At 35.9% G+C, this 72,089-nt stretch overlaps 2 protein-coding genes and 1 pseudogene across 2 annotated transcripts; 2 read left to right on the top strand and 1 right to left on the bottom strand.

Annotated features, from left to right (window-relative positions):
* Window positions 1-1,884: 1,884 nt before the first annotated feature.
* On the top strand, window positions 1,885-2,295 carry LOC148955271 (uncharacterized). Its single transcript, XM_089106817.1, has one exon. The coding sequence runs from the start codon at window positions 1,885-1,887 to the stop codon at window positions 2,293-2,295; it is 411 nt and encodes a 136-aa protein (XP_088962943.1).
* A 12,750-nt stretch (window positions 2,296-15,045) lies between these two features.
* On the top strand, window positions 15,046-20,479 carry LOC148955270 (histone H2A-like; annotated as a pseudogene).
* Window positions 20,480-35,991: 15,512 nt separating this feature from the next.
* Window positions 35,992-67,350, bottom strand: LOC148955269 (uncharacterized). The gene is made up of 2 exons (XM_089101293.1): window positions 67,264-67,350; window positions 35,992-40,463 (listed from the first exon to the last, which is right to left on the bottom strand). Exons 1-2 carry the CDS (start codon window positions 67,304-67,306, stop codon window positions 38,533-38,535), a joined length of 1,974 nt encoding a protein of 657 aa, XP_088957419.1. The 5' UTR covers window positions 67,307-67,350; the 3' UTR covers window positions 35,992-38,532.
* Window positions 67,351-72,089: the final 4,739 nt, after the last annotated feature.

The following is a 72,089-nucleotide window of genomic DNA, read 5'->3' as shown; positions in this document are numbered from 1 at the left end:
GTTAACCGTTTTTTATATTTTTAAAAATTTTCAATATTAATTTCCTTTGGGTACTGCATCTTCACCTTATACAATCTAATTTTGTCTTTTATACTCTTTAACAGGCTTTCAGTAACCCATGGTTTACAAGGTAAATCCTCACTCTTTCTTGATACCATAGGACATACTTGCTCAAATATTTGGTTAAATTTACTATAAAATAAAACAATTGACTGATTCGGGTCTTCAACATTTAGAACATCATTCCAATCTGCATCTCCTATTTTTACTTTCATCTCACCTATATTTTTCTGGTTAATTATCCTTTTATAACTTTTATCTGGTCTGTTTTCACGTTCGACTCCTGATTCAGAAAAGTCAGAAACAACAACACAATGATCAGATATATCATTCAAAATACCAAGGTAATTTTCAGATGTAAAAATTTTATCAATAAGAGTTGTATGGTTATCACAGATTCTTGGTGGTAGTAAACAAGTAGGTGACAAACCATGTCAAAATGAAATATTCAAAAATTCTAATCCCTTATTCGATGTCGAAACATTATGACGCATTAAATCAATGTTAAAATCCCCCATTACATAAAATGGATGGTGTTGCTGGGTGAGGGCATCTAACAACGATTCATATTGACTTAAAAACTCTTGAACACTAGACGATGGTGGCCGACATTCTATAATTACCAAAAAAGTATTTCATCTATCATTCACTTCTACTACACAACTCTCAAATAGCATCTCAACATTCCAAACCATAAATTCATTACATAAAGAAGATGCAAAAACATCTCGTATAAAAATATCAACTCCTCCTCTCTTATTCTGTTTTTGACTAGCATGAAAAAACCCATAATTTTCATAATGTTGAAATGCATTATTTTCATCAAGAAATGTCTCACAAATTCCTAACACATTTGTTGACAACCCTTTAAGAAAATCATGCAAAAAATTTAAGCTGCTATTTAATCCTCTACAATTCCAAAATGACAGTCGTTTAAATTGATTATTTAAAGGTGGAAGATCAGGAACAAATAAATATTTTTATGTGCATTATAATAATTCGGCAAATCCTTATCTTTTGACTAAAATATATAAAAAAAATATTAATATCAAGAGGATTTTTTTCCAGTTCCTCCAGCCCACCAGCAGGGATTTCTATAGTACTTAACTAATCCATAACCCAAACTCAACAAAAAAGTCGCATCCCATCTCCGTGAGCCGATATAAATAGAATAAAACAAAAAAGAAAGAAAAATATAAAGGGCAACAAAAACAATGTAAAGACCATTATGATTCTCCAGCACAGGCTTGCGTTCATGCTGAGCGAGAAATCAGATGATTCTCCTGCACAGACTTAGGTTCATGCTGAGGAAGAAATCAGAATTGCAACCTATGCGATGGATCATATTTCTCGGGTTTCTGGTGGACCTGGAGGTAAAGAGGGTGTACCTAACCCCGGAAAAGATTCAGAACTTGATACTTGCAATCAAGGCAGCTCTGGAAAAATCCCATACCTTAATAAGGCAACTGATGAAGCTGATTGGACTCATCAATACAGGCTCAAGAGTAATTCCTTTCAACAGACTACATCTCAGGAAATGTCTGTCACTAATGCTCAGATTGTGGGACAGGTCTTGGAACAACAGAGATTTAAACATCCTAATTACGACAGAGATGAAAGAGGCATTTTCACCATAGCAAAACAAAGATTAGCCGATTTAAGACCTTTCTCTCAAGCCCCCTATTATTTCCAAAATGATATTCACCGACAGCTCAACCTACGGGCGGGATAGCTATCTAGAGAACCCACATCAAGACACTTCGGGGACTGGGTCTGCAGAAGAGATATCTGTTCATATAAATTGCCTCGAGATGAGAGCTGTAAATGAACACAATCAAAGCCTTTGCGGAGGAGCTAAGAAACGAGGTAGTCATAGTAGCGACAGACAACTCGACAGTAGTCAATTACGTAAACAAAGAGGGTAGAACCCATTCTTTCTCCCTAGAGGAGGAACCCATAAAGCTCTTCGAGATTACGAAGGCCCTGAAAGTTCACTTGAGGACAAGACACATCGCCAGGTCACTCAATCTAGTAGCCTACACACTGTCACGACAAGGAAAAGGTCTGCCCACGGAATGGAGTCTCGACGAGAGTGTCTTCAGAGCCCTGTCAAAAGAGTACGGATTGCTAGAAGTCGATCTATTTCCGACTCGATTGAACCGGATGATCGACGTATATTTCTCAACAGATCCAGATTGTCTTGCGATTGGCACAGATGCCCTTGTCCACGATTGATCGAACAAACACAGCTATGCCTTCCCTCCGTTTGCCCTGATCTCAAAGGTTCTGGAGAAGGTTCAAAAGTCTGTGAACTGCCAAATAACACTAATTGATCTGCGATGTGCTCGCCAAGCTTGGTACACGAATCTTCTCAACCTGCTAGTAGACTTGCCTATACCCCTCGGAGAATAGTCAGATCTCCTCCAGCAGGGTCGACTTCGGTACCCAGCACTAAGGAATCTAAATTTATACGGCTGGGAGATATCGAGCGTGGACTCGAAAAGAGAGGTTTTTCTAAGGAATCAGCCCGTGCAATTGCCCGGCCCAGCGACGATCTACCATAGAATTGTACAATGGAAAATGGCAAGTGTTCATGGGTTGGTGTAGTGAAAGGAAGATTAATCCTCTCGAAATCAGTACTCAGACACTTACAGAATTCATGATATATCTAAAGACTGGTCAAAACCTCAAACCATCAACGATAGAAGGTTATAAAGCAGCAATATGCGGAACACTAGCTCTAGCTACAGGAACAGATATCAGCAAAGATACTTGTTTGACAAAAATGATACAGATTTTTTGGCACGAGTCACCGCGGACACAACATGATATTCCTACCTGGGATCTTGGCCTTGTTGTAAGGTATTTTAGAAGTTCACAATTTCTTGACCTGTGGAATATTGATATGAAAGATCTTACTCTTAAGACGGTACTCATTACTGCCATCGCATCTGGTCGTCGAAGGAGTGAAATTCATGCCTTGTCCTTCAGTACAGCAAAATTTTCAGATAACTCAGTAACTCTCAGGTTTCTCCCTTCGTTTAGACCCAAAACCGTGAAGCCTCATGGGATACCTTCTCCTATCCTTCTTCCCGTGCTAGATATAGATCCAGCTTTGTGTCCAGTGAGAATACTATCGGCCTACGCACAGCGAACAGCTAACATGGTGGTCAGAAAAGGGAGAAAAAGGTTCTTCATTCCTTTTTCTAAGTCAGCACCATGAGAGGTGGCAGGTGGAACCATTTCTTCTTGGATAAAGCAGGCCATAACTATGGCATATGAGGCAGCAAAAGAAGAGTGTAGAAAAGGAAAAGCACACGACGCAGGATCCATGGCGGCGTCATGGGCGCTATCAAAATCAGTACCACTTGCTGATATAATGAGTGCTGCTGGCTAGTCTTCGGAGTCTACTGCCAAACAACACTACCTTCCTGAAATAGAAAATCGAACCGATGCTCTACATTTCGTTGCAGTTCAGACAGTTTTATAGGTTATACATTTGAATATTTGAGTTTGAAACTAATATTTCATATTAGTTGATTTATGAACCCACCACCAAATCGGTTGGAATCTAAGCTTTTGTTAATAGATGTGCCAACGTATGAGGTAATGGCGACGCCAAAACTGAACTTTCGAATGAAAGTTCAGTTTGGCTAGCCAATACTTACCTCATACGTTAGAGAGAACCTGAGGAACTATTTATGGAACATATTCAAAATGACCAAAGCTGTTCAATGATATTAATAATGTATAATAGTATACGTAACATATTTTTATCTTAACATTCTAAATTTCGTTATTTCAATAAAAATATTTTATTTATTTCTTTGATGTGTTTCAATTATTTTTAGGGTACGCTAGGAAATCGAACGTTTTAGAATGTTTATCAAAAAGTCGGATATGTAAGAAAAGAAATTTTCAGACGTAGATACTACTAATGGGGTTCATATAATGTATTTTCGAATCTGAAATATATTAACAGGGCTTTTAACAAAGTCTGAGCGAGATTAAATTATAAAATATTTTTAATAAATCAGATGTGAAACATGCAAACACCCGCTAAGACACACACATGCATAGTTAGAAAGAGAGAAAAAACACCTACAATCACACAGTCAGCCACGGAAAACATGCAAAGATCCAATCAGCCACACAGGCATAGTAAAGAGAGAGAGAGAGACATAACTACCTACAACCACAAAGAGTCAGACACGAAAATATACAAACACTCGCTCAGAAACACATGCACAGTGAGAGAGAGAGAGAGAGAGAGAGAGAGAGGGACAAAAACAAATACAAAAACACAGATTAAGATATAAAACAGACAAAGACAGACACTCTGACACGCGAACGCCCGCCCAGACACAAAGATACAGAAAGTGAGAGTGACGAAACCACATACAAACACACTGACTCAGAGATACAAAAAGACAAATACAAATACTGTGACAAGCAAACATCCGCCGAGACACACATCCCCAGAGACCGAGAGAGACAAAACACATACAAACACACAGATTCAGAAATACAAACAGACAAAGATAGACACGGATACATGCAAACACTCGCTCAGAAACACATGCATAGTGAGAGAGAGAGAGAGAGAGGGAGAGAGAGAGAGAGAGAGAGAGAGAGGGAGAGAGAGAGAGAGAGAGAGAGAGAGAGAGAGAGAGAGCAAAACACATACAAACGCACATATTCAGATATTCAAACAGGCAAAGACAGACACTATGACAAGCAAACATCCGTCAAGACACACAGGCACAGAGAGTGATAGAAACAAACAGACATACAAACACATGGATTCAATCATACAAACAGACAAAGACAGCCACTGGGGACAAGCAAATGCCCTCCCAAATACTGAGGGACAGATAGTGAGTGATCCAAAAACTTATACTGATACACACATTCAGACATACAAACAGATAAAGACAGACGCTGGGAATACCAAACACCCGCCCAGACACACAGGCATAGATAGTGAGAGAGACAAGACACACAGATTCAGACATACAAACAAACAAAGACAGACACTGGGACAAGCAAACCCCCGTCCAGAAACACAGGCACAAAGAGTGGGAGAGACCAAAACACATACAAACACACAGTTTCAGACATACAAGTAGACAAAGACAGACACTGGGGCATGCAAACACCTGCTCAGACACACAAGCACAGTGAGAGAAACAAGAAAAAAGCCAGTCAATTTCTACCTGAACCCGGGTACCTCCAACCAACCTACAATCCCAACATTTGTTTTTTCAAATACCTTCATTCAAGTTAGCGTTATTTAAAGTCCCTTAAAGTGCCACTTTAAATGAACCTAAATGAACCTATCTTGAATGAAGTTATTTTAAGTTATTGAATGAAGTTATTTAAGTTATAAAGTTATATTGAGCAGGTGTTTGCTTATCCCAGTGTCCTTCTTTGTCCGATTGTATGTATGAATCTGTGTGTTTTTAAGTGTTTTGTCTCTCTCACTCTCTGTGCCGTTGTGTCTGGGCGGTTGTTCGCTATTTTCAGTGTCTGTCTTGTCTATTAGTATGTCTGAATCTGTGTGTTTTTATGTGTTTTTGTCTCCCTCATTCTCTGTGCCTGTGTGTCTAGGCGTGTGTTTGCTTGTCCCAGTGTCTATATTTGTCTGTTTGTAGGTCTGAATCTCGGAAAAAGAGACCATGTTTGATCCTGGGTCATCAAAATGACTTAGGGTGTTAGGGTGAAACTTTAATGAAATGTCCAAACACAAACAAAACACACTATGTGCTTGCTGGTCATCAAAAGGAAATATCAGCAATATCTAAGGAACAGCTGAGGAAATTAGGTTGAAACTTTCAGGGTATGTTGAAAGGTTGCTGAAGAGGGATTGGGCAGCAACCAGCCCCCTCTCCCTCGTTGCATATATTAGATGTCCCTTATACTCAACATTGATCGAAATTTTGAAATTATTTTTTTATTCAAACTAGTATAAAGGTTTACTAGCTATGCTTCCATCGATGCCATAACCCCCACAGACCTTGGAGAAGGACTATAAATTATGCAATTTTCTCATTGTTAACGTATAGGATTTATCATTAGGAGAAGGGAAAAAATTTTATTCTGGGAGTATCCGAAAAGGCTAACGGTATTCATGAAACTTTGGAAAATATTGAGGGGTATGTGAAACTAAATCCAAAAGCACTATGTGCATCCAGTTTATCAAAAAGAAGAATCTGTAATATCTTAATAGCGCTTGAGTGTATTACGTTGAAACTTTCAGGAAACTTTCAAAATTTTGAAATAGCCATCTAGTTCTAAATAGTCTAGAGGTCAAATAACTATTCCAATGGAGATTGCATAATCCCCGTAGCTTTTGAGAGGGATGCCGAAAACAGTCAAAACACACTGTCTATATGCTGGTTGTCAAACGTCTGAACGCTGGAACATCTAATAACTATGGTCTGGAGGTGGCATGCCCCCAAAGTTCTCGAGGCAAGGAATGTAAATTATGCAATTCATCCATTTTTATATGCAGGACTTATCGTTCGAAAAGGCCAAGGATATAGAGGTGAAATTTCAGTTAATATTGAAGGGTATGTTCAGCTAAATTAAAAAAAAAACTATCTGCATCAAAGTTATATAAAAGGTGTATCTGCAATATCTTAGGAACGGGTAAAGGCGTTAACTTGAAACTTCCAGGGCAACTACTATTGCCACTTCTACTACTGCGGCTACAAATGCGACCGGTTACGATTGCGAAAGTGACTACTTCCGGCTGTGACGACTTTCAAATTCAATTTTGACTGCTTGCGACTGCCACTACATCCACTTTTGACTGTTTTTAAACGAATAATAATTGTACATATGTATATTTATTTATTTATCGAACATTAATTACTATTTGTTATTAAACGAACAATAATGTTATATATGTATATTTATTTATTATCTGTCAATTTTATCTCGAATTTTACACAACATTTTTTCCTCAACATTGGTATACTACAATTTTCCCGTCTGAAAAAACCGATCTTGATAGCCCACAATTTTTGGAAAATTCGTTTAAGACCTTAATTCTGGAAAAAATAACCTTTTCCACATGAATGACGTCACAAAAACTTGGAAGGGTTATAATAAATTTTACTGAAGATAAATATCTATGTTAAATATTTTAAACAGATCATCACAATTGAATGTTCTGTATGTTACATATTTATGTAATCAAAGGGTCTTACTTAAAATTTTGGCTGCGGATCTATACCTAGCACACCCCCTGGGAGAAAAATTCTGAAAGCCCTGTTCCAGTCACTTGATTTACAACATAAACTAGCAATTCAGGAGCATATTTATGGTGAAAATACTCTCATCTTCTACTTCCGCAAGAACAAATGACAAATTACCTATTTTCGTGTATGAAGTCTCACTATGAGTTAAGTAGGCTAATTATAATTAAGTGTTACCATCCGAAGCCCCTTTGTAACAAGCTGACCAGTCTGATCTTCAATATCATCTTCAATCAGATTCTTCATAACTGAGAATAATTTAATCTTAGCAGCTATTAATTACCCGCATAACTCAATAAATACCTCATGTAAAGTTGATAAATATTTTGCAGCAATGAACAGGAAGTATAGAATCAAATTTAACGCTGAACATCACTCAAAGTTTAGACATGGCTCGATATTCCCACGACTTTTGTTGCGCCATGTTTCATATCTGGTATACTCCATATCCCTGCTCATTCCAGCGACTTAGAACACATAATGTTATTTCTCAATCAACAGAAAGTCTCTGGAGTATGAATTTTTTCTTTTTTTTTCATTATGAAGATGTATAAAGTAAGTCAAATCATGCAGTGCCGACTCAAAGCTTAAGATCAAAATGTTTTAATGCTTACGTTAGTGACAGATAAAGTTTGAGGGACGATGGAGCCAAAAAAATTCAAAAAGCCACAGCAAAAACAATAAGTAGAACTATAGGAAAATTGTTTATATAAGACAGTGAAACGCAACTTTACATGAATTTTTCAACCGTATATCCAAGGGCCGCCCTCAGCAAAACAATATAAAAGAACATTATCTTAAAATTCAATCGTAAAAACTGAAAAAAAATTTCAAAACAAACCTAGCCTCATTACTTCAAGGAAGTTCAACCAGAACTGGTAAATCAAGCGAAATGAAAAAAGACAGTCCATTCAAATGGAATAAGAAACACTTACAGACACGCTCTTAAAGCTAATCTGGCCTTTTTGGCAGCCAGCCTAGAAGGTCTATCCGTAACAGGTTGAGTGGAATTGCTTACTGTTTTTTTTTTAAATATAATTAGTTAAATCATTTATAATTAAATTTGTATATAAGACATTAAGCGAATATTCCCCCAAATCCCTATTTAAAGAAGTATTACTATTTATTTTGATTTTAATTTACATTGCCTCTCGAACAACCTGTTTTATGCCTAAATCATTGCTAATATCATTATAAATAGTAATAATTCTTTAAATAGGGTTTTTATCAAATGAAATTAAAAAGCAATGTTAAAACACAAAACGGAAATAAATTATTCCGTATATGAAGTGGTTGCTCCCCTCCTCAATAACTTGCACTTGCTTTTTAGCACTTTTAAAAAATCTTGTTATTCAAATTAAATTGTCCTTGTTTTTCAGTAGCCGTTCTTAAGAAACTGGGACAAACAGTCAAACTTTAACGCAAAGAGCAAAGTATTGAAGAGGGAGCAACCCCTTCATTTGTGGAACAATCTCTGTTTGTTTTGAGTTTTAATGTTGCTCCTTACGTTGAAAAAAACTTGCTTTTTTATTTAATTTCTAATCTGTTTTCAAATAATGCCGGTAAATTAGACCCCCCTCTTCATGAAAAATCCCTTCCCCTCCCGGAAAACTCCTCCGTAGAAGGTTCCTGCCACGTACAATTCCCCCCCCCCCGTAAAATTCCCTCCTGACAATTCCATTCTCGCTGAAAAATATTACATGTAAACAATGAGTAAATTTTGTAACTTAAAGCCCGTTCTCCAGGGACTGTGGGGGTCATATTATCCCAGAGGCATAGTTACTTCAACTATGCTGAATAAAAGGTCTATCTCACAATTTTGATCGGACGACTTTGAAAAAAAGGGGCGTGAAGGGGGCTTGAGATTTTTTCTCCCCCTTTCGAAATATTTGATTTGAGCGAGGGGTAGCCCCCCTAGAATAATTTCTATTCGTTTTAAGTTTTATTGTTGCTCCTTACTTTCCGTTGCAAAAACTTTTTTTTAAATTAGTTTCTAACCGTTTTTCAAATCATGTCTGGAAATCCTCCCCCCCCCCTCGTGTAACAATTCTCTTGAAAATTCCCCCTGGAAGCCTTCCTCCCTATAAACCATTCTCTCCCCCCCCCCGACTAAAATTATCCTGAAAATGTTCCGCATATTTCCCATTAACAAATACTATGTGTAAACAATACGGGCAAGTTATGTAACTTACAGCCCTTTCCTCAGGGACTTTGAAGGGTCATGTCATCACCAAAACCACAATTATTGGGCTTTTCAACTATGCTGAATCAAAGGGCTATCTTAAATTTTGACCAGACGTTTTTGGAGAAAAATGGGCTTGGGAGGGTGGCTAATTGCCCTATAATTGTTTTATCAAACAGTTCGTGGTAACGAACTGTAAGTAAGGAGCGACCCGTCTCAATGGTAACCTAAACTCTAGAAAACGGTATTTTGATACAAATAGATACATCAAAAGAATCAGATTTTAATGCTGATTTCAAATAAATAAGTTTAATTAAGTTTAATTCTACCTACTAAAAGTTAGGTGCTGATAAAATTTGACTGATTTTTGAGAAAATAAGGAAAGACACCTTAAACGCTATAGAAACTTAAAGAAAATCACACAAAAATATTATACGTATAATAAAAACTTGCTGTATAGGTTTTAATCTCCCATATAGAAAAATGTGAAATTTTGCAGTTTTTGCCAGAAAAAAGATCACGGATGCGTGTTTATTTGTTTTTTGTTTTCTTTTTCCCAGGGGTGATCGTATCGACCCAGTTGTCCTAGAATATCGTGGGAGGGCTCATTGGAAAGGAAATTAAAAGTTCTAGTGCCCTTTTTAAGTGACAAAAAACAATGGAGGGCAACTAGGCCCCCTCCCACGCTCATTTTTTTCCCAAAGTCACCTGATCAAAATTTTGAGATAGCCATTTTTCTCAACATGTTCGAAAACGTAATAAATATGTCTTGTTGGATTACTTAGTCCCCCAAAGGTCCGGGGGGGATGAATTACAGTTATGAAATTTACCACATGTTAACATATCGTTTTGTTTATTTGGACGTATACAGACGTGTTCAGGGGTTATGTTTAGGGGGCGGGAAGGGGTGAGGGGGCGAGGGGGATGGGGGAGGCTCTTTACATGAAGGAAGTTTTCATGGGGGAAGGGACAGTGCTATGAAGGGGACGCCGGACTTCCCAGCATTATTTAAAGCAAGATCATAAATTTAATATAAAAAAACAACTATTTCAACTGCAATAGCAGCAACGTCGAAACTTCAAACGAACAGAAAATATTACATATATGATTGGGTTCACCCCGTAGTCAATACCTCACTGTTTAAGCCAAAGATTTTTTAGTACTTTCATAAGAGCTAATTATTCTAATTAACAGTGTTTGTGATTAAGCGGTCATTTTTAAAGAATTGGAACAAAAATTGAAATTTAACTTAAAGAGCAAGTTATTGACTAGGGGGCGAATCCCCTAATATACAAATTAAAAATATATGAATATAGAAGTTCGTTACGTAAGTTAATTCGTAAGCTACGTATATTTATTACTAAGAAAAACGTTCGTAAATATAATTCAACAAGTTTCGAGAAAGCCATTTAACTAAATAAAATTAAATTAATATGCAAATTTTGTTTTAATTATTCATGTACGGTGAGCCAAGATCAAAAGCTGTATTTATTCAAAAACGTTCAACAATTAAATTAAAAAAACAAGTTTTTTAAACTGAAAGTAAGGAGCGACAATAAAACTTAAAACGAACAGAAATTATTCTGTATATGAAAGGGCTGTCCCCTCCTCAACGCCTCGCTCTTTACGCTAAAGTTTGACTCTGTCTCACAACTTTATTTTTTAAAACAATAAAAAAACTTTAGCGTAAAGAGCGAGGTGTTGAGGAGGGGATAGCCCCTTTCATATACGGACTAATTTCTGTTCGTTTTAAGTTTTATTGTCGCTCCTTACTTTCAGTTTAAAAAACTTGTTTTTTTTAATTAATCATTTAAAAAGGGGACTATAACTTCTGATTTCTGTTCAAATGAGCAATCTTCCGATTTTCTAGAACTACTGGTTCGATACGATCCCCCGGGGAAAAAAATATTAATCATGCATCCGTGATCTTTGTTCGTCCAAAAAATACAAAATTCCGCATATTTGTATATAGGAGCTTGAAACCTCATCAATAGGGTTTTCTGATATATTGAATCTGACAGAGAAATTTTTATTTGGATCACTAGACTTTTTGGGGATATTTACCCTCTTTTTTGAAAATCAGGCAAATTTTCTCCGGCTCGTAGCTTTTGATTGGTAACTTCACACTTAATAGATTTTATATATTTGGAATCAGTATAAAAAGCCCATTCTTATGAGGTAGGGTATCTATTGTTATCAAAATTCTGTTTTTTAGTGTTTCGGCTATTATTGGGCCGAGTCGTTCCTTAATTATAGTTCGTTACCACGAACTGTTTGATTACATTTCCTGTGCATAAACCAAAGAATTTAATGGATAAATTTGTGGTAGGCCCAAACTGAGTTTTCATTTTGAATTGCCTACGCCCCTTCTAAACAAAATTCTTTTCGCAGTCTAAAAACGGAATAGGCATACGATGGGAAGAAAAACTTGCAATATAAAAAATTGTCAATGGACTGTTAATATTCAATCATTCACTCCGTTTAAAGGCAATACCTCTTCAGCTATTCAATGCAGCTAGGGTTTTTTTTACGGCACATTATGTTTCGACAGGAATAAACACACCCAAGGTTTCAACGTTGTCGTTGAAATTATTCATGCTATAGAAGAACATCCATAGAGCATGAAATGTATCAAATGATTTAGCAAGAGCACTCCAGCAGTTTTTATAATTATTATATATTTATATTTTTATGTATTATGATTACAAGAAAATTATTTAAATAGTCAAATATTCTTGCATAAAATAAAACTGAAGTGCAGAAACTTCCCGAGTTAAACCAAGCAGAACCACATATCTAGTTTAGGAAACTTAAAACTGTTATGTACGTACTTATTAAACCCTCTGCAAAATAGTTAATCGTCTTATTTAAAAAAAATCTTCTCGGTAAATCCTTTTATTATTTTAAAACTTATTCAAGATATATTATCTTATTCAAGATAAGACTTATAACAATTTACCTCAGTAGTGACATCTTGGAAAGAGCGACCCCTATTCCCAAATGAGTGAAAACAAAAAATGGCAGTGATGAGAAAATAAACAGGATCCATTTAGGTTAAAAGGTAAATCGAAAGTACGTAAGTACGAACAGAGCGCAAATAAGCTGACACGTCAAAGTAATTGTTTCTATGGTTTTCGTATATTTTCCATTCATTAAGATAAAAAGGAAAAGTATAAAACCATATTAAGACGCAAAATTAACACTCGTCAAAAATTGTATTATAACGAATGAAGTAAAACTTCAAGCGGGTGAAAATTTTCATAGGCAAAGCATTCGCCCTCTATATCACTTGTATTATTTAGTTATATTATTATACCTTTCCCCCTCCTCCTGGTTTCTTTAAATGGAAGGCGTAGTAGTAGAAACTTGGATCTAACCTCACTCGATCGGAATTTGGATGTTCAAGTGCCCTTTGTATGGGCCAAAAGTGCCGGAAGGGTAACCAGCCCCCTCCCGTGGTTCCTTCCACCTCAGCCAACTCCACACCCTCCCAAAGTATTAGATCAAATTTTGAGATTGCCTTTTTATTAAGAATAAATCTAAAGATACAAGTATGCCTCCGGACTCAACATGAACCCCCCCCCCAGCCCCATGGGAAAGTCACTAAAGGATGTGATTACACATTGTTCACACATAGAATTTAGTAGAAAAGAGAAAGTAGAAGTAGAAAGGCAAGGTTGGTATTAATTGTTCAGTCAGCTTGGAGCTACTAGGGAGTTTTCCGAGAGTTTATTGGAATATTTTTTTTTACCTCTGATCCACCTTAACATTATTGCATAGTGCGCCCCAATGGAGGTTGATTCTACTCATGGTTAAGCAGCAATGTAAATCAAAAGATACTATATGATGCCTGGCTATCAAAGCAGTATATCTGCAATATTTCAGGAAAAGGCTAAGGGCTTAAGTTAGAACTTTAGGGGATGTTAAGGGGAGAAATGCACCACGAATCTTTTCTTTGAGGTGGGGTAAAACAAGACGTGGGTTGATTCTAAACTTTAAAGACATTGCAGGGGGTGACCACAAATTTGGAAATGGGTGGAGGGGGGGGGGGGGGTTGTAGCTTTCACTGTCTCAAATCACCCAGGTTACCAGAATAGCGTATTAGCAATATCTCGGGGATGGTTCGGGGGATCAATCTGAAGCTTTCAGGGATGTTGAGAGGCCAAGTGGACCTCTGATTGTGTGCTAGGGTGAGGGGAGAGATGTAGATCAAAAGACTCTATGTGTATATACGTGTCGTTATATTATATGCAGGCAAGAATTACTTGACTGCATATAATTTACTCAGCATTTACGCATCGCTATTTACTCAGGCAAGAGGGATGGGATACATCGAAAGGGAGTAGGGCTCATGATGAATAAGGAAGCTACTAAGTCTTGTTTATGCTTGAAAGGTATTAATAATAGAATACTAATTGCTTGTTTTATAACTAAAAAGTTCAGGGTATCAGTTACAGTAGTATTTGCCGATGAAGAACCGACTGACGGAGATACGAGATACTAGTGACTCAGAAGGATTTTACTTAACCTAATCCACCGTCTTCTGAGAAAAAAAACTATGCAGAGCGAGTTGGTGCAGGGGCACCCATTTACCTTGCAGCAGAGATGGAGTATTTGCTGCAGCTAAATCACAAGGTGCACAAATTAGCTAAATGACACTATTGCATGTGACCACATGGGAAGAATAAAGCAATAAAAGGAAGCAGACTGAATTAAAAAAGGGGGCTTTCTCTCGTACGATTCACGGTAGGAAGGATCCACCGTCTTCTGATAAAGAGAAACTATGCAAAGCAAGTTGTTGCAGGGGCACCCGTTTACCTTGCAGCAGTGATGGAGTATTTGTTGCAGCTAAATGACAAGGTGCACAACTTAGCTATATGACAGTATTGCATGTGACCACATGGGAATAACAGAGCTATAAAAGGAAGCAGACTAAATAAAAAGGGGACTTTCTCTCACAAGATTCCCAGTAGGAAGGATCCACCGTCTTCTGAGAAAGAGAAACTATGCAGAGCGAGTTGGTGCAGGGGCACCCGTTTACATTGCAGCAGTGATGGAGTATTTGGTGCAACTAAATGACAAGGTGCACAACTTAGCTAAATGACACTATTGTATGTGACCACATGGGAAGAACAGAGCTATAAAAGGAAGCAGACTAAATGGAAAAAGGGGACTTTCTCTCGCAAAATTCTATGTAGGAAGGATGCACCTTCTTCCGATAAATATAAACTATATAGAGGAAGTTGGCACAGGGGTCCCCGTTTAGCTTGCAGCAGTGATGGAGTATTTGGTGCAGCTAAATGACAAGGTGCACAACTTAGCTATATGACACTATTGCATGTGACCACATGGGAATAACAAAGCTATAAAAGGAAGCAGACTGAATGAAAAAAGGGGGCTTTCTCTCGCAAGTTTCCCAGTAGGAAGGATCCGCCGTCTTCTGAGAAAGAGAAACAAAAAAACTCATATCATTCCTCGTCACCTTCATCATTTTAAATTAGTTGAGACTAGAGTCAAAGCGAATTTCATAACCTATGAACCATGTCAGAAAGAGGAAAGGGTGGAAAAGTCAAAGGAAAGGCAAAGTCCCGTTCAAACAGGGCAGGTCTCCAATTCCCAGTAGGAAGGATTCACCGTCTTCTGAGCCTACTAAATGTAAAAACGAAAATGAAAAAAGGGGGCTTTTTCATATTTACCTAGTAATAAAGCTATAGGGTAGCCTAGTCATCAAAGGTAGAAACATTTTGGGGGCTTGCCGTTTTTTTTCAGAAGGAAAAGGAAGGATTCACCGTCTTCTGAGAAAGGGCAACTATGCGGAAAGAGTTGGTGCAGGGTCACCCGTTTACCTTGCATCAGTGATGGAGTATTTGGCTGCCGAGGTCCTTGAGCTTGCTGGCAATGCTGCACGAGACAACAAAAAAGTCGTATCATTCCTCGTCACCTTCAGCTTGCCATTAGATACGACGAAGAACTGAACAAGCTCCTGTCAAGGGTTACCATTGTCCAAGGAGGCGTTTTGCCCAACATTCAAGCAGTCCTTCTAGCCAAGAAGTGAGGCTGTTAAACGGAAAATATCACTAAAATCGTTCACTTCTGGGAAAAAGCACCAGAATTGGTGGATATACAGATTAAGGCACGGGGAATCCAATGGTTACGGGAAGCACGTCAGGCGGACGCTCAAAAGTGCCTTTGCGAGAACCTGAAACTACAAAAAAGATAAAGTTTGCCAGTCTCTCTACAGACGCGTCCAAACTTCTGACAATTTGTTTTAAGATATGGAGACTCCATTGGCAGCTAAACAAAAAGCAACGGATTGCTCTGAAGCGCGCAATAGAGCGCTAAAAAACCGCGTAAAGTGCAAAATGGAAGCGCCTATTCCATGGAATACAAAACTGGCAAAAACATAGTTTAAAGTACTAGAAGTTCGACTATTACAAAAAGCAGCTCGAGTTTGTCTGTCCAAGTGTGTAGTTGGGCGCTCAAAAGTGCGCAAAAAGCGCAAAACTGATAAGAAGTTTTGAGAAACTCCGAAAAAAGTGAAAATATAGTATGAAATATGGGGAGCCCAATGGTGATCGGTATGAAGTCGAGCGATTAGTCTATAGCGTTATTTAAAGCACCCGAGGTGCTAAAAAAGCGCAAGTTTAGCAGCCGCGCTACCAAAACATAACAATTTCTGTTTTCCGAGCGATCCGAAATGTGAAGGAACAGCTAACTTCAGGAGATCACGGAATGGGCTCTCCATTTCAGAAGAGGTTCCTGACCAACACTAAAAACCATGTAAGTATCCTAATAGAAGGGGGTAATCCTCTCGAAAGTATGTATGACAGTTTCATTTCCATCGACTCCGAGAGAGTACCTCATTGTCGTGCCATCAGTAGCTACCTTAGTCTGGAAAGTGTTGACTAATCCCAGCATGATACTTTTGTGGAAGAACGTTTTGTAAAAAGTGCAAAGCCTATTGATTCACCGATACGCCAAAACAAGATGCCAGTATTTTCAACTCCCGTTTCATCATCGATATCGAAGTCGAAATCGATCCTTCAGATAACCAAGTCAGATTCGGCTCTATTTACCAAACTCTATATTGGCTGCAACACCAGAGGCGCAGACTTGGAAGTTTTTCAAACACGAGAACCAGCCTTTCCCTCATTCAATCTCTGATCGGGGTAATCTGAGATTCGGCACGAAGTCTGATATTGTAACTCTTTATACAGCTTATTCTTCTGAAGTTGTGACCGAGAAACCTCACACTGATTTCAAGGTTTTTGATGGTGCTGTCCCAGTCAACCTTATAAAGGCAAAAAGCAAGACGTTTGCCGAACATGTTACAGAAGAAATCTGCCAATATCTTCGTAAGAAGTTCAAAAGTGAAACACAGCAAGTTGACGTCGTCTTTGGCGTTTATAAGTCCGACAGTTTGAAAACATCTATAGAGAAAAGCGCGGCAAGGCTATGTATCTGACAAAGACTGAAGAAAGAACGCCAATTCCAAAAAACTGGACTAGTTTCCTTCAGTGTTCAGACAACAAGCAGAATCTATTCAAGTTCATGGCAAAAAAGAATGGCGACACTGTTACCAATCACTTGGTTGTCGTGACTTCTGGTGATAGTGCAAGGTACAATTCCAACTGACTTGGCTGAAATTCATCCTAACGGATGAATAAGAGGAGGGAGATAGTAGGATAGTCCTACACTGCCTTGATCAAGTGCGTTGCAACATGAAATTCATCACTGTTAGAACGGTTGATTCATATGTAGTTGTTCTACTCATCGCAAAGCACTTTCTTATTTTGGCTGATCAACTGTACGTAGCATACGGCCAAGGGAAGAGTTTCCGCTACATTGTTGTTCACGACATAGCAACTGCACGTGGCGAAGAAAAAGTGCAGTCACTGCTTTTTTCAAGCTTTAAGTGGCTGCGGCACTGTTTTCGCATTCCTGTGGCATCGCAAAGGAGGGTTTTGGAAAGCACGGGAAGCGCACAGTGCCATAACACCGGTCTTCAACCACCTGTCTTCTCCTCTTAAAAAGCTCACTGAAAACGACTTTGCGCAGATTATAAAGTTCACTGTGCTTGTATATGACAGATCCAGTGGGAAAAAGTCGGTAAACAAGTTGAGGAAGTATCTGTTCACCAAAAAAGGATCATCATTGGACAGACTTCCACCAACCCAGGATGCGCTAAACCAGCACATTCGGCATGCTTACATTCAGGCCCAGGTATGGTCCAGTTCTCATCTTGCCATTATTCCCGAAAAGAGCCCTAACGATTACGAATGGGAAAAGAGTAGCAATGGGCTTTGGTCTCCTCACAAGAGCAGCTAACTTGAATGCATCGAGTTATGTTCTTGCCATGGGTCCTGCCAAGTATAATGAATTTTTATGTATTATGTATTTTTATGTCCCTTTTAAGGCTTAAGCATAACTTAGAATTTAGGTTGCTCAACATGTGATCTGATATCTCAGTGAAGCACCGTATTATGTGATAATTATTGCCCTTTTTTTTATTGCATTTTCCGATAACAATGACAATCAAGACAAGTTAGCTAAGAGGCAAACGGAAATAGCTTTTTTGGTTGCGCATCTCCGAAAAAGTGCCAACGAAAAATGTAAGTCTCTATGTGTGTTCGAAATCCTTCATTGTTGTCGTGTCATTAAGCGTCATTGGCTCTGCTGGACGCTCTAAATCGCGCTTCATATTGCATGTTCGATGTCATTTCGAATTATCGCTTGTTTTAAGAAACTAATGTTTTGGAATTTTTTCTATTTTCGCGCTTGAAGGGGGCATTAAGACATGTCAGGGCCAGATTCTGGCTTACAGATTCACTTTTTATTCAACACCACTCGACTCTCGGTATTTCAAACTGTGTTTCTATTAAATCTGAACTTTCTGTAACAATTAGATGAGTTTTGCACTTTTAACGTACTTTTCAGCGATTGCGAAGGTGCTATAAAGCGATCGCTCGACTCTCTACTTGTGATTTGGGTTCCCCATACTCTGTATCACATTACCACTTTTTCCGGAGTTTCTTCAAACTTTCCAACAGTTTTGCACTTTTTGCGCGGTTTTTGAGCGCAAAAATTTGCGCTTTGACACGCAGACTCGAGCTGTTGCTTGTAATCTTCAGATTTCTAGTACTCTAAACTATGTTTTTGCCTGTTTAGGTATTACATGGGATTGACACTCCTACTTTGCGCTTTTGTTAGCGCTCTATTGCGCGCTTCAGAGCGATCCTTTACTTTTTGTTAATCAAAAAAACTTTTTGCACAAAATAAGCTTTTCAAAATAATGTAAACAACTCCATTAAACCAAAAATGAACAAAAATAGAATCGAATAATCTACCAAGCATACAACTGTCACAAATCAGTATTAATAAATAAATGAAACCCAAAACAAACAAAAATTAAAATAAGTCAAACTCAAAACGAGCAGAAATTAACCTGAGTAGGGTTCTAAACCCTATGATTTCTAAAAGCCAGAATATAATCTATATTTTACTGAAAAAAAAATAAAATGAATTTACTGACAAAAAATGTTCACTACCAGCTTAATTTACATATACTGATATTTATTCCTTAAAATCTTAATTAATTTTTGATTCCTTAAATTTATAAAAGGGAAAAGATTTAAGATAATTTATTTCAGTAAAGCGAAAATCATTTTCTAGCTTTTAGAAAGCATAGGGTTTAGAACCCTACTCAATTAATTTCTGCTCGTTTCTATTAAAACCTTATATGCCCCCAGGGCATAACTTATAAACCTTTCCCTGAGGGTTGTGGGGGTTATCATCCTCAAACACCTAATTTTCAGAACTTTCAATTACGTTGAAAAAAATGGCTATCTCAAAATTTTGATTTGATGTAATTGGGGAAAAGGTGGGCGTGAGAGGGGAGTTAGTTGCCCTCCAATCACTTTTGACTTTTATAAAGGGCACTAGCTCTTTCAATTTCAAATCGAATGAGCTCTTTTTGAAGTTTGTTCGACAAAGCTTTCTATAAAAACCTTATATGGCCCCAGGGCATTACTTACAACCCTTGCCCTGAGAGTTTTGGGGGAGTGTCCTCCTCGGAAACATAATTTCTATCTGGAAATCAACTACGTTGAAGAAAATGGCTATCTCAAAATTTGGATTGGATGTGTTTGGGGAAATGGTGGGCGTAGAAAGGGTTTTAGTTGCCTTCCTATCACTTTCGACTATTAAAAAAGGCACAAGCCACTCGAATGTCCAATCGAATTTCCAATCGAATGAGCCCTTTTCGAAGTTTCTGCGACAACTCCTTCAATACGAAGTGCCCTGGTCTAAAGGAAAAAATAAATAAACAAATAAAAAATACGTTGTGCCAACATCGTTTTTTACTTAGGCAGCGCTATTGCGCTGCCTATGATATAGCACAGCACTGGAATCGCCATATCTTAAAATGTATATTCAGACATTTTTGATGCTTCTGTAGAGATGCTGGTAAGCGTGTGTATTTTTTAGCGCTTCGGGCGCTCGTAAAGGTGCTATAGAGCGTCCGCTGGACGTGCTTCCTGTCACCATTAGATTCCCCGTGCTTTAATGTATATTTCCACTAATTTTCGTGCTTTTTGCCAGAACTGCACGATTTTTATGCTTAACGGTTCCACTAGCAGGAGCAAATAGACAGGGTCACAGGTAGAAATATGGTGTTTTTAATAGGAGATTTTAACGTCCAGGTTGGTAGAAATAGAGATAGATGGTATCCTAGCCTAGATGAAAGTGTGAAAAAAATGAATGAACATTTAGAGGTTTTGCGAGTTCAGGGTGCTAGAATAGGTTTGAAAATTAATGCTAAGGAGACTAAATCGCTAAGGCTAGGAATGAAAAGGTGACGTTGGGTAACGCAAAGATTGATCAGGTAAACAGCTTCACTTGCCTTAGCAGCATTACTAGTAAAGACTGTGGGAGCAATGAAGATGTTAACAGTAGAATAGCCAAGGTCCAGGGTTAAAAGAAAACTCTTTTCCCAGTTAAAAGAAAGTTTGGAAGAATATGAAGATAAGTCTGCAAACCAAGATTAGGATGTTGGAAGCTACAGTAATGACAGTGGTCAAATACGGTTCTGAAGCATTGGCGCAACGAAAAGCGGATGAAGATTTGTTAGATCTTTTCCAGAGAAATTGCGTACGAATTTTTCTTGGTACCCGGCTGACTGACCGTATTTCAAACAGTTGGCTGTGGGAAAAGTGCGGTTCAATCCCGATTTCTAGGGCTATAATGAGAGAAACGTTGAGATGGCTAGGGCACGTCCTGTGGATGAAGGATGACAGGTTGCCAAAGCTTGTCCTTTTCAGCCAACCGTCTAGGGCTAAACTGAAAGCAGGCCATCCGCAGTTGGTGTGGGAGGAGGTCATAAAGAAAGATTTAAAAGAAATGAGAACTTCCTGGGAGGGTGTATAGAGGGAGGCTTTGAATCGATTTGGGTGGATGAGGAGCGTGTGTAACTGTGTTGGCCTCAGGCGGCTTGGTACTCCTGTGAGTCATTAGTAGTAGTAGCAGTAGTATGTGCATGCAAAATGTCAAATGGACGTATCTCAAAAATAGATTTAGGTACCAATTTGGAGCTTTTCAGAGAAGGCTTAAGGGGGAAGATCAATTGACCAAAAGTTAATATATGCATGCTATTAGTAACATTACTACCACCGCTACTTTTACTCATACTACTACTACTGCTAAACTACTCCAACTACCACTTCAATTGCAACTTCTTGTAAGGCTAAGAGTATTAAAATGAAAATGGCGTCAAAAGGGGGTCAAAAGGCACATCAGCAATAATTTTGAAACGGCTTACCATATCAAGGTGAAACTTCCAGGGTATCTTGAGGTTTCAAATGACCAAAAGACAACGTGTACATGCTACAACTATTATTAATACTGCTGCTACTACTGTTACAACTACTACTAATACAACACTACTAATGCTACTAGTTTTCCTACTTCATTATCCGTTCATCAGAATCAAGTGCAAATGCTATGTCGTTTACTAAGCTATTATTTGCTAAAGGGGTGCCACTCCTCAAGGTCACCCTGTGCTGCTGTTACCAGTCACAGTTTTGTTTAGGAAAACTCGTGCCACATTGATGCCACGTAAGCAGGACTTCCCTATCGGGGATAGGAACTGAGAGAGGAACTGATGACGAAGTGGAAACCCCAAACCGTATCATGACACCGGAACAGCCCCAACCTTTTGTACCCAGCCGATTTTATACACATGATTTTATACGATGATTTGAGATTATTTAATTTGATCGTCAGTGTGATTTAAAGAACGATCAGAAATTCGGCAAAAAAGAAAAAAGAAGAAACAAAAAATCGTCTCAACTAACAGTAAAGAGTAACATTAAAACTGAAAACAAACAGTAATTGTACCTTACACTAGGTCGGGCTGCCACCTCCTCAGTACCGCGCTCGATCCGTGAAGTTTTTCTGGTGATTTAAAAAAGCTTCTTGCTCTAATTCAACGGTCCTTGTTTTTCAGCAGTCATTCTTAAGGAACTGGGACAAAAAGTCAAACTTTAGCGCAAAGAGCAAGGGGCTGATGTGAGGGCAGCCCCCCTTATACGCAATAATGTCTGTTTATTTTAAGTTTCAATATTGCTCCTTATTTTCAGTTGAACAAGCTTATTTTTTTATTATTATTTTTTCTTTTTAATAACTCAAGGAAAAAAAGAAGAGATATTGTTTTCGCAACAAAAAGTTCATCAAGACCATACAAAAATAACAGACGCATTTATATGTTGGCTCATTGATCTCACCATCCATAGCCGTGTGGATGGTGAGAAAAAAAAGATCTTACCTCTCTGTTACCATAAATCGTATGAAAACCTTTTTAATTGGATCTCAGTCAAGGTGAATCTTTTCTTCAGCAAATAGGGTCACTTATCTTTCGCCAAGGCACTTATCTTCTAAAGACAAATGGTTACTCTGGAGTAGCTTCATCTCTCGCAAGTTAATTGCTGATATGCTGAAAACAAATCTCTTGACGGGGACAGAATCTTCGATTGGCCTTTTTAATCGGTACCTTGTTCCTGGATTTTTGTTCCTATTTCATGTCACTCTCGGAGTGAGTTTTTCTTGTATCGCATGTCAATTAAAAAAATTTATCACTGCAATGTTTTCGATTCAACAAGGGTCGAATTAGTTTGGTCTGGCGGTGTGAAGTATGTTTCCAGTTATTTGAACTATTTGTGATCCATAGACAGGTCGGCAAAAATAAAAAGAGATAAATGGTAGATACAAGACAATTCAATGAACGCAAATAAAAATTAAAGTAATTCTGTTACATACGAACTGGTAAATTATTATTAAATTTTGTATCAAATTTTGTTGTAGCGAAAATAAATAGAAAAAGGATATATTATATAATTTTTCAGTTTTATTGCTAGACAATAGAGAAATAGCCTACTCACTCAATCTGTAGTTTGCAGGACGCTGTTTTTACTGCATACAGTGGTCATTAGACGGCTTTTATGCTGCTTCGAATGCTCTAAAAGGTTCTACAAGTAGATGCTCATTTTCTAAGAAAGCAAATGCTATATGAGACTCTACTTGTATATACTAATTTCCTTACAAAGTGCATTATTTTGAAAAAAAATCTGATGTTTTTTTCCTTAAAGAAGCTCTCGAATGACGTCATTTGCAAACTAATATGATATTCTGTCTAATGATCGGTCATCCACAGAGAAAAACTCATCAATAAACAGCAAAAAAGCAAAAAAAGGAAAAAAAAGTTAGAAAATACAATTTTCAAGCAGTCGCAAGTAGTTGTAGTCGCAGTCACAAGTAGTCAGCGTTGTAAGTAGTCGTGGTCACAAGTAGTCGCAGCAACGGTAGTCACAGTCACAAGTAGTCCCAGTTGCAATCGAAAGTAGTCGCAGTCACAAACAGTCACAGTCTTAAATAGTTGCAGTCGCAAGTATTTGCAGTCGTAGTCACATCAGTGGAAGTCTTGAGTAGTCACAGATACGGTCGCAAGTAGTCACATTTGCATGTAGTTGCAGTCGTAAGTAGTCACAGTCACAAGTATATGTCGTCACAAGTAGTCGTATTTGCAAGTAGTTGCAATCACAATCGCAAGTAATGACAGTCGCAGTTCAAGTCGTCGCAGTCACTTCAAAGCTGATGTTTTTTTCCCTTAAAGAAGCTCTCGAATGACTTCAGTTGTGATATTATATCTAATGTTCAGTCGTCCACGGAGAAAAACGCGTCGATAAACAGCAAATATCCAAAAAAAAAAAAAAAAAAGCAGTATCAACATTCAGGTGCTTGGGCTGGCAAAATACAATTTTCAGTAGTTTCAGGCTTGGAGGTCTGAATATCCACACATTATAGTTTTTGAATAAGACAAATTGAATGATGAAAAATGACGTCTCAGGGCTATGACACTTTTTTCTGCTGCAAAAATTCAATTTCAAACTGAAAACCGTAACCGCAGCTTTTCCTCGCTCAGAATTGCACGGCAATTTTTTGCAACTACAATTTTTCCAAATCTCAATTTGAAATTTGCTCTTCTATTAGGAAACCATAATTTCTCTCCAAGTAAAAGAGTTGAGTAGCTGAAGATCTGCCTGTAAGGTTGTTTTCTAATGGACTGTCGGATACTACAACAATTGATGAAATGATAAATTTTGCCCACAAGGGCACTGTCACTTGCCGCAATCAGATTATTTGTCACGATGGTTTTCAGAAGTCGAGATTTGCTATTAAATGGCTCCTTCTAAAACTTCAAATTCAATCAATTGAATATTAATCCCATACAAAAAAGGATCTACTTTCTTTTCAAAAGAGAGCTACTTTGCTACTTTGCTAAGTGCTACTTTTGAAAGATCCAATTCCTACCATTTAAAAAAAGAGACATCCAAGTGCTAGAAAAAAAGATCCAATTTCCACTAATTATTGGCTTATGTTGTCAAAACCCACAACCGTGAGTTTTTAAATACGACAAATTCAACTTTAACTCTAATTCAACTACAACTTCAAATTCAACTAAGACCCAAAAGGCTCTTATTGTAGCGTAACCCTCATAGTTTTGTTCACCTCCCTTTTATGAATTACATAAATTGTGTCTCTACTAAAAGGCTATAAGTATACAACCTACGGCAACAATCTGTTATTTACTGAATCAGAATTGTGACATAAACATTTCTTGAAAACACTTTTCCCCAAACCTTGCTGTTTGCACTTTACTTACTGCCGCTCATGATAAGGTTACAGCTGCAACTGCCACCATGATCAAGGATTAGTATATATTTTAGACTTCTCTTTCCTCCAGAAAAAAATATTTGAAGGGAACCTCTTTTTCCAGGAATTATTTTCATTTTTGATGCACTGTTATGAAGATATTAAACTTCAATATAAAAAAAAGGATTACAGGATATAGTAATCACGTTGAGTATTAGTCACTTCCAGAGCATGTTGAAGGGAGTGGTCATTTAATAGTTGTCTATACTGAAGATTGTAAAATGATGGTTGTCAGAATGGATTCAGCCCTATAGGAGCCCAACGATTATGCATATATTCAATCCATTTATTTGAATAATATACCGCGTACGCATCTATCCAAGGTTGGCTAGTAGTCTTCAACTACTCTTAATATTTGTTGTAAAATTTTCCCCAAAGTATAAATAGCAGGCCAAAATTTTGATTCTTAAGAAGGAAAACCAAATAGAACTTTACAGATATACCTTTCATTAACCAATAAAAAAAACTAGGTGACATAAAAACGAACAGAAATTGATTGGCCAAAATATTTTCCACAAAACACGTTTTTCAAAGAAAAGAAAGAGCTACATTAAACCTAAGGCGAGCAGAAATAAATTCAAATATCAGTTCAATCGTAAAACAAATATAAATCACTTTAAACCAGCAAAAATTACAATGAATTTTCCAGTCAAGCTTGAAACAAACAAAAAAAAGGATTAGGGCTAATAACCCTTACGCCTTCTAAGGACCAGAGAGTCATTTAAGCTTCACTGAATTTTTGTTTTATTTCGAATTGTGTGTTTTTATTAGTCAAAACATCAATAAAACAAGAACAAACTCGCCATAATAGCCAAGATTACTAAAAGCAACTAATGAAATGTAGATTGACAGTTTGATATATATTGATAGTCATTCCTGAAAGTCTCCGTAATTTTTCATTTATTAACATCATAAAACGAAAAACGTTTAAAATGCATTTTGCTTTTAGTAAAGCGCAAATGAAACTCTGTTCTTTAGTAGGCATAGGGGGCATTAGCTCTAATCCTTTCTGTGGTAGTTTCTGTTCGTTTTACGTCTGACTTGATTATTTATAGCAATTTCTGTTCATTTTGAGATTCACTTGTTTATTGTGATTTATGCTTATTTTACAACTGAATTACTGTTTGAATTTTTCTCTACTTTTTTTAAGGCTTAATATACCTCTTTACTTTTGTTTGGAAAGCTTCTTTTGTGGAAAAAATTTTGTCTGATTAATTTTGGTTTGTTTTTAATTCGCCTAGTTTTTTGTACTGATTAACAGAAGGTATATTTGTAAAACTTTAAGTTGAGTTTTTCTCTTTAAAAATCAAGATTTCGACCTGCTATTCATATTTTGGACAATATTTTACAGCAAGTTTTAATAATAGTTGTACCATAGAACTGTTGGTTATTGGGTATGTGGAATATTATTCAAGTAATGGATTGGAAATTTGCATAATCTTTGGGCTTCTGCATGGCTGAAACCATTCTGACCCCATGATTTTAGAATGTTGAGTTAAGTGAAATGTTTATAGACCATCCCTCTCAGCATCCCCTGAAAGTTTCAACTTGATTCCCTTACAGTTCCTAAGATATCTTCGATACGCTCTTTTGACAACCTTATCTGTCCCTGAGGAACAGCATCTATTCCATTTTGACAACCCAGATACACTTAAACAATTTTGATTTAGTTCAACATTTGTAGTAGTAGCAGTAATAGTAGAAATAGTAATAGTTGTGGCAGTAATATTAGTCGTAGTAGTAGAAGTAGCAATAGCAATCGCAGTCATATTAGTAGTAGTCACAGTCGAAAGTAGTTGCAGTCAAAATTAGTCGCAATAGCAGATAGTCGCAGTCATAAGTAGTCCCAGTTGCAAGTAGTAGCAGTCGAAGTCACAAGTAGCCTAGTCGCAGCTGCAGTTACAAGTAGTTGCAGTCCCAGTGTCAAGTAGTCACAGTCGCAAGTTCTCGTAGTCAGGAGAGGCCACAATCACAGTCAGAAGTAGTCGCTGTCATAAGTAGTTGCAGTCACATTCGTAAGTAGTCGCAGATTTAGTCGCAAGTAGTCGCAGTCATACGCAGGGGTGGATCTAGGTCAAAATCTTGGAAGGTCCAATGTGACAAGAGTGCCAATAAGCAAAATCTTAGGGGTTCAATATAACAAGGATGCCAATAATTGACCAAATTTACAAATTTATTTAAAAATAGAGTGAAAAACGGAAAAAAAACAAGGAATGAGGGCACCAGGAAAAAATATCTTGGAGGGGTCCGGGGACCCCCGGCCGTCTTGGATCCGCCAGTGGTCATAAGTAGTCGTAAGTCTTTACAGTCGAAAGTAGTCAGAGTCGCAAGGGGTCGCAGTAACAAATAGTTGAAGTCGCAGTCACAAGTAGTTGCAGTCAGAGTCACAAGTGGTCGCAGTTGCAAGTATTCACTGTCAAGGGCTGAAACCAGCCGGATGGTCACTTATAACATGGTTTGTTGTGGCTCTGATTTGGTTTAGAAGAATTCTTAATATGATCTTTGCTGAATGAACAGACCAGAAAAAAAAAATCAAGTCAAAGAAAAGAATGACATTGAAGCTTGAAACGAACATACGCTATTTTATGTATGAGGGGCGATGTCCTCCTGCTCGACCGTCACTAATTAAGGTGAAATTCGGAATTTTTACTCCCCGATGTCTTAAGACCAGATGCTCAATCAACAGTCCGTATGGTAAACGTAATAAGATAGAAGTTTCAAACATTTTAAAACATGTTTTCGGTTTATATGTTTTAAAGGCAATCGGTAGATCAATAATTACAAATTACCCATACGTATTTCTAAATGCTTTCAGCAAAGCATTAGCGTAAAGACCTCTCCTCAAATCTGGTCAGTCAACTATCTTCATAAATGTGGAAGTTCTGATCTTTTTTTTTCTTTTTTCTTTTTTTTTTTTTAGAAAAATGGTCATTGGTGCGTGTTTTAGTTTTTCCACGACTCATCATATCGACCCAGTTGACATAGAACAGTGGGAGAGGGCTGGTTACGTATGCTAAAGTTCCCAATTTTGTTTTTAAGGAGCAAAAGAGATTTGCACCTCAGCAAAATGATAATTTCTCCCATTTTGAATTTTGACAAGAAGAGAGTCACTATAATATTAAGTGAAAATACTAATATAGTCAGCCTTTACCGAACTACCCAAAAATTGTTAAAATAACCTTCCAGTTTAAGATACTAAAATGGCCTACAGTTGCACATTCATCGCTGTGCACATTATCAAGCTTTCAGAAAAGAAACAAAAAAAAAATTCTTAGAATTAATACATTTGTGAGTTTCAATTTAGTTTTGCTGTTTCCAACAGCCACTTTTTTCAGTATTTTTTTTTTATTCTATCTCATTCAAAAATGGAAAAATAAAAAGAAAAAGATGAAGAATTTACGTCTAAGAAGGACTTTTAAACATATTGGCAATTTTTTAAGTAGTCTGTTTAGTTTGATCCAGTAATATTCTGAATTGACGCATCGTTATGCCAATTCCTTTCTATGAATTTAACAGGAAAGAATTTAAAAGGAAGAACATGGTGATTAAAGTTATTGCTTTGAGCAGCACTCACTTTTTCAGCGATTAAACGAGAAACGAAAAAGTAAGGCAAAAATAATACTCTATCCTTTAAGGGTTTTGAGGGGGCAGTGGTAATTTTTTTTGGTAATTTTTGTATGTTTTCGATTGAATGTTGTTTTAGTTCCGTTTTATTCATTTATGAATAATCTTTATTCGTTGTAAGTTTGACTTCTTAAGTAACTTTATTTCAGTGCATTTTAAGTTTGAATGTGTCCCTGTACATTTTCTTAAGCGAACCTTGGTTTTAAGCTCTTAAAATACTTATCTCTAATAACTTTTTTTTAATGGTATATGGTTTATTATGTGTTAATTATAGATCTTAAATATTAAATTATTTTTTCTGAGATACAATCTGCGTTCGTTTTATTAGAAAAACACAAATTAAATTTTCCCCCACGTCTTCAGCAAAAACAAGTTCCTGTGTTAAAAAATACCGAAACTATTGCTAAAACGCCCATTGAGATAGGGTGAAGGAGGGGGGAGCTTAAGGGGCCACAAAACATCCTTGTGACTCAAAGAACGGAGTATAATCATGACTAGATCCAATCACAAAGACACACATAAGGTGCCGAAGGAAAACGTTTAGGCCGAGAGCCGAGCCAACAAAGCTACTGATCTAATGGTTGGTTGACTCCCCTTGCTATTGCCCCTCCCAACCCAAGAAAAATGAGAGCCCGTTCTGAGATAAATTATTTCATTGGCACCTGATGAACAGATACATTCATAATTTATGCGTTTCGAATTAGCTTTCATCATTCTTTTTCTTTATTTTTTTAATATTCCAATCGGAAAACATGACAAAAAAAAATTATTTCCAACAATAGACGCAACACAGCTGTTATGTCCAGGATTTCTGATGACTCTAATCCTGTTTCAGCTTGTCTCGGGACTTAGTGTTCCAGCTAATCCTCATATGAATGTATTACTCTATCTTCTCTGTCAAAACAAAGGATGTTTCATAGAGATGTACAATCTGGTTTCCGGAATATGGCTTATCTATGTCAGCACTTCAGATTTTTTCAAGGTGTTAAGTTGAGCGTATGTGCAGCGGCCTTTATAAACTTGATTTCGAGTGGGTGATATTGACATTATGAATAGTCTAGCCACCTGGAGTAGAACCATGTATTCTTGGTTGGAACATGGATAGTAAAGACATGAGGGAGTATCCAAGTCCTTTGAGTTGTACGACTTTAATTCATGTCAGATTTGTGAAAAAAAAACTCCTCACGAACTGCAAGTTTTTCAATGTTGCTCAATGTTTTTCAATGTTTTCAATGTTGCAATTTTTGAACAGGAACATGCACATCAGTGTCACCCTGTTAATATGTTTTGTTCATACAATGTTTTGTTCATACAATGCGCCTTTTATCTGATGCTTTGTCGAATTTGCTCTTCGTTCTCAATGAAATTTCAGTTCACTTGCCTGGCTGGGCACGGGTTAATGAACCCCATTCGGTCCAAATAAACTTTAAGTAGACATTTTTGCATTCCATCATGCACTTTCTTTTTTTGGAGGGTGGGACTTTTCTAATTTTCTCAAGCTTCCATTTCTGAAGATAGTTACCATTCTAGATTAGTAAAAAGCTTGAAGTATTGAACTTTTTGAAACTTCTAATGAAATATTAGAAGGAAATTTTCTAACTTCACAAGGCGTACAAATCACACGCATACTTTGGGGCCTCAATTAAAAAACTTTCTCGGGTGTTCTTTATATCGAACATGTTGGATTTATACATGTTTTCATTATATTCTGACCTTCAATTTCAATTCAATGTTAGTGAATTATCTTGGAATTTCTCGACTATTCTCGACTTTAGTAGTCCCTGGGGACTAAAACCAGAGAAGTTGGACTCCCTGGGAACAACATTTTTTTCAGAAAATTTGTGGTCAGACCTAATATAGCCTAATTATAGGTCCTTATGCTATCAAATAAAAAAAAAAACAAGTTTTTTCAGCTTAAAGTAAGAAAGTAAGTTTCAACTGGAGCAACATTAAAAATTAAAACGATCAAAAAATATTACGTATATGAGGGGGGTTAACTCCCCCCCTCAATACCTCGCTCTCTACGCTAAAGTTTGACTTTTTGTTCCAATTATTTAAGAATGACTCCTGAAACACATGGGTCGTTTAATAAGAATAATAAGCTTTTTAAAAAGTTATAAAAAAAACTTTAATACAAAGAGCAAGGTATTGAGGAGGAGGCAATCCCTCCTCATACACGTAATAATTTCTGTTCGTTCTAAGTTATAATGTTGTTCCTTACTTTCAGTTGAAACCACTTATTTTTTTTTTAAATTTAATCTCTGATCGTTTTTTAACTAATGTCGGGAACTTCCGCTCCCCATACATGGAAAATTCCCTTCCCCAAGAAAAACAGAAAGATCGACGGAAAGATCCTCAGGCGTAACACCCCCCCCCCTTTCGACGTAAAATCCCCCTAAAAGTATCTGTACATTTTCCAATAGACAATACTGTATAAAAACAATGGGCAAAGTTCCTAGCTTGCAGCCAGACACGCTCACCCCTGGAAAAAAAAACAATCTCTCCGTGGTCTTGATCTTGCTTCTTCGTTCTCTGATATGCTGAATCTGACGTTGTGATTTTCATTAAGCTGACTTAATGTTTTGGGGGTATTTCTCCGCTTTTTCCAAAATTGGGCGAATAATTCTCAGACTCAAAAGTTCTGAAGGGTAACATTACATTTGATGAATTTTATATATTTTGAATAAACATCAAAATTCAATTCTTTTGATTTATCTATTGTTATCAAGACTCTTTTTTTTTAGAGTTTTGGTTATTATTGAGCCGCATCAATCTTTACTTACAGTTCGTTACCACGAACTGTTTGATATCCATTGTAATCAAGATTCTGTTAGTTCGTTACCACGAACTGTTTGAAGAAGAAAACAGAGCTAGTTTGTTAGACAAAATTACATTTTAGTCCAGTTTATTCATGATTCTAGTCAAAACCAGCTTTTTCAAATGAAAGCAACGTCATATTTATAAGTATTTAAAAAGCATCCTACATCAATTTTTCTAAGGGTTGATCATTTCAATTTTAAAGATCTACAGAGACGGATTTTGAGGAAGGGGGCAAGGAAGGCAGCATACCCTGGACGCTGCCTCGTAAGGGGAGTCGGCTCGAAAGATATTTTTTTATCTAATCCAATAAATTTGAACCATGATTTGCCAGCTCTGGAACGTTCCAACGTTTGCCTTGACGATGTATTTAACTATACTAGTATCAATTCCTTCTAATGGTTAAATTAAAAAAAGTTTTTTTACTGTAAGTAAGGAGCAACATTGAAAATTAAAACAAACAGAGATTATTTCGTATTTGACGGGGGCTTCCCCCTCCTCAATACCTTGCTCTTCAGGCTAAAGTTTCTTACGTCAAAGTCAAACTTTGGCTTAAAGAGCGAGGTATTGAGGAGGGGGCAGCCCCCTCACATACGAAATAATTTCCTTTCGTTTAAAGTTTTAATGTTGCTCCTTACTTTCAGTTGAAAAACTTTTTTTTTTAAATTCAGTCTCTGATCGTTTTTCAAATAATGCAAATAAATCCGTCTCAATCCTTCATACGAAATTCCTAAGCCCCTCCACCACCACCCACCCCACAAAAAATACTCCACTGAAAATACCTAAACGTAAATCCCCGGGTTTTTCGAAATTATTTTTTTTGAAAAAGACTTGTTATTTATTTAATTTCTGATCATTAAAAGATCATGCTGGAAATCTCCCCATACATGGAAAATTTCTCCCGCGGGAAATTCTCATAACCCTCCGGCACACGGGAAAATCCCCCAAACATTTCCGACCCAACTAAAAATTTCCCCGGAACATCTACACGTGTAAAATTGAGTCGCCAATGAGTAAAACAAATAAAAAGAATTTCATGTAGGAATTCCGGCAAATTCCCCCTATGTAAAATTTCCCCGGAAAATTCATCCCTGGAAACTTCCCTCTCCACATGCAACTCACCCTTCGGAATCCCCCCCACACAAACACACATAAAACCCTCTCCCTATCCCCCCCCCTACCCCCACCCACAAAAAAACTATATACATCCAAATGACAAATACTATACGTAAACAATGGACAAATGTCTTAACTTACAGTTCGGGGGGGGGGGTCTTGTCAGCCCAGAAGACATAGTTATTGGAACTTTCAACGATGATGAACAAAATCGCTGTTTCAAAATTTTCATCTAATGACTTTGGGGGAAAGGGGGCGTGTGAGGGTTGTTAGTTGACCTCCAATCTTTTTGGTCGCTTAAAAAGGGCTCTAGCACTTTTAATTTCGATATGAACGAGCTTTCTCTCAATCCTCTAGGACCATTGGTGTGGCACGATCACCCCGGTAAAAAAAATTAAAAAAAATGAACACGCCTTCGTGTTTCGGGATCTTTCATTTGGAAAAAAAAAATCAAAGATTCCACATTTTAGCAGATAGGACCTTAAAACCTCTACTGTATGATTCTATGGTATGCTTAATCTGATGGTGTGATTTTTATTAAGATTAAATAAAAAAAACTAGTTTTTTTTAACTGAAAGTAAGGAGTGACATTAAAACTTAAAACGAACAGAAATTATTCCGTTTATGAAAGGGGCTGTCCTCCTCAATGTCTCGCTCTTTACACTAAAGTTTTTAATTGTTTAAAAAAATAGAGTTTTGAGAAAGAGTCAAACTTTAGCGTAAAGAGCGAGACGTTGAGGAGGGGACAGCCCCTTTCATATACGGAATAATTTCTGTTCGTTTTAAGTTTCAATGTCGCTCCTTACTGTCAGTTAAAAAAACTTATTTTTTTATTTCATTTTTGAACGTTTTTGAATTAATACAGGTTTTGATTTTGGCTCACCGTACATGAGTAATTAAAACAAAATTTGCATATTGATTTTATTTTTATTTGGTTAAATGGCTTTCTCGAAAGTTGTTTAATTTTATTTACGAACGTTTTTATTAGTAATAAATATACGTAACTTACGAACCAACATACATATAGAACTTCTATATTCATATATTTTTAGTACGTATAAATAAATAGCTCTTATGAAAGTACTAAAAAATCTTTGGATTAAAGAGATTTCGAGATATTGACTAGGGGGTGAACCCAATCATACACGTAATAATTCCTGTTCGCTTTAAGTTTTGATGTTGCTCCTTACTTTCAGTTGAAAAACTTTTTTTATTTTATTTTTGATCGTTTTTTAAATAGTGCTGGGAAATCCGGCGCCCCTTCATAGCAATGTCCCTTCTCCATGAAAACTTCCTCCATGGAGAGATCCTCCCACATAACCCCGATCCCCCCCACTACCAGAAAAAATCCCCCCTGAAAACGTCTATATACTTCCCAATAACCAATACTATGTGTAAACATTGGGTAAAGTTCATAACTTTCTGCCCTCCTCCCGGGATCTTTGGGGGATTACGTTATCCTAAAAGACATAGTTATTATGTTTTCGACCATACTGAACTAAATGGCTATCTCAAAATTTTAATCGGGTGACTTTAGGAAAAAAAACGAGCATGGGAGGGGGCCTATTTGCCCTTCATTTCTTTGGTCACTTAAAACGGGCACTAGAACTTTTAATTTCCGTTCGAATGAGCACTCCCACGATATTCTAGGACCACAGGGTCGACACGATCACCCCTGAGAAAACAAAAAAAACAAATAAACACACAACCGTGATCTTTCTTCTGGCAAAACAAAAAAAAAAGAAATCCACGTTTTTGCAGATAGGAGCTTTAAACCTCTACAGTAGGGTTTTCTGATACACTGAATCTGATGGTGTGATTTTCATTAAGGTTCTATAACTTTTAGGGGGTGTTTACCTTTTTTTGAAAATCAGGCAAATTTTCTCAGGTGCGCAAATTTTGATGGGTAGGACTAAACTTGATGAAACTTATATATTTGAAATCAGCATTAAAATCTGATTTTTTTATGTATCTATTGGTATCAAAATTCCGTTTTTTACAGTTTCGGTTACTATTGAGCCGAATCGCTCCTTACGGACAGTTCGTTACCACGAACTGTTTGATTTCTTGACTTTGAAAATCAGGCAAATTTGCCGAGGCTTGTATCTTTTGATGGATAACATTAAACTTAGTGAATTTTATATAGGATGTTGGGGGTAGGAGATGTAGAAATTATTTTTCATCCTCCTTGATCCCTGGGAATACTTTTCGACTACATCTGCGACGTTGGTGCTGGAAATGATAAAGTCCTTCTTATTGCAAACAATCATTGCAACAATAGTAACAATATTGCAACTTACTGCAACAATATTGCAGATAATATATAACATAAAGAGATTATATTCAACTGCCCATCAAAACAAAGGAAGAGAGGAAGGAAAGGCGTCGGCATAGCAAGCCCTGCCATGAAATTTACGGGTGGCGGGTGGGGATAAGTGCTACCAAGATTCTTGTTTTCACCGAGGTTTTAATGGTGATATTCGTCATTTTTCCTATTTATATACATTTTTAATTATATTCTTATTTCTCAGGAAGATTAACCCCCCCCCCCACCTCTTCTACTGGCGTCCAGCGAGAAATCCATATACAAAAGATTCGTCCAAGGAATTCTTCTTTAAAACTGTGGAAATGATGACCCATTGTTAATTTTGGTATTTCAGACCCTGATCTTCAGAAATGTTTATTGGGATTTATTTTCAGGGATTGAAGCATTTTTTTAACGAATATATATTTGAATCTATAAAAAAAAAGGTTGAGGAGGAAGTAATAGCCCTCCTTCGTATAAAATACAGCCTTGATTCAAAACAGCCCACAGTAACAAACTGTGTGTAAAGTGCGGTTCTAATCCATTGTTTATACCGATTCTATATCTGGAATATTTTGTAATTTTAAAGTACCTCGTTTAGCATAAGGCTATTAGCGCAAAAGGTATTGCACAACTTTAGAGAGAGGGCCAAGGCACTCATAAAAAGGGTGCGATCGTCATCGAAATTGTGCAATGAAATTCAGCATATATGAAACACGTTAAGGCACTATCTACAAAATTAGAAAACTCTCATATTTTTTTTATAATTCGGATGAATGTTCAGAGCATTACAGATTTTCCATATATATATATAGGCTATATATATATATATATATATATATATATATATATATATATATATATATATATATATATATATATAAATATATATATATATATATATATATATATATATATATATATATATATATATATATATATATATATATATATATATATATATATATATATATATATATATATATATATATATATATATATTAAACAATCAACATACAACTTTCAAATCAATTTCCAAATTAGATAAAGTCATTAATGTAACAAACAATAGGTCAAATAAACAGCTCCCCTAAATACGTTGTAGTTTTTGTTCGTTTTAAGTTTTAATGTTGCTCTGTACTTTCATTAGAAACAACTGTTTATCTTAATTTGATTAAACAAGGATCGGAAAAGCAAAAATAAAACGAGAACAAATATCAGACAAAAAAAGAAAAAAGAAGTTTGTCATTGTAAGTTTGTCACTTAGTCCGATGAAATCCCGATCCTGTTAACGACACTTGGGGACAGACGTTGTATTTCTTTTTAAAAAAATAAAATAAAATGGACAGCAAAATCTTTTCTAAAAAAGGTTTATTTTGTTCGCATACACATCTTACACATAAACAGGAAACAATGTTTAAGTTATTGCTCTAAATTAATAACATTAACGCATGAGTTACAATTAGCAATACGAGATCAGGTACTAAGAAATCTTCTAAGATTCCATTTTTTTCCTCCCTCACTAAAATAGGTGTGATACATATTCTTCAACATCGTGTTCTCTAGGGATGTGCGAGAACTATAAATTTACAAAAAGTTTATGGAACTGTTTCTTGGAATTGTTAAGATGGTAGCTTGAACTAGCTTTTTTTTTTAAATTTTTGTAAGCCATAATGTATCGAGTATTAGTAAGTCTACAGTAAATTTTGTTTCTTATTATTTGATTTCAAGAAAATATATAATTATTTTAAACCCAGATTTCTATACTATGCCATTTTGTGCTTGTTCACGTAGTTATATAATTAGACAATTTAATAGTTCCAAAACAGTGCTCTAGTATACACGAAGTAGCTCAAGTGCTCATACTTCTTTCATTTCATTACTTTTTGGACTGACAAATAGTTTGAAGCTAGGCCCCGGAGTCACGACATGATTTATCGTCGCCTGGTGAGCAATTTTTCTCCATTTGGGATTATATTGGGTACGCTTCTGTTTTGAATTATAGTTCAAAATGTTCATGTTTTGAATATATTGTAACACTACAAGTTGTGCTTTACAGGTGTTTTTGCGCAGTTACGACCCGTCCCCATTATGGGTTTTCATGCTAAGTCGGCCGAGTAAAAACAGCAGTTTTGTACACCGTATTCGACTTTTTCTGAAAAAAATGTCAATCTGATTGCACTTGATTTGCCTTTTGAGCCTTAAAAAGGTGGGAGCTACCAGAAAAGTAAAACAGTACAGGCGACTTCGCCTGAAAAAGCCATAATGAAGACACAGCTTTTACAAAGTCAATGCAATTTTCTGACTTTTAAACGACAGTAGGCCTAACTGACTAATACTGTTTGTGACATTCAGTTACTGTTCAGGAAAAAACAATAAAATGCGCAAGCTAGACGTTAAAAGATGTCGTACGTCACGATAAAAATCAAATCAGATTATAGCACAATATATGGGAGTGAAAGTCAACGTTTAGCTCTAAAACGGTTGCACTTCCAAACTCGGTTCAGTTTTAAGAGCACTAAATTGTTTTAATTTGGTACCTAAGACAATCAAGACATTCAATAAAAGCAAAGGCTAATGAATTTACAGTATATACGTCTCGCTTAATCTCGCCAGCACGTATTAGCAGTGCAAAATACGCCTTTATACTCTATCAAGTGGATTTCGAAAATTGTTTCTTAAAACAAAATATTTGTATTCTATGCCCATCTATGAGTAAAACAAAAGTTGAGACATGGTCTCTGTTTTCCTGTACGATGCCCAAGGGAAGGTCTATGGGCATGAATATATATGGTATTTTTTTCCCCTTGACTGCCTATATTCCAAATGAGAGAGAAAGACGAGGGAGGGGGGGTCATGGTATTCCTAAAAGTAACAGTTAAATGATAATTAACTGTAAACAATTGACCACTTTGTAAATATCGTAGAATCTTAAAAGGAACTTATGAGGACCCCACCCCCTTCTCTTGGATACTGGCCTGCAGAATGATTACATCATGCTCGTTTTCTAAAATTATGTCCATAGAAAACTATTTGTTAGATAGTTTAACTTTTTTAAATAACATTTTTCTTAGCAATTTAACAATTTTCCGCGGACTAATTGGAAGTGATATTGCTGATGCATATACTGAAACTGAGCAGATTTCGTTCTATAGCTGATATAAACACTTGGATATAATAAGCTACATTCGGTTTTCTTCCTTATGAAAATGGTATGTTTCCCTTTATGGCTAATATCGTTAAATTGCATCTGGTCAAACCAATTAAGTGCACAAAATACACACTAAAAGCGTTCCAAAAACAGAATAAAATTCAACCAGATTATAAGACTGGACATGTATCGGATCGAAATTTAAACCTCGACTTTAAAATGGTGCCATGTCCAAAATCGGTAGTGTTTAAAGAACACTAAATTATTTTAAATTAGTATTTCAGACAACTAAGACATTCAATAAAGCAAAGGTAAATTAATTACTGAACAATATATTCCTTTCGGCTTGTCCTTAACGATTGATAACTTGAAGTCGTCTGGCGAGCGGTAAAAAACACTATCCAAATTATACACAGAAAACACGTAAACGAGGATTGTGAAAAATAGATAGTATAAATCAATTGCATTGCCATCTGTGGAAATAAAGTAACGAACGGTCTGATAGGTAACAATTAACTTTGCAGAAGTCAGAACTATAAATCCAATATTTGGAAATTAAACAGCAGTTTTTACACCAACCACAAGTTACTAGAAAAACATTGATTATTTGCTTCATCGCAAATATAACAATCAATGTAAGTATTTGGAAATACTTTCTGTGAACAAGAGATTAAGAATTCTATAAAGTTGGACCTGACCAACCATAGCTTGTGATCACTGGGGATTGGTTCAGTATCTGATTGAGTATCTTTCAAATCTTTTTCTTCAACTTATTGGAAAACCTCCCAGCAAGTTTCGAGCTAAGCCTTGGACCGAATTGCCAAGGATAGGCCGGAGCACCAAATTCTTCGTTTTCTGGCTCTGTGACTGGTTCTTCAGTGGTCACTTTAGAGGGAGTGTCAAGATGCTTCTTTTTCAGGGAAATTTTATCATAATTCTCATCACTATAGTCTTCCGCAGAATGCGGTATTTCAGTTGTGGTAGTTGTTGCCTTCGCACGCTCTTTTTTAAAATGTTTAAGAATTTCATTGCCATGTGACAGGGAATTTTTTTTAGGTTCCAACACCGAAACACATTCTAATCCAATCCTTTTAAAGCCTTTCTTACACTGGCACATGTTAGATTTACATTCTGCGTTGTCGGTACACTCGGCACTCGAAAGAATGCATGAACTTAAAACGCTATTAAGGAACACTGTTTTTGCCTCTGGCAGTATTTTCTGTCCAAAAACCGAACCACTGTTGAACATACGACACATAAATAAAGGTTTTTGAGTTAGCTGGATGACACTGACGACAGCACAGTTCTTAGTTTCTAAGCAGTATTTGAGACAGTTTTCTTCTGTGGGGACATTTCTAGGCTCTTCAAGGGGCTTACCAGTTAATTCTAGACCATTGAGAACTAAAGGTCCAATGTCTTGCCTATTCGGTACGTACGTGGCCAAGGCGGAAGCAACGTTATATGAAGGGTAAAATACACTCTTTCTATGTAACCAGCAAGAGTCAGTGTCGCACACTTTTCTTCTTGTCGAATAACGGCACGAAGTTGCTGCATAACAATGTCTATCGGCACGACAAAGAGCCAAACAACGAGCCCAGGAAGCTTTAACTGATAATGAATCCTGGCCGAGAGCAATACTAGGTAGTGTTATTCCATAGCTGTCATTAAAAGGAGGATCATGAACTAAATCATCTTCGTCTTCTTGTATAACACCGCACGTAGCAGTAAACCCCTCACTTGTTAGTCGACTGCATAATAAAGCATACCCGCGTTTTAATTTTTTCAATATAGCAGCTGTATTAAGGCCAGGTATTTTCGGTACTAAATCTTCAATTGGTGTAACTTGCATTTCAACTAGGCCGGGTTTTGTAAAAGCCTGTTCAATCCATTTAGGACCATTTAGGATACTATGGGGGTACGCTACGGAATTTACGGCTTGTAAAAATTCTTCAGCCATTTCTTCACTTGGGGTTGAGAGATAGACTGATAAATTTGCGCGGGCTAGATGATACAGACCGGCAGTTGTTGCCTGTTCACTTAAACTGGCTTCAATTTTCGACATTAGATACTCCCCTGTCTCATTTTTCAACGTAAATTTATAGCTTTGTTTTGTTCCAAGTACAGCTGAAGATATATAATGTGTTCCGTAATATTCAAAAAACTCAATTAAATCTTCATCATCACCACGCTCCAACATTCTAAGCTTGTTTAGAAAGAGTTCATTCATCGGAGGGAACTCCGTTTGTGTTGTGTAAGTTATGCACCTTTGCTCAGTAAATGCTAGCAGGCGCCCTTGCGTTATATCCCCTTGAACCTCTCCGTAATCTTCACTTGTTTTAAATTTCGCTGAAAATATCTCGTTTTCTCTCGTCACATGTACGCTGTTGGACAAAAAGTTTTCGTATTGTTCAATCGAGGTCACAGTAAATGAAGAAACATCAGGACCACATTTACTAATAGCGTTTTCAATAATAAAACCAGGTGGAACAACAAATTGGCAGTCTTTTGATGGCATAAAATCAACAGTTCGACGAGTGTCAAAAATTGGACGACCAAAGCCAGGGTCTTGCGACCCAAGAAGTGGATTGGCTCTCGTTAAATCATACGACAAACTTAGTATTTCCAGCGAAGGAAATATAGGTATTCGTTCTCCATTGGGGCAGAAATTGTAAGTAGATCGACCTGAAAGGAAAATAGAAACCTTGAGTATTGCGAGGAAACAAATTCATTATTTTGGTTATAAGAGACAGAAACAGTAATTGTTTTTGTGGTTATGGAAGTAATTGGACTATTTCTTTATCTAGAATAACGTTATTTATATGATATTTATTTTACACACAAAATGCAGGTTGTTAACACAAATTTAATATGAAAAACCCCAAAACACACACTTACAGGGTTGCTACAAGGTCCAAGAAAGAATCCCTGACATGTTGAGAAAAAATCACTAAATAAGAACAAATTCTAAATCCAAAATTTGACTGCTTTCTTCTTGAAAGCGATGGAGAAAGTGTAGTTTTCGATTACCTACGTTTTAGAAAAAGTTTAAGGCGGTTATCCTTATGAAACAGGAGGCATTCTACATAGAAACCAACAGAACACGTCCTTGTTGACGAAGATGATAACGTTATGTCGGATGACGTTAGTCTGAGCATTATCATCAAACTAGGGGACAAAGAAAGGTATGAAAATCGTATATTAAGTCGGTAACATACTAGCTCTATGCAGGGAGTCGCGAGGCAAAATTATTGGGGGTAGTAAATTTTATTAGATTTGGGGACAGACTAACTTTCTGTAACTTTCTCTGTCAGTATTATCATTGATTTTCACTAATTCCATTTTTTTCAAACAGTTCGTGGTAACGAACTGTAAGTAAGGAGCGACCCGGCTCAATGGTAACCGAAACTCTAAAAAACGAAATTTTTATACCAATAGATACGTCAAAAGAATCAGATTTTAATTGTGATTTCGAATACATAAGTTTCATCAAGTTTAATCTTACCCATCAAGAGTTACGCGGCTGAGAAAATTTGGCTGATTTTCGAAAAAAAGACAGAAAGACCCCCTAAAAGTTATATAACCTTAATGAAAGTCACACCATCATATTCAGCATACCAGAGAATCCTGCTCTACAGGTTTCAAGCACCTATGTGCACAAATGTGGAATTTTGCATTTTTTTCCAGAAGAAAGATCACGGATGCGTGTTTTTTTTTTTTTTTTCCCAGGGGTAATCGTATCGACCCAGTGGTCCTAGAATATTGTGTGAGGGCTCATTGGAACGCAAATTAAACCTTCTAGTGCCCTTTTTAAGTGACCAAAAAAATGGAGGGCAACTAGGCCCCCTCACACGCTCATTTTTTTCCCAAAGTCACCCGATCAAAATTTTGAGATAGCCATTTTGTTCAGCATGTTCGAAAATATTATAACTATGTATTTTAGGATGACTTAATCCCTCGAAGCCCCCAGGGGGAGGGTTGAAAGTTATGAACTTTACCACATGTTAACATATAGTATTGGTTATTGGGAAGAATACAGACGTTTTCAGGGGAAATTTTTCTGGTAGTGGGGGGTGGGGGTGGGTCGGGGGTTATATGGGAGGTTATATGGAAGGAAGTTTTCATGGGGGAAGGGACATTGCTATGAAGGGGGCGCCGGATTTCCCATCATTATTTAAAAAAAAATTAAATATAAAAAAACAAGTTTTTCAACTGATAGTAAGGAGCAACATCAAAACTTAAAACGAACCAAAAAATATTAGCTATATGATTGGGTTCACCTTCTACTCAATGCCTCGCTCTTTAAGGCAAAGATTTTTTAGTACTTTCATAAGAGCTATTTATTCTAATTAACGGCCTTTGTGATTAAGGGGTCATTTTTAAAGAATTGGAACAAAATTCGAAATTTAGCTTAAAGAGCAAGGTATTGACTAGGGGGCAAACCCCCTAATATACGTATTAAAAATATATGAATATAGAAGTTCGTTACGTAAGTTAATTCGTAAGTTACGTATATTTATTACTAATAAAAACGTTCGTAAATAAATTTCAGCAAGTTTCGAAAAAGCCATTTAACCAAATAAAAGTAAAATTAATATACAAATTTCGTTTTAATTATTCATGCACGGTGAGCCAAAATCAAAACCTGCATTAATTCAAAAACGTTCACAAATGAAATAAAAAAAGCAAGTTTTTTTTAATTGAAAGTAAGGAACGACGTTAAACTTAAAACGAACAGAAATTATTCCGTATATAAAATGGGCTGTCCCCTCCTCAGCGCCTCGCTCTTTACGCTAAAGTTTTTTTTGTTTAAAAAACTATCAGAAATTAAATATAAAAAAAACAAGTTTTTTAAACTGAAAGTAAGGAGCGACATTAAAACTTAAAACAAACAGAAATTATTCCGTATATAAAAGAGGCTGTCCCCTCCTCAACGCCTCGCTCTTTACGCTAAAGTTTGACTTTCTCACGACTCTATTTTTTTTAAACAATGAAAAACTTTAGCGTAAAGAGCGAGGCGTTGAGGAGAGTACAGCCCCTTTCATATACGGAATAATTTCTGTTCGTTTTAAGTTTTAATGTCGCTCCTTACTTTCAGTTTAAAAAACTCGTTTTTTTTATTTAATATCGATCAAATTCATCGTTTTTCACTAATCTAGAAATGAGTCGGTAAAATTGCTGCTTTTACAGACTGAGAATAAGGTTTCGGCAGTCTGAGATCTCAGTGGTTGTCATGTCGGTACTTTCATGTTCTTTGATTCATCTTATCGCAATGATTTTATTCTTTTCATTTTCTTTTCACAAAATTGAAATAATGAGATAGTAACACTACGGTACTTTGCGTCGTGATATCCCCAAATCGTCAAAAAGATTACAGGAAAGCAGTCCCTCCCCCCCCCACCGTCCATGAAGTCTCTTGTTCAATAGTCAAGATTAACATCCCTTTGGTTCTGATAGTTTAAATAAACGTGGCGTGATTAGAAATGAATAATACTATATGGTAGGCTATTTTGTCTCTTCCTTTTGACCTGGTTCGATAGTCTTGTCATGCGGATCAAACTAAAATTGATATAATACATTATCAAACAGTTCGTGGTAACGAACTGTAAGTAAGGAGCGACCCGGCTCAATGGTAACCGAAACTCTAGAAAACGGGATTGTGATACCAACAGATACATCAAAAGAATCAGATTTCAATGCTGATTTCAAATATATAAATTTCATCAAGTCCAACCCATCAAAAGTTACGCGCCTGAGAAAATTTGGCTGATTTTAGAAAAAAGGGGGAAAGACCCCTAAAAGTTATAGAACCTTAATGAAAATCACACCATCAGATTCAGCGTATCAGAGAGCCCTACTGTAGAGGTTTCAAGCACCTATCTACAAAATTGTGGAATTTTGCATTTTTTGCCAAAAGAAAGATCACGGATGCGTGTTTATTTGTTTTTTTCCCCAGGGGTGATCGTATCGACCCAATAGTCCTAGAACATCGTGGGAGGGCTCATTGGAACATAAATTAAAGTTTTAGTGCCATTTTTAAGAGACCAAAAAAATGGAGGGCAACTAGGCCCCCTCCCACGCTCATTTTTTCCCCAAAGTCACCTGATCAAAATTTTGAGATAGCCATTTTGTTCAGCATGGTCGAAAATATGATAACTATGTCTTTTAGGATGACTTAATCCCCCGAAGTTCCAGGGGGGAGGGCTGAAAGTTATGAACTTCACACAATGTTAATATATAGTATTGTTTATTGGGAAGTATACAGACGTTTTCAGGGGGGATTTTTTCTGGTAGGTGGGGGGGGGGTCGGGGTTTATATGGGAGGATCTTTCCATGAAGGAAGTTTTTATGGGAGAGGGGACATTGCTACTAAGGGGGCGCCGGATTTCCCAGCATTATTAAAAAAAAAGATCAGAAATTAAATAAAAAAACAAGTTTTTCAACTGAAAGTAAGGAGCAACATCAAAACTTGAAACGAACAGAAAATATTGCGTATATTATTGGGTTCACCCCCTAGTCAATACCTCGATCTTTAAGCCAAAGATTTTTTAGTACTTTCATTAGAGCTATTTATTCTAATTAACGGCCTTTGTGAAAAGAATTGGAACAAAATTCGAACTTTAGCTTAAAGAGCAAGGTACTGACTAGGGGGCGAACCCCCTAATATACTTATTAAAAATCTATGAATATAGAAGTTCGTTACGTAAGTTAATTCGTAAGTTACGTATATTTATTACTAATAAAAATGTTCGTAAATAAAACTAAACAAGTTTCGAGAAAGCCATTTAACCAAATAAAAGTAAAATTAATCTGCAAATTTTGTTTTGACTATTCATGTACGGTGAGCCAAAATCAAAACCTGCATTAATTCACATAACGTTCCAAAATTAAATAAAAAAACAAGTTTTATTAACTGAAAGTAAGGAGTGACGTTAAAACTTAAAACGAACAGAAATTATTCCGTATATGAAAGGGGCTGTCCTCTCCTCAACGCCTCGCTTTTTACGCTAAAGTTTGACTTTTTCACAACTCTATTTTTTTAAACAATAAAAACTTTAGCGTAAAGACTTTCTTTTGTTTAAAACTTTAGTTTTCTTTTGGACTCAGATATACGATAAACTAATCAAGCTAAAAACATAAACACTTAAACATAACAATTATGGAGCAGTATTATTTGCGAGGGCCAAATGCCCGAGCGATTTATAGCGAATAAAAAAAACAAGTTTTTTTTTAACTGAAAGTAAGGAGCGACATTAAAACTTAAGACGAACAGAAATTATTTCGTATATGAAAGCGGCTGTCCCCTCCTCAACGCCTCGCTCTTTACACTAAAGTTTGACTCTTTCTCACAAATTCTATTTTTTAAAACAATAAAAAAAAACTTTAGCGTAAAGAGCGAGGCATTGAGGAGGGGACAGCCCCTTTCATATAAGGAATATTTTCTGTTCGTTTTAAATTTTAATGTCGCTCCTTGCTTTCAGTTGAAAAAAAACTTGTTTTTTTATTTAATTTCTGAACGCTTTTGAATTAATACAGCTTTTATTTTGGCTCACCGTACGTAAATAATTAAAACAAAATTTGCATATTGATTTTACTTTTTTTTGACTAAATAGATTTCTCGAAATTTTGTCCTGTCGTAACTTACGAATGGATTTACGTAACGAACTTCTATATTCGTATGTTTCTATTACGTATATAAGGGAGTTCGCCCCCTAGTCAATTCCTCGCTCTTTACGCTAAAGTTCGAATTTTGTTCGAATCACAAACCCCTGAATCACAAAGGCCGGTTAAGTAGAAAAGATAACTTTTTTGAAAGTACTAAAAAAAATTTAGTGTAAAGAGTGAGGTATTGACTTGGGGGTGAACCCCCTCATATACGTAATCATTTCTGTTCGTTTTAAGTTTTGATGTTGCTCCTTACTTTCAGTTGAAAAAAACTGTTTTTTTAATTTAATTTCCGATCATTTTTTAAATAATACTGGGAAATCCGACGCCCCCTTCATAAAAATGTCCCTTCCCCCAAGCAAATATCCTCCATGAAAAGATCCTCTCCCGTAAACCCCTCCTCCGACCCCCCTCACCAAAATGCTTGATGCACTAGACGAGAACAACCCGAGTTCGAAGACGGATTGTTCACGGCTCAGCGGATTCAAACACGGGTTGTTCTCGTCTAGTGCATCAAGCGTTTTCACAAAGCGGGTTCTCGAGGAAAACACGGGGTTGAAACTACGAACCCGCTGAAACTAGACGAAAAACTAGAAACTTGAAACTAGACGAGAACAACCCGCGTTCGAACCCGCTGAGCCTGAAAACGAGGCTTAGGAGTTCTAGCACAACAGCACCTGAGGGTAGTTTTACATACGAAAAATTAAGCTTGTTTATCAAGATGTACATTGTTTTTATCTACAAATTAGTTCTTCAATTCCTTAACGAAAGAAATATTCCTACGAGGAAGATTAGATGCCATAAAAGTACTTTTTCGAGAATTTGGGCATAATTTTATTATTTTAGAGGCAAAATAAAGGCTACCTTCTCCTGAAACCAAATACACCCCTAGAATTCGGTCTACCTCATTGTTTTAGCCATAAACGGAAAGTGCCAAGCTTGCAGCTCTTCAGGCAGCAATACTGTATGTTTGTTCCCGCAGTAAACCAAGTTGCTTTCAGACGGTCTTCGCTTAGATCCCAAGACGATAGAAATGTATTAGTCACAAAATCACGTTTTTTTTTTTTTTTACGGTATTAAGGTCAAGTTATCCCCGTTAGCTGGTAATTTAAAATCTAAAATAAAAATTAAAGGATTCTTCTCTTTAAAAGGAATAACAGAATCTCTGTAACAAGATCTTATAATTGATTCTTAATCAGAAAATAGCAAGCGGCAGCTTCGCTTCATCGTCTATTTGATACTGTGCCAAGCACATTAAAAAGAATAATACTTAATCGTGAGACATGTCACATGCAAGTTGGCTCAATTAAGGTATAATCTCTGATAAACTCAATTTTACAGGTTATGGCAGACCTTCAATCACTAAAGTGAAAAATAATAGAAAGGGTAAACGGCGGTATTACTGTTATTTACCATTACAAATTTGAAGGTATCAAGCATGAACGTCCGAGTGAACTAGCGATTGTTGAAAAAGCCCTTGGATATGTAAAAAACTGTGTAAATGGAAAGAATTCTGACATAAAAGCAATTACTCAAGTCAATATTGGATTCATCCTTTAATGATTAATCTAAAATCGTAATGAAAAAAATTCAACCTAAAACCAACAGAAACCAAAACGAATAATCAAGTTAAACTGAAAAAAAAAAACAGAAATCAACACATATAGGAGGGAGTTACCGTCTCTTAAAACCGTCCAGAAAACTCGAGATATTAATCAAGTTTAACAAAAAGCTAAAGTTTCCAATGAAAGATCTGGGTACTTATGTATGTTATAAAAACTATCATCTATATATTTTTTAACTTTTTCATTATTATATTCTTAATCTTAATCTTATGACCCCATACCACGAAAACATACTTGAAAGCTGTTGGGACCACCCCTCGCTTTTGAATCTTAAGATTTTTACATTAATAGGATTTTAAGATTTCTTCTGAAGTTTCCTGTTTTGTTTTTAGTTTGTATACCCAAAATTAATTCCAGCACACAAATTACAAGTTGAATCAAATATTGGTTGTCAAAAAAGTTTATCTGCAGTATTTCAGAAACAGCCCAGGTAGCAAGATGAAACCTTCAAGGAATACTGCTGAGGATTTTGATCTAAATCAAAAGACACTACCTGTATCCAGGTTGTCAAAAGGACATGATTGCAATATTTTAGGAACGACTATGGTACTAAGTTGAAACTCCCAGGAAATGTTTAAGGGGATCTTGGTTGTAAAAAAGGCTTATGCAATATATCCCAGGAGGGCTTGAGGCCATTAAACATAACATTTCACGGAATGTTGTGGAGAGCATTGAACTATGGGGTGTTACTGAATGTTAGTGGGAGCTTTACACTAATCGAAATAAAGGTTGTCAAAACGGCGCGTCAGCAATATCTCAGGAATGGTTACGCCTAAGGATGATAAGTTGAAACTTCCAGACAAAAACGAGGGGGATATTAAACTAAATCAAAACACCATTAATTATCAAGGTTATCAAAAGGGGGGCATTTACAATGTTTCAGGAACGGCTAAAGACATTTAGTAGAGATTTTCAGGGACTGTTGAACTATTTCCAAAAATACTGTGTGCATCCATGTTGTCAAAAGTGCATATCTACAATATGTCAGGAAGAGCTAAGGGTACTAAGTTGAAACCGTCAGGGAATGATTAGGGGGGTGGTGGTTTAAACTAAATCAAAAGATAGGCTTATTATGTGAATCGATTTTGTCAAAAGGACATATCTAAAATATTTCAGGAACGGTTAAGGGTTTAACTTAAAACTTCCATGTCCAACTAAACCGAAAAACACTGTGTACATCTAAGTTGTCAAAACTGCGTATCTGCAATATTTTAGAAACGATTACGGGCATCAAGTTTGAAACTTTTAGAGAATGTCGAGAGGTATTTTCTTCAAATCAAAAGACACTATGTGCAATCAGTTTGTCACAAGGGCGTGTCTGCAGTATAGCAGGTGCGGCTAAGGGTATAAACTAACAGCTTAAGGGACCCAGCTGGAACTCTGAGGGAATATTGGTCTGGGAGATAAAGTAGACCTTAAATTTTGACTTGGGAGCAAGGAAAGCTTACTAAGGACATTAAATGTTTGAAAAAATGTGGTTAAATTAATTCTTAGAGCCGAATCTTCTTTTTATTTTATGTCGATCTGCTTAAAATTTTAGGTCACTGAAAGACCTCAATTAAAGCTTCAAACCAAGAGAACTTCATTTGAAGACAAAATCGGTTGCAATGATTCATGACGTCCTATTTTTATTTTGAAACAAAAAATCAGAGCCACTTTTAATTAAACAGTTCGTGGTAACGAACTGATTAAAATAGCGACTCGGCTCAATAGTAACCGAAACTCTAAAAATCGGAATTTTTCTCATCAAAAGTTGATGGGAAAAGCCTGAGAAAATTTGCCCGATTTTTGGAATAAGGGGGAGAGGAGGAAACCCACCAAAATTCAAGGAATCGAAAATCACGCCATCAGATTCAGCATACCGGAGAACCCTGCTGTAGAAGTTTCAAGTTCCTATGTACAAAAATGAGGAAATTTGCTATTTTTGCCCAAAAGACAGATCGCGGATGCATGTTTATTTGTTGTTTTTTTCCCCAGGGGTGATCGTATTGAAATAATGGCCCTAGAAGATCGGGAGAGGGCGTATTCGAAAGGAAATTCAAAAACCTTTTAAGTGACCAAAAGGATTGGAGGGCAACTGATCCCCCTCCAACGCCTATTTATTTCCCAAAGTTATCTGATCAACATATTAACATAACAGTTCTTTTGCGTTTAATTGAAAAACCCAAAATTTATCTTCTTAGGTACAATATGACCCCCCACAGTTCGTGAGGAGAGATGTGTAAGCTTATGAGTTTGTCCATTGTTTACGTATAGTATTTGTTATTGGGAAGTATACAGACATTTTTCAGGAGGGGGGAATTTTTTGCTTGGAGAGGATTTCCATTGGGAGAGTCTTCCTTGGGGAGGAAAATTCCCAGCGGGAGTGGATTTTTCAGGGAAGTTTTTACACTTGGGGGATTTGACAGAATTCCTATATGAAATTCTTGTTAATTGTCTTACATTATCTTTGACGACTCAATTTTGCATGTGGGTATATTCCGGGGGAATTATTCAGGGGCTATTTTCCGCGTGTTTTGAGTTCCGGAAAAAAAATTCTACTGAGGGAGGCATTTCCGGAGTGATCGAACCGATTAGAGAGTCAGGTCTTTTTCAAATGAAAGTATTCTAAGGATAATTTTTCAGACTGAATCGCCCGTAAGAAATTTTACGGGGAGGGGGGGATTTTCAGTGAAGATGGAACTGTCTGGAAGGAAATTGACGGGGGGGGGAGCGTACTTTACGTTTAATGAGATTTTCACGGAGAAGTTTCCCACGAGGGGGAGGGGGGTATATTTCATGGAGGCTGAGCCACATTTAATGCATTACTTGAAAAACGAACAGAAACTGAATAAAAAAAAGTTTTCTTTAACTGAAAGTAAGGAGCAACAATAAAACTCAAAACGTACAGAAATTATTCCGTATTTGAAGGGTTTCCCCTCCTCAGTACCTTGCTCTTTACGCTAAAGTTTGACTGTTTGTCCTAATTTTTTAAGAATGGCTACTGAAAAACAGGGGCCATTTAACTAGAATAGGAAGCTTTTTTAAAAGGGCTAAAAATTTTAGCGTAAAGAGCAAGGTATTGAGGAGGGGGAACCTCTTCATATAAGGAATAATTAATGTGCAAATTTTGTTGTAATTTCTTATGTACGGGGAACCAGATTTGAACCTGCATTAGATGAAAAGTGTTCAGAAGTTAAATAAAAAAACGAGTTTGTTTTAGCTGAAAGTAAGGAGCTACATCAAAACTTAAAACAAACAGAAATTATTCCGTATATGAAAGGGGCTGTTCCCTTCTCAACGCCCCACTCTTTGCACTAAAATTTTTATTACTACAAGAAGTAGAGTTTTGCCAAAGAGTCAGACTTTACCGTAAAGAGCGGGGTGTTGAGGAGGGGACTGTCACTTTCATATATGGAATAATTTCTGTTCGTTTTAAGTTTTAAGGTCACTCCTTACTTTCAGTTAAAAATAACTCGTTTTTTATTTAATAATAAATCAACTCGAAATGCATTCATTTACACAAGCAGTTCAAATGAAATATAGCGCACTAATATTTCTGTCATGAAATTACACTTAAAAAAACAAAGTTTTTTTTTAAGGAAAGTAAAGAGCGAAGTTGAAACTTAAAACGAACAAAAATTATTGCTTCATAGTCTATCAACATATATAAACAAAAATAGTACAAAAAAACTAATTATATTCCCTATATTTGTAGGGTTATAGAAAACTAGCGCTTTACTGACAACCAAGTATAAAAAACAAGAATGTTGATTTATTAGTTAAAATGAGTATGTAGCCTGACAACAACAAACCAATCTATAAAGCTTTTCATAGTCTTACACCAGCTGTGATATCAGTAACTTGCAGTATACAATTAAAATTATCATAAAAGCATAAGCATACAAATAAATACTTTTTTAATAACCGCAAAGTTGCTGAACAGCATACAGAAATATTAGATTGATTTGTCAGGTAACCTATTGGTTTAACAAGCTATAATACCAATACTGTGAACCAACAATCTTATATAGTGTGAACCAGCAATAAACAATCTTAAATTGTAAGAAATACAGGTACTGTTCGATTATCTGTAACACATGCGACAAGTAAAGTTGGGTTAATTCTAATGAAATAAAACAAAATAGGATGAAAATATAATAGTTTAGAAACAAATTTGGGCTACATATTTGCACACCAGGGGGATGGGGGGTAAAGCATAGCATATATTAAATACGTAACCTAAGGTAACCTAGGTAGGTTTTGCAGGTTTTGATTTTGGCTCACCGGACACTAGTAATTAAAACGAAATTTACATATACATTTTACTTTTTTTGGCTAAATGGCTTTCTCGAAAGTTGTTTAATTTTATTTACGAAGGTTTTAATTAGTAATAGGCAAAATATACGTGAACTTACGAATTAACTTACGTAACGAACTTCTATTTTCATATATTTTAGTACGTATATTAGGGGGGTTCACCCCCTTAGTCATTACCTCGCTCTTACCTTGCTAAAATTCGATTTTTTTTTCCAATTCTTTAAGGATGACCCCTTAATCACAAAGGCCGTTGATTAGAATAAATAGCTCTTATGAAAGTACTAAAAAAAAATTCAGCGTAAAGAGCGAGGTATTGACTAGGGGGCGAAACCAATCCTATATGTAATAGTTTCTGTTCGTTTTAAGTTTTGACGTTGACAGCTTTTCAGTTGAAAAGTTTTCAGTTTAAAACTTGTTTTTTTATTTAATTTTTGATCGTTTTTTTAAATAAAGCTGGGAAACCCGGCGCCCTCTTCATAGCAATATTCCTTCCCCCATGAAAACTTCCTCTATGGAAAGATACTCCCACGCAACCCCCGACCCCCCACTACCAGAAAAAAATCCCCCTGAAAACGTCTGTATACTTCCCAATAACCAATACCATATGTAAACATTGGGCAAAGTTCATAACTTGCAGCCCTTCCCTCGAGACTGCGGGGATTAATTCACCCTCATAGACATAGTTTTTATGTTTTTCGACCATACTGAACAAAATGGCTATCTTGAAATTTTGATTGGGTGACTTTTGGGAAAAAATGAGTGTGAGAGGGGGCCTAGTTGCCCTCCATTTTTTTGGTCACTTAAAAAGGGTACTAGAACTTTAATTTCCGTTTGAATGAGCCCTCCCGCGATATTCTAGGACCACTGGGTAGCTACAATCAGCCCTGGAAAAAAAAAACACGCATCCATTATCTTTCTTCTGGCAAAAAATACACAATTCCACATTTTTGCAGATAAGAGCTTGAAACCTCTACAGTTGGGTTTCTCTGATACGCTGAATCTGATGATGTGATTTTTATTAAGGTTTTATGACTTTTAGGGGGTGTTTCTCCTTTTTTTTCGAAAATGAGGCAAGTTTTCTCAGGTCGCTCGTTACTTACAGTTCGTAACCACGAACTGTTTGATAACTTTGAGTGGTTCCAGAACCATGTGCCTGCACTTCTCCACCCCTAAGTGGCAAGGGGTTGGGGTCCGGTGCGTAATATATAAAAAAAAAATGCCCGATTAAGGAAAAAAAAAATTTGAAAAAAAAATGCCCGATTAAGGAAGTAAACACTTATCATTCTGATTCAAAGTCTAACGTGTTAGTAACTGAACTTCGGCGGCTGATGATCGAATTCAAACCATTTGTTCTTGTAGGACCATAATTGCGTAACCTTAAGCCCTTTTACCAGGGACTATGAAGGGTTATGTCATCACCAAGCATAGATATTGGACCTTTTTCAGCAAATACATTTGTGATTGGCGCTTATAAAACTTTGAATTAATTAAAGTTTCTATTATAAACAGTGAGAGTATTGAACTATATTTGGCGAAGCTGAACTTTTGCGAACAGGAGGAGGGGAGGGGGTACGTCAAGGAATAGTCATCTTGATTTTTGAGATCCAGTTATTTGTTATTCTTCTTCTTAAAAACATCCGATATCTTAAAAATCATTTTGCGACCCTCAACATCGGCTGACCGTGTTAAAGAGTTAATAGTGAATTCTCTCAATGGACTAATGAGACTAACTATGGGGGCCAGGAGGGGAAGTATGCGGGAGGGGTTTCTCAAAATCTCCAGTTAAGTGTTTTGGATTATAATTATTACAATGGTACCGTTTTATACTTCCAAGCCTTTCCACTTAAGAAGTGGCACCCAAAGTGCCGGTTTTAGTGCTATAGGGCACTTATGGATGCTAGAACTGACAAAAAGCACGTGGATATGACCAATATTTAAAATGAGCCATTGCACATCTCTCTAAAAACTTCTGGTAGCCCGATAGCCCCAGCTTTTCCACTTGAACATGGCACCAATAGTGCCATTTTTAGTGCCATTTGGCATTTGCATATGGTGGAATTTATAGGGAAAACGTAGATATAAGAAATAGGTTTTATGTGAGCTAATAAACATCTGTCTACGATGTTTCGGTAGCCCGCTAGTCCCACCCCTTTAGAAACAGCCCAAAACTTGTCATTTCAGTGCCATGTAGCACTTGCAGATATTGGAATTTATAAACAGCACGTAGATATGAGAAATTACTTTTGAATGAGCCATTAAGTATCTCTCTATGATGTTCTTGTAAACAGCTAGCCCGGGAAAAAGAAAAAAAAGGAAAAAAACATCGGGAGACAGATCAGTGTTACCCATGCAAAAAAGTTATTTTCGTTGGTGTTCAAGGTGGGGACTCTAATTTCCCTTTGCTAGATTTTCGACTATACTGATTCCAATGGTAAACTTTTCATTTTGATCTGACGCCATTTTCGATGGGTTTCAGGTTTTTTTTCGAAATCACCATAAATTTCTTTTCGCAATAAACTTTTGCTTTGAAGATGAACCGAAATAATATTTATCATTCCTGTATCAGTGTCAAATGGCAATTTTTTTCACAAGGCAGTTTTTTTCAAAATGCATTTTTTACTTTTGGTTACTATGGGCTTTTGTTCGCTCTTTACTAGGTTGCAGCTACTGCTGCAACCATGATGGTCGATCAATACTCGTCTATATTCAAGCTGCAATATGATGGGGTTCGGGATCGCTTTAGCCCTATAGAAGGGAAAATATTATATTATATTTTATATTTTCAAATATTATATTTTCAATCCATTTATCTGAATAATTTCCCCCTACCCATTTATCCAAGTTTCTATTGAAACTATTACTAGAATTTGTTGCACAATTTTGGTCAAAAATATGAATATAAAGCCAAAATCTTGATTCGTAAGGAGAAAACAAAATATAGCAATACATTCATTCCTTTTATAAAAAAATATGCCAATGAAAATGAAAAAATATACATGAAAAAAGGTTTTGCAAAAAAACTGAGTAAAGAGCTACATTAAACCAAAGATGAACAGAAATAAAATCAAATAATAATGCAATCTTAAAACGAACAGAAATTGTAATCAAGTATCAAGCTAAACTTGAACTAAACAGAAGTTACCAGAAATGGAATAGCATTAATGCCCCCTAAACCTCCCATAGGCCTTTTTCTGTAAAACTTCTTCTCTTTTATAAAGTTAATAGACCCAGTTCCAGGAATAAAAATAATTGCATGTGAAACAATCAAGTCCGCTTCCTTTTTTTGTTGATCTTTTCACAGATAAAACTCATTACTTAGAGAAGCAAAAATGACGCTTTGGCCTTTAATGGTCTTAGGGGACAATAGCCATACTCCAGTTTACGGTAATTTCAGTTTGTTTTAAGTTTGGCTTGATTATTCATCGTAATTTCGCCCGCTCGGGGTCTCATTTGTTCATTTATAATGTTTTCTGTTCATTTTATGTTGGAATATATATATATATTTTTTTTTTTTTTTTTTTTTTTTTTTTTTTTTTTTTTTTTTTTTTTTTTTTTTTTTTTTTTTTTTTTTTTTTTTTTTTTTTTTTTTTTTTTTTTTTTTTTTTTTTTTTTTTTTTTTTTTTTTTTTTTTTTTTTTTTTTTTTTTTTTTTTTTTTTTTTTTTTTTTTTTATATATATATATATATATATATTATATATATATATATATATATATATATATATATATATATATATATATATATATATATATATATATATATATATATATATATATATATATATATATATATATATATATATATATATATATATATATATATATATATATATATATATATATATATATATATATATATATATATATATATATATATATATATATATATATATATATATATTTCTGTTTTCTTTTATATATATTTTCTTTTATATAGATTTTCAGCTAGGATTTAGCACTTGTATCTCCTTGTAGGTTTTCTTGAACGAAAACAAACACAATCTTTTGGTCAAGATAACTACGCTAACGTAACCATATCAATATTTGCGTAAGCTTATTTGTATGCAAAATCACGTCTTTACATGGATGAAAATTTATGCACATATCTAATAACAGAAAAAAAAAATAGTGGGACACGACATGAAGCAACTAAATATTTGTCAGTTTACAGGCAAGGATCTGAGCTTTAAACGTAGCAAAGTATAGAGAAATTATATTCAAGGGCCATAATAGAAAAAAAAATCTCACCTTCATATTCTCAGGTCTTACAAACTTAGTTAAAAATCAGGACACTGTACTATTTTTTTGAAACATGCTATTTTTCGGTTTTATTCGCAAAATTAGCTGGCTCGAGATAAAGGATGCCAAAGGAGGCTCCTCGGCATCAATTCTCTTAATACGTCATTTCTATTCTGTTATCAATCCCTAGAACGGCTCCAAGTGATTTGTTTTTGTCCCATTTAACAGATATTAATTTTCTTGATAAAATTTTATCGTTTGCTTGGAAATATGCGCGAAAGTTCTTGCATTATAGCCTCCCGGATTTGTATTTCTTCAATTCATAAATACTTCGTTTTTACAAAAATTTTTTTTTCCAAATGTGAAAATTTGTTTGTTGTTGATAGGTACAATACATTACGCCCTTCCCTGAAAAAAACTTCGTCGTTTGTGTATTTAAGAAAAAAAAAAGACACATCAGTGCTTCCAATGCGAAAAAGAGATTTTCCTTGTTGTTCCAGTTAGGGGAATGTAATTAACCTCAATGGGTTTTTGACCCAATGGTGAAGTTTTCAGTTCGATCAGATGCCATTTTCAAGGAGATTCAGGCTCATTTTAAAAATTGTTGTAAATTTGGTTTTGCAATATAGCCTTAGTAGGACTTTAGTAGGATGGCTAGCCCCCAATCTCCCATTAAACTTCCTGGATGAAGGGCCATGAAACGGAGATCAGCACTGCCAGTAGGGACAGTAAAGACAAATGCCATATTCTTTACCTTTACCTTTTACCATAACTGGTGATTCCTTCAAATGGTAATTGTTACTTAACTGGCAATTTTTTTTCCGAAACATATTTTGGTACTTTAGTAGTAGCCGGGCAACAAGCGAGATATTATATTGGAAAGATGCTTAAGAAACTAGTCAAACGGGTTTCTTTCAATATAGAATTGTATTACAAACCGTGATTTGTCATTGCGTTTGCAGTATTTAAACTTTGTTTTTTTGGGGGTTTAGGGGGGGGGGGAAATGTACCTAGGTTAGGTTTCGTATTTAATATATGCTATGTTTTTTTTTCATTTTTTTTTTTTTATTTATAGCCTATATATATATATATATTATATATATATATATATATATATATATATATATATATATATATATATATATATATATATATATATATATATATATATATATATATATATATATATATATATATATATATATATATATATATATATATATATATATATATATATATATATATATATATATATATATATATATATATATATATATATATATATTTTAATATATGCTATGCTCTACCATCCCCCCCCTCCCCCTAATGTACAAATACATAGCCGAAATTTGTTTCTAAATTATTATATTTTCATCATACTTTGTTTTATTTCATTAGCATTAATCAAATTCCGCTTATCGCGTGTTGCCAGGCTACAACTAAAGTACCCATATTTTAACCCTCCAGTTACTTTAGGCCGTGGTTCACCTTTACTATATTGCGGGAGCAGCTGCGGCAACTGTGTTAGTTAGTAGGCCCCCTAGAGCTTAAGTTTTCCTCGTGTCTATTCCTTCCTTTTGACATTAACCCTCAGATAAACTAAGAAATTTCAGTATTATAGGAATTTCAAAATAAATGAATACAATTATTTTCTAATTCACAAGGAGTCAAGACGACATGGCGGCATATAAATCGACTTTACATCTGACAAAGAGGCCCTGGAAAACAGCCATCATTAAAGAGCCTAAAATTATTTATTACTTCTCCTATAAACAGATTTTCATCCCGATTGCTTTTTTATGAATGCGGACGTCAATCAAAATTCTGGCGCAAAAGAAGGCTATAATCTCCCAGGGAAACAGAAACATCACTTCTAGTCCTTTTTTAGAGCCAGAAAAAATAATAGATAATAAAAATGAAAAATAACCATTTCTTACCAGAATTTGCGAGGTTTCTTTGCTTCTATTTCTCAATTCGTTTTAATGTTTTTAAGTTACTGAGATACAAACGTAGAAAACTACAATAAGACATTCAACAGGGCGGACAAATAATTGCAGTTTAGTTTGGACCTTTTTATTTGTTTAATAGTCAGGGAGCCTAGACATATAATACGAATATTTACCAAATTAAAAAAAAAATCCGCTCAAAAGCTCTAATTGTTTAATCTGGTGCTTAAGATAATAGCGGTCTCATTAAAATTGAGTAGAATCCAACCGAAGATAGTATCATCCATTCGAAGAAGAAACAGAAAAAGAGCAAAGAAATTTAGGCTCTTCTTGAGCTCATAGAATGGCTTTGGGAGCATCGTGTAAACTTTATTGGGAAGCACTAGAGCATTACCACAAAAATAAATATATGGATCTTTTCCCTTTTTTAAGAGTTATTCTCGTCCCTGAATAGTCTTCCTGAAACGATGGAAAGTAAAAAATGTATAGCAGTGATCTTAGAGACTGATTCCTCATTCTAAGTAATAAATTGCAAATTAAACAGTTCGTGGTAATGAACTGTAAGTAAGGAGCGACCCGGCTCAACAGTAACCGGAACTCTAAAAAACGGAATTTTGATACCAGTAGATACATCAAAAGAATCAGATTTTTATGCTGATTTCAAATATATAAGTTCAATCAAGTTCAATCTTGCCCATCAAAAGTTACGAGCCTGAAAAAATTGCCTTATTTTCGAAAAAGGGGGAAACACCCCTAAAAGTGATAGAATCTTAATGACAATCAAACCATCAGATTCAGCGTAACAGGAAACCCTACTGTAGATGTTTCAAGCTCCTTTCTGCAAAAATATGGAATTTTGTATTTTTTTGCCAGAAGAAAGATCACAGATGCCTGTTTATTTTTTTTTTTATTGATTTTTTTTCAGGGGTGATCGTATCGATCCAATAGTCCTATAATGTTGTGAGAGGGCTCATTCGAACGGAAATTAAAAGTTCTAGTGCCCTTTTTAAATGACCAGAAAAATTGGAGGACAACTTGGCCCCCTCCCACGGTCATTTTTTCCCGAAGTCCCCCAATCAAAATTTTGAGATAGCCATTTTGTTCAGCATAGACGAAAAACTAATAAATATGTATTTTTGAGGATGACTTTGTCCCCCACAGTTCCCCGGGGAAGGGCTGCAAGTTATGAACTTTGCCCATTGTTTACATATAGCCTAGTATTGGTTATTGGGAAGTATATAGACGTTTTCAGAAGGGATTTTTTCTGGTGGGGAAGGGGTCGAAGGAGGGAGTTCCGTGGGAGGATCTTTCCATGGAGGGTATTTCCTTGGGAAAGGGGGAAGGGACATTTCTATGAAGGGAGCGCCGGATTTCCCAGCATTATTTAAAAAACCATAAGAAATTAAATAAAAAAACAAGTTTTTTTCAACTGCAAGGTTACATATTTAATATATGGTATGCTTTGCCGCCCCCCCCTAATTTGCAAATACATAGCCCAAATTTGTTTCTAAACTCTTATATAGTCATAGATCAGAAATTAAACAAAAAAACTAGTATTCCCAACTGAAAGTAAGGAGCAACATTAAAACTTAAAACAAACAGAAATTATTACGTTTATGAGGGGGTTCACCCCCTAGTCAATACACTCTTTACGCTGAAGTTTTTTTTTAGTACTTTCAAAATAGCTATCTATTCTTATTAAACGGCCTTTGTGATTCCTTATTAAACGGCATTTGAAAATTCGAACGTTGGCGTAAAGAGCGAAGTATTGACTAGAGGACAAACCCCCTCATATACGTAATAATTTCTGTTCGTTTTAAGTTTTAATGTTGCTCCTAACTTTCAGTTGAAAAAACTTGTTTTTTTTTTTAAATTTAATCCACATAAAGGTATCTTTCGTCGGAACTGTGGGATCAATGCATTCGAGTCGGGTTTATTATTGTACTATATAATTGCTGAACGGCCAAGTGCCTTGAAAGGCCACGTAAAAACCACGATCAAGAAGGTACAATCATGGTTGCAGCGGTAGCTGCAAGCAAGGCCGTACCCAAGAATTTTTTTCGGAGGGGGTTTTACTCAAAGATTTTTTTTCGGGGGGGGGGGGAGGTTACAAAAAAACACCTCAAAAACGCATACAAAATTTGTTTATATCCATTTTTGTTACGTTTTAACGAGTCAAACAAAGTTTTCAGGGGGAGGGGGTCAAACCCCCCCCCCGCTGGTTAAGGCATTGGCTGCAAGCTAGTGAAGGACGATCAATATCCAAGACAATGCGATCAATTCCTTACCTGGTACTGAAGACTCTGACATGTCAGAGTTCATTAAATGACAGATAGGCTTGTACCCTGAAAATAATATTATAAACAGAATTGAATCTAAAATTCTTTTGGTCTCTTTAATCTAGCTTTTAGAAAATGCCATGAACAGGCCCGGGTAAAAAAAAAAAAAAAAAAAGAAAAAAAAAAAAAATCCCTAACGGCTTGAGATCTACATTGGTAAGTCTCAGAGTCTAGAGGACCCTAATTAATAAACAAATTTTAAAGCCGAGGATTTGGGCCCCTGATAATGAGGCTCAAAATTGTGTAAATTGAACTCTATTTTCCAGTCCGCTGGAAATTTTTATCTATAATTCATTTGGCCAAGGGGACTCCAACATATTAGAATAAAGGTCGCCTGAAAAGAGAACCTATAAAAACTTCTTAAGACAGCTTGAAACTTTTCCGTAAGGTTGTGGGTCAAGGGATCCACATTACATAACAGACTAAAAAAATATGGTTTATCCGAAAACGGGTCAAATACATCCAGGTCACATCAGTACGGGCCAAAAGAAGTAATTCGACTTGGAATATATTTAATGAGCATAGGCATAAACCAAGAGTAAAAGATCCGCCATGCCAAAAATTGACCTAAAACTTTCTGCTTCTTTTCGGCTTGAAATTTAAATCCACCAGTCCTTGGACCAACTGAACCCCAATGCTGAAAAACAAACTAAAAACAAATTTGGCTATATTGATTTTTGGCACCCAAAAATAGGCTATCGACCTTAAAGTAACAGTACAAAACACAAAAACACTGCCTCAAAGCTGCCACCCACTAGTTACGCTAAAGTTTAACTTCTATACAAAACAGGGGCATAATTTTCTGTGGGTTAGAAAACAATTGCCCCCAAGAACGTAGTTTACCCCTCCCCCAGCTGAAATTTAGTATCTTCAAAAATCCTGTCAAAACAAAGATAAGCCTACAAAATTCAAGCAGCCACAGAAACAGGCCAGTTTTCTTTACTATATCTTTGTCTTTATGGTTACTATATGGCTCATTTTTCAGTTTTCACTGTCATTTTCACTTGACTTGAGAAAATCGACTCCATATTTAGCCCCCCCCCCTCCATGATTTTTAAGAAACTACACCCCAGACACAGAAGTGCTGATGAGCATGATAATGTGGGCCTAAAACTTATATTTTTTTTTACTTAAACCAAGACTAAGGTAAGCGCCTTAATACCCCTCCCCCTTCATAAATCAGGCTCAAGATCTATGGACCCCCCTCCCTAATAGCTCATCTCCAGCAATGGAATGCTGTATAGCCGTTAGCATTACTGAACAAACAGTCTAGCATAACCGATTTTTTTTTCGTGTGGAGTAAATATGTGTTTAGAGACATATGCACCACTGGTCTGTGGTACGGCTTCTGTAAAAGGGGGGCTGTAAATCAGTTTCTTTTATAGTTTTGGGCAAATCGGATATATCAAAATATTCGTTAGATAGCATTTTGACCCTGTTCGGGCCAAATCATTGTTTGGCAGCAAAAAATACGGCACTGATGTGCAACACAAATAATGTTTTATTTAGTGACGGCAAAAGTAAAGTAAAAAGATACCCATCAAAATCCTCTTACGATCGTTCCCACCGATACAAGAAACCGACCAAGGACAGAAAAAGTGACAACAAGAACAAAAAAGATAAAACAAAACCGAGAATTGCGGTTGGAAATGTGGGCTCTTTGTCACTCTTTTATTCGGCTGGAAGGTATAATGTTTCTTTAGAATGTTCTTAGGGAAGTGAATAGGGGCATTTTCAATCTCCATCGTCTTTTATTTCATAATTATGGAGCGATAGAAAAAGTGTCAAATTACAGCCTTTTTATTCGGCTGTAGCTTAAAGGCTCGCTGAAGGTATGTTTGGGTCCCTACATAGTGGGAATCTACAGGTAGTAGTGAATGCGTTTTCTAAAAAATAGTTGAGGTTTTTGCTCAACTAAAAGAAGTAGTTTAGATAGTTGAATAGTTGAGCAATTTTATGTGAGGTCAAAAGCAGCTAAATACATATAGTATGAATAGCCTACTATATGTATATAATAATTCTATGCGTCATGGCCCTTCAACCAGAAAATGCAATAAGGTGGGGCTGGAGGAGTGGAAAAAATATTAAGACCTAGAGTTAGAATTCAAGTTTATTTATTGAGTTTTTTACAGCATATTTCATCGCTTGAAACTATTTATAGTTTGAAATTGTGCGCGTTTTTGCTCCATTGATATTATCATACTATACCGGTGAATTTGATCACTTTTAAAATAACGACACCCATGGAATGAAACTTTATTAGTTTTTTTGGATTTTATTTGCCAAAAGTTTAATAGATATAAACAAATACGAGGTATCGAATAGCATCTTGCTCTGGTATGACTCAAGATGGCTTCAGTGAGCTTTTAACCTGTTTTTGATGCTGGCGGGGTCACGAATAATTTTGCGACGTGAGAACCGCTGCAGCAGAATGCAACACTACCATTTATAGCTAAAAAATAATATGGTTTTATTTGCTTCCGCATATTACACCTTTTATTATAAGCATTAATGTCTACTTTTGGACCTTGGCGTTTCAACATAGCCTATGTCCAACGATCTATGTCCAGCAACAACAACAACAACAAAAATGATTGACAAGGAAGTATTTTTTACTCGACTGTCCAATAACAAGTAACAACTAATATTCTCATAGAGGTTGGCTATCACACAGTAAGTTCGTGGTAACGAACTGTAAGTACGGAGCAACGCGGCTCAATAGTAACCAAAACTCTAAAAAACGAAATTTTGATACCGATGAATATTTGAAAAGAATTAGCTTATTATGCTGATTCCAAATATATAAGTTTTTTTAAGTTTAGTGTTACATTCCAAAGGTTACGAGCCTGAGAAAATTTGCCTGATTTTACAAAAAGGGGGAAACATCCACTAAAAGTCAAAGACTATTAATAAAAATACCACCATCAGATTCAGCGTATCAGAGAACCTAATTTCAGAGATTTCTAACTCATATCTGAAAAAATGCAGAATTTTCTATTTTTTTTGTCGGAAGAAACATCACGGATGCGTGTTTGTTTGTTTTTTCCCAGGGATGATCGTATCGACCCACTGATCCTAGAATATTGAGATAGGGCTCATGCTAAAGAAATAAAAAGTTATAGTGTCCTTTTTAAGTTACCAAAATATTGGAGGGTAACTATGCCCCCTCCCTCACCTCTTTTTTCCCAAAATCGTCCGATAAAAATTTTGAGATTGCCATTTGGTTCATCATAGTTGAAAGGTCCAATAAGTATACCTTTGGATATAATATGACCCCCCCACCCACACAGCTCCAGGGGAAAGGTCTTTAAGTTATAAAATTTGCCCATTGCTTACGCATAGTATTTGTTATTGGGAAGTATGCATACATTTTCGGGTGGGGGGACGATTTTTCTGGTGAGGGTTTTTCCACGGGGGAATTTTCCATGGGGCGAGAAGTATTCAGGGGGTAAACTGGTCAGGAAAAATTATACACTGGGACAATTTGCCAGAATTCCTATGCATAATTCTTTTTATATGTCTTGCTTTCTCTTTTCCGTCTCAGTTGTACGCCTGGAGCTGTTAAGCGTGATTGTCAGGGGAAATTTTCACCGGAATTGAATTGTCTAGAGGATATTTCCGTCGGGAGGGGATTTATTCGTGGAGGCGGGGCCAGATTTCCTGGCATTATTTAAAAACCATCTAAAATTGAATAAAAAACAAGTTTTTTCAACTAAAAGTAAGGAACAAAATTAAAACGAAAAAATTATTACGTAGGGGGTTAGCCTCTCCTCACTCGTTACGATAAAGTTTATGTTCTGTCCCAATTATTTAAGAACGACTCCTGAAACACAAGGGTCGTTTAATCAGAAAAAAAATTATTACGTAGGGGGTTAGCCTCTCCTCACTCGTTACGATAAAGTTTATGTTCTGTCCCAATTATTTAAGAACGACTCCTGAAACACAAGGGTCGTTTAATCAGAACAATAAAGAGCTTTTTTAAAAGTACTAAAAAACTTTCGCATAAAGAGGAAGGTGTTGAGGAGGGGGCAATACCCTTCATATGCGTAATAATTTCTGTTTGTTTTAAATTTTAATGTTGCTCCTTACTTTCAGTTGAAAGAACTTGTTTTCTTTATTTAATGCAAAGTCAAAGCACAGATCCGACTCTGAAAATTAAATTTAAAAAAAAGAAAAAAAAAGTTTTCCAACTGAAACTTAAGAGCAACATTAAAAGTTAAAAGGAACAGGAATTGTTCCATATGTAAGGGGAGCCTTCCCCTTCGTCAACCTTTGTTCTTTACTCTGAAGTCTTAATGTTCTTTAAAAACGCTTTTAATTCTAATTCAACGGTCCTTGTGTTTGAGCAACATTTCTTAAAGAATTATGACAAAAAGTCAAACTTTAGCGTAAAGCACCAGGATTGAAGAAAAGGACAGTCCGCCTCACATGCGGAATAACTTCTGTTCGTCTTGAATTTTAATATTTCTCATTACGTTTGGTTAAAAAAGAACCTTTTTTTAAGTTTATGATTTTCCGGCCCTTTTTCGAATATTGCCAGGACACCCCCTTAAGTGTAAAAATTTCCCCTGGATAATTCCTCTGGAAACTTTCCTGTCCAAAGAAAATTCTCCCCATGGAGAACATCCCGCAGGAAATTGCACCCCAAAAAATTTCATATATTTCCCATTTCCCAACAACAAATACTACATACGAACAAAGAGCAAATGGCGAAACTTACAATCCCTACCTCATGGACTTGGGGGGAATGTCATCCCCAAAAGGCATATTTTGATCGGATGTCTTTGGAGGAAACAAGGGCTCGGGAGGGGGCTAATTGCATCCAATCCTTCTCGTCACTTAAAAGAGGTACTAGAACTTTTTATTTCCAATCGAATGAGCCCTCTCCTAATCTGCTGAGATCGTTGGTTCGATACGGTTACCCCTCCGAAGAATAATAAACACACATCCGTGATCTTTCTTCTAAAAAAAAAAAAAAAAAAAAAAAAAAAAAAAAAAAAAAAAAAATCCACATTCAAGTTGAACGGAGCTTAAAACCTCTACCGTAGGGGTGCTTGATACGCTGAACCTGATGGTGCGCTTTTCATAAAGACAACAACTTTTTAGGGTGTTTTCCCCCTATTTTGAAAATCAGGCAAGTTTTCTCAGGCTCGTAACTTTATGGTGGTTAACATTAAACTTAGGAAAATTTATAGACTCAGAACTAGCATAAAAAAGCTAATTCTTTTTACTCATCTTTATTTATCAAAATTTAGAGTTTTTAAGAGTTTTGGTTTACTATTGAGCCAAATCATTCCTTACACAAAATACGAGCTGTTTGATTGTGTATGCAAGGATTGTATTATAAATATTCTGATTTTGGGTAGCCAAAGGGCTGTTGTAACTATGTGTCAAAATATTTCTGATTGCATTATGTGTTTAAAATGATGAAATCCATTTTCATTCGTAGAAAAAACACAGACTGATCCATGATATATCAAATATAAAAAAAAAAAAATCATAAATGTCGTACAGAAATAAACAGACTTTTTAGTCTTTCTAACATTGGTCCTTATAAACTGAACGTTTTTGTAGTTTGATACAATTTCATGCTAGTTATTTTCAACTGGCGTGACCACTTTTAAGTACGCCAGTAGGTAGCAAGCCTTGACATTTTAGCGTTTTTTTCTTTTTTAACTTTCAGTTGTATTCTCCTTTTTATTCCTTTTTTGCTCAGCTAAAGTACTATTCTTAACTACAGTCTAATACGAATATCTATTGAAAGACCTCAATATCAATTTGAATTCCAGTTAATAGAACTTAAGGCAAGATGAGCAAGATGGTGGTGGTCCTTTGGGAAACAAATAAAGTCAGTTATTTGGACAACCTACAAACCCATTCCCCTCCCCCAACAAAACATTTAGAGAAAAAAACAATTTTATGGACCCTTTTGGGAACATCTTTACTTTTCCTCCAAAAAACATACAGGCTTTGATCCCTTTAAGTATATTTCAGAGGGCCCCCAGGAGCTGGAATTAAAGTTTAATTGCATTTATATCGCTGAATAAAAGAAACCGTTGATTATAAAAATCCGTCATAAAAGCGGCCGAACGGGTGCAGTATTTGCACAATTAGTAATGAACTTAGCTCAGTCCATAGTAACCGAAATCAGCAGAAAAGGGCTAATCTGATCAATATCACACTGCCTTCCTAAATAGTGGACAACATAGAAGCCATAAAATAAGCACAACTGTGACACTGCCATTGTAGTTTCCAAAAATTATTGATATTGTCTGAAACTTTACCATGCACAGGAAAAGAAAAAAAAAACATTATTATGGACTAACATTTAAGCTTAGCCTAACATACAAAATATGGAGGGCTCAAATTTAAGTGAAACAAATTGTCTCATGGGGCTGCCTAGCTAAGAATGTACACAATTTGTATAAAACCAATTATTGAAGGATTAGCCTAACGGATTCTCTAATCATATAACTGATAAGCGACAAAAGATTTATAACTATAAATAACAACTTAACTTCCAATGGCATTTTTTTTCTTTTAAATCTGTGCACTCAATATAACTTAATGGGTCGTTAGCTACTTAGATACACATCGCTTTACCAGCTATATTTCTTGCAAAAAAAAAGACTACTTTGCCTGCTTTCTGTCGTCTTCGTCCACTCGCCACGGTCAGCAGCTTGGGCTTTCTGTCCTCATATGACGACATCTCTAGCCAAGTTGCTGGTGGGTTCTTAAATTTAGGATTTTGTTATTTGGTTATTTCAAGATATTAATTCAAATGGTTCCAAAATCAGTCACAGCAACAATTTCGTATTTCTAGCTTGAATCATTTAACTGGTTATTCAGTGCAAAGATGAAATTAGGAACATAATTGACTTCATAGTCACAAACAGATTTTAACAGTTGAGAGTGCGCTGACGTCCCACCACTTGCTGTACATTCTGGAATGCCACGTGTGCCATACAGTTCCACCACATTTGGTTCAGTCCCCAAAACGTTTGGCACACTCCCCAAAACACTTGATACAGTTCCGCCACGCTTGGCACATACCATCTGGTCTAAATGATTTCACGACATTTTCGCCGTTTAGTTCACCACAGCTTCAGTTAATTTAACGTCAAAGTCAACTGCGTTTATCAACAATGTCCGGACTAAAAACTGTTACCTAGGATGATTTCACAGATTTTTAATATAGGTTTAATATATTTTTTTAGTTTAATATATGTTAATTACATTTGGCATAATAAGCTAATCTCTGTTGAATGTTACTTGTATTATTGTGAACAAAAACTGTCCTCAAAGAACCCTCTAATCCTATAAGATTAAAAAAAATTTTAGAGCACGAAGAAAAAAGGGAGTAACCCAACTTACTAGATAGAGTGGTGTTCGGAATCATATCATCTTGAATCTTCATTGCTTGTTCTTGAAACACAACAGGTCGAAAAACAAACAATCTGAAAAAGTAATACGTTAAGAGATCGTGTTATTATCGGGTTATCTTTCTCCAGAGGGTACAACTTGGATAAAACTTGCCAGGACCCCAGACTAGAGGGGAAAATAATTGGTAAAATCTGTTTAAAGAACTTTCATAAAGACTAAACATTATTTCCAACAAAACTAAACATAGTGTAATGTCAGTTTATTCTAACTTTAATATATTTCCGGTACTAGTGCATCAACCGTACTCTTCTATATACTGTATATGGAATGTCAAACTGGAGATGCTACAGATACCGGGACAAATACCCGCCAGACTGGTCATTTCAAGACACCGCTATTAAGAAATGGAATGCAAAGAGTAGTTTTCATTGCGTTTACGATATTTAAACTGTTGTTTTTTGGGGGTTTTAGGGGGGGGGGGAGGTACCGAAGTTAGGTTCGGCTATGTATTTAATATATGGTATTATACAAGTAAATCTATGAAGGAAATGACGAGTTACAGAAAAGATCGTAATAAAAAAATATTTACGAAGAAAAAAAAATTAAGTAACAAATTTTCCTTTTTAGTAGATATAAGAAGTAAGCACTAGAAAAATAAATTCAGAAGCAGAGTTTAAAAAACATTCATTAAGTCATTGAATAAACTTTTTAAAAGTTACTTGGAAATAAAGTTATAAAAAAAGGAAAAAAAGCACTTACGAAAGCATCGTCTAAATTTTTTTTCTATAAAAGTAGTTACAAAACAAAAATTACAACACAAATTTTCCCAACATTTTTCTATAAATAAACCTACGGTACAAAAAATTTATATGAATAAAGTGAATTAGAGTTTGACAAAAAAAAACAAAAAACAAAAAAAAACACGAGACTAGGAGAAAAGAACTGGAAAAGAACAAGAAGAGAACAAATTATTTAGAAGATGAAATTAAATATCAAGGTATTCTAACTGAAATTTTATTTTTGTAACTTGGATACTCTCTGCAAAGTTAAAATTGTGTTTCTGGTTGGTTGTTGTTCCCAACTCATATTTTCTAATTCTTATTGTTCCCCTCAAATACCCCCAGAAAGTTTCAACTTCCTATCCCTAACTGCTCCGGAATATTAAAAATTGACTTCCGCAGCCTAGCTACTCTAGCTCCATTTTCTTTAATTAAAGCTTTTATGCAAATGTACCAAGTCACATTTATTTAAAAAGCAATTATTAAAAAAAAAATACTATAGCTAATAATTTTGGGTCAATGGAAATAAGAATACTCCCAATCAAGTTCATTTATATTACCAACGTTCTGCACTAGTGTGAGTGAAATCTTACATTTTGGCTCAATATCTTACCTAAATTTAGGGGACGGAGCTGTCACCCTCTCAAAACCCATTCTTAACGTTGGATATAAATATATTATTTGAAATAAAAGAAGCTTACCAGGTAAATTACCACCTCCCTAAAATACTGGTCTGAAGGGAACCTAATAAAATTTGAAATTTATGACCTAAGAAATTAACCTTTTCCTGAAATCAATCATACCCTCCCCCCAGCCCCATCACACAGAGGCAGAGAAATATTCAATGGTCATCGTTTTAGTAACAGGTGAATGAGGTTTAAACTGAATCAGCATATCTAAATGAAACTGATAGCCGTAACTATATGTTTGGAACCAAACACACACACATCAATTTTTTTCCTCGGTTCCTGGTAATATTTTCAGTGAACGTAGGCATAGACATCAAACATTCTAATTTTGTGATGAAAAATTTGCTCTGGTAAATACAAAAGAAAAACTTTTTTTTTCCAAAACAACGAGAGGTTTTTCACATAATAGAAAACTTTTAGATAAGCTGAATATATTGCAGTTACAAATTTATGTTACAAGTCTACAAGTTACGAAATTACAAGTTTTACGTCCATTTTTAAAAATTACCAATAAAACTTGCAAACAACTTTTTAACTTGAATGTAACTTTAATTTCGGAAAAGCAAAAATACATGAACTTAGAAGACTGAACATTATAATGAAATTATTGCTATTTTCTCTGGTAAATACGAATACCATTTAAATCAGTCGATTTGTTGCATCTCACTTAATTGGTACAGACAATTAATCTTTCAGGCTTTACAAAAAATAAGAGAATTATCACTAATAAAAATGAAAAATAAATTGCATGCTATCTTACAGCCATTTTGGAATCATTTAATGGGTGTGACAATAAAGTTCTGATAAATATTTGTCGCTATATTGCTACTTTCCCTTTCAACATGGGTCAATTTTTCAATCAAGTCAAGATAGAATCTGAGGGTACGCAATACACCACTCCATCAAATAATGTTCTTACACTTTCAAACCCCAAGAGTGAATGGGTAATGGAATCTCTCTAACAAATCGAAGCAACAGGTTGAAATAAACAAATTATTTATCAAGCTGCAATCGACAGCGGAATGCACAGTACAACTTTGTTATATATCTTCCACTACATATTGGGAAGCAGCATGACGTTCAGATTAAATTTTTGAATGCCTATTTAGGAATCAAGAAAACAAATGCCAATTAACAGCAACCTACTGAGAATTTATTTCATAATTTTTGAAGATATTACGGTTTTTTGTTAGGTGACCAGTAAGCAGACCATCAAACAGCTCGTGATTACGAACTGTAAGTAAGGAGCAACTCGAACTAGTAGTAGCCGGAACTCTACAAAAGGGAGTCTTGATAACAATTATTCTTTCAAAAGAATTGGCATTTTATGTTAATTTCAAATGTACAAAATTAAACAAGTTTAAAGCTAACCAGGAAATGCTACGAGCCTGAGAAAATATTCCTCATTTTGTAGAAAGGAGGGAAACACACACATAAGGAGGATAACCAGTCAATAAAAATCACACAGCTAAATTCAGCATATTAGAGATAGAGAACCCTATACTCTGGGTTTCAAGCTCCTATCTTTCTGTTGAAAAAATTGGGATTTTTTATTGAATTTTTGATAGTTTTTAAGTACTATCAGGAAATCTGACTCTATCTCCACGGAAAAATCCCCCTCCCCACAGAAATATCTTCTAGGATAATTCGATCCTTGCGATAATTTACCCCGGAGGATTACCCTTAACATATCCACGCGTAAAATTGAGTCGGTAAAGAGAAAGCAAGACACATAAAAAGAATCTTGTACAAAAATTCTTGCAAATTCCCCCCTTGTAAAATTTCCCCTGAAAAGTTCATCCAGTGGAAACTACTACTACTAACAACTCACCGCAGCCCCAAGCCGCCTGAGGTAACACAGCTACGCACTGTCGTCCTCCATCCCAATCTATTCAAAGCCTCCCCTTTTACACCCTTCCACAAAGTTCCTATTTCCTTTAAATCTTTCTTTATGACGTCCTCCCACCCCAGACGCGGACGACCTGATTTCCGTTTAGCCGTAGACGGTTGGCCGAAAAGAACAATCTTCGGCCATCTTCCAACCTTCCTCCACACAACGTTCCCTAGCCACCTCAGCCTTTCTTTCATTATAGCTCTAGAAAGCGGTATTGAACCACATTTTTCGTACAACCTATCGTTTGAAATACGGTCAGTCAGCCGGGTACCCAGAATAATCCTAAAGCATTTCTCTGGAAAACATCTAGCAAATCTTCATCCGCTTTTCGGAGCGCTCATGCTTCAGAGCCATATTTGACCACTGTCATTACTATAGCTTCTAATATTCTAATCTTGGTTTGCAGACTTATCTTCTGATTCTTCCGAACTTTTTTTTCACTGTGAAAAAACACACTGAGCCTCTGCTATTCTACTTTTAATATCTTCACTGTTCCCACCATCATTACTAATAATACTACCAAGGTAGGTAAAGCTGCCCACCTGATCAATCTTTTCATTACCCAACGTCACCTTTTCTTCTTCACTTATTCCTAGGCCTTAGTGATTTAGTCTTCTTAACGTTAGTTTTCAAGCCTATTCTAACACCCTGAACTCGCAAAACCCCTAAAAGTTCATTCATTTTGCTCATACTTTCATCTAGGATGCTTAAGTCATCAGCATAATCTAAGTCCACGAGATTGTTTCTTATCCCTTTGATTCCCTGGTCTCCCATTGCCTTTCACGTGCTCCTTAAGACAAATTCCATCAAAATAATCCATATAAAGGGGGATAAAACACAACCCTGCTTAACTCCTGATTTTCCTACCTTAACTCACAGTAGACAAAATATAGCAGTATGATCATTCTCTATCTCTCCCATTATAAAAACCCGGACAGGGGTGCGAGTGGAAAGAAACAGGCTAAACAAGCTAAGGCAGAATGAGGTGGGAGGAGCTTTTTGTTCACGATGACCAGAAATGATCTGCGATAAGCTTACTGTCTATAAACTGTGCCTTAACTGCAGCAGTGTTATTCTCGTACATAGCACTAATCACTTTAATGTATTTGTCTGGTATACCATACAAGGATAAAATCTTTACTAAAGCTGTCCTATCAACAGAATCAAACGCTTGCTCATAATCTATAAAACTGAGGACCAGAGGTGTTTGAAAACTCAGGCATTTCTCAATTATTAACCTAAGAGTGAAAATTTGGTCGACGCATCCTCTACCTTTTCTAAAACGGCACTGTTCTTCTCTTAAAACTTTGTCTACGGCATCTCTCAGTCTAAAAAGTATCATATTACTAAGTAATTTGCTACCTGCAGAGATCAGATTAATGCCTCGATAATTACCACACTCACTTTTATCACCTTTCTTATAAAGTGGCTTAATTAAGATTTTCCTAAAATCGT

This window comes from Artemia sp. Qi Xiang Cuo, chromosome 2, assembly GCF_049724085.1.
Source record: "Artemia sp. Qi Xiang Cuo chromosome 2, ASM4972408v1, whole genome shotgun sequence".
NCBI lineage: Eukaryota > Metazoa > Arthropoda > Branchiopoda > Anostraca > Artemiidae > Artemia > Artemia sp. Qi Xiang Cuo.
Note: the sequence above shows the minus strand (reverse complement) of the source record. Positions and strands in the feature narration are given on the sequence as shown.

What these genes read in the sequence shown, in the direction of transcription:
- LOC148955271 (XM_089106817.1), top strand. Translation starts at nt 1,885, where the DNA reads ATGAACACAATCAAAGCCTTTGCGGAGGAGCTAAGAAACGAGGTAGTC.
- LOC148955269 (XM_089101293.1), bottom strand. Translation starts at nt 67,306, where the DNA reads ATGAAGATTCAAGATGATATGATTCCGAACACCACTCTATCTA. An exon ending in TCCGAACACCACTCTATCTA is followed by an intron (nt 40,464 to 67,263) that starts GTAAGTTGGGTT and finishes TTTTCCTTTCAG; the next exon opens with GTCGATCTACTTACAATTTC.